Source organism: Odocoileus virginianus, chromosome 17 (genome assembly GCF_023699985.2).
Source record: "Odocoileus virginianus isolate 20LAN1187 ecotype Illinois chromosome 17, Ovbor_1.2, whole genome shotgun sequence".
In the NCBI taxonomy this organism is placed as follows: Eukaryota; Metazoa; Chordata; class Mammalia; order Artiodactyla; family Cervidae; genus Odocoileus; species Odocoileus virginianus.
In genome coordinates this window covers 18,774,923-18,845,690 of record NC_069690.1, presented here as the reverse complement: position 1 = coordinate 18,845,690, position 70,768 = coordinate 18,774,923, and the positions used below count along the sequence as shown (strand labels likewise).

Here is a 70,768-nt window from a genome sequence, read left to right as displayed (position 1 = left end):
TTTTTTTTTTTTTGAGAGCTGGTGGGTGAATATTTATCACATACCACCGGTAGGAGAGAAAGGTCATTAATCCCATTTTTCAGGGTAGAAGATTGAGGCTCAGAGAGAATGACATGCCCAGGACCAAACAGTTAAAACTGAAAATATCTCCTGAGTCTCAGGCCTCAAGAGTCCCACAACACCCTCAAACACACTTCAGGCATGCAACCTTGGCAAAACATCATCTGAAGACCGGTTTAGCACCCAGGTATTCTGTCTAACCTCTGCTCTCTGAACTTCTCCTCCTTCTATGATCCTGCAAGAGTGGGAGGGCTGGGGTAGGGATGGACTAAATAGACTTGATCTTCTCTGGAGTCAGAGGTAAGAAAGAAACAGTCCTCTAACCTGAATAGAAGGCATGATGAGGAAGAAATTTCCCCAGTAAGTATGATTGTGGGATCAACAACCATTGTGGTGGCATCTCTGCTCTGTGTCCTTCTCGCAAACAGCCAGGCCTTTTACCTCTTGTACCCAGCACCCACCCCTCAGAGACTCTTTTTTTAGTACCCCAGGGTCAAGGCAGAGGGAACATTTGTGGGGTAGGGGTCAGGGAAAGCCCTGTTTGCTGGTTCTGTGACCATGGACAAGTCACTTCCCCTTTCTGTCCTTAGTTTCCTTACAAGTAAAATGATACGCTGGGACCATTTGTATCTAAAGATGCTGAAGCTGGTCCTGTGGATGTGGATGTGGTCCACAGTGCTGTCATCTCTGGGCCCTCATCTCTGCTCTTCCTTTGGGAGGAAGGAAATCCTCACGGGGACCAGGAACAGCTGGGTGAGTTATTACACCCCAGAAAGGAGGTGTTGTATTATCACTCCCATTTTATAGATGAGGAAACTGAGGCTCGGAGAGGTTAACCTGACTTGCTCAAGTTCACTCAGCTAGTAAATGATGCTCCCCACGATTCAGACACCGGCTTCAAAGCTAGGTGCTTAACCACTGTGCGCCACAGCCCCACCTCAGGCACACCTCAGCTTCCTTGCTCACTCCTGGAAGCCAGAGTGGCGGGTGGGGGGCAAGTTTGGCAGTTTCCTTGGGAGGGTCTGTCCCTGTACCCCCTGTGGGCAGCTGAGTCAGAGGACACTCAAGGCCCTCACTGGGCTCTCTCTACACTCCCTCCCACCCGGGCTGCTCCTACCTGCCCTTTATGGGAGAGGTGGAGATGGTGGAGTTCCGCCTTAATGGTTTCTGTTGCTGGCTGCGGCAGCATGTTTTACAAGGGGTGGGGACCTTGCCCACTGCTGCCGGTGGCCCCACCCGGGGCTCCACCCGCCTGGCTGCTGGGAGGGGTCCCCTGGAGTAGTTCAGAAGTTACCTCGTAGGGGTGGCAGGGAAGGGCCCGGGGGCCACTCCTGAGGCTGGGCACCCTGGGATCCTGGGAGCCTGGGGTTTCTAGCTCCGCTGCTCCCATCTAAGTTGGAGGCTCTGAGGTCAAAATCCTGTCCACTCTGGCTCTTGACCCTGGCTTGGTATCAGGAAGTGGGTCAGCTGCCCCTGCCTGGAGATCTGATTAAAGTGCTCTGAGAAGCAGCTACAGATGGAAACGGCAGCGGGTGGAGCGGGGGGGTGGGGGGGTGGGGGGGGGTGCGACGACGGTGGTTGCGGAGAACAAAGGATGAAGAGCTATCACATCTCCCTTGGGGTGCTTTCCTCAAATCTGACCCCTGATACCTGAGACTGAGTCATCCCCATCCCCCCAGCCAGGACTTTCCTTCAGCCATTTCAGTCACTCCCCTGCCTCTGGAAATAGGCTGGTCCTAGAGAACCACTCGGCATGTCTGTCCTGAAAAAGCACTTGAAACATCTTCCATGCCTGGGGCTGACCTGGAACTTCTTCCAGGTATCTAACCTTAATCTCTCTTGTAATCTTAGTCCTCCTGCCCTCTTCTTGCTGCCATTCGCCAAGAGCTAGTAAGTGGCAATGGACTCAGTCCTGCTCCAGGATGGATCCCAGCCTTGCTGTTTGTGTCAAACTCCAACAGCTTCCTGTTCTATCCTTTACCCAGTACCCCTTCCTTCCTACCATCCCTGAACACCATGGGCAGCTTCCCATCTCTCCAGCCGGTTCCCAGGCCCTGCCACCCCGCCCCGGCCCCAAAGGAACTGAATCCAAGCACTCACAGTAGGCTCTGGGCCATGGCCACCATCACGGCTTCGGGGAGTCATTCAGTCCAGCAACTCCCCAGGAGCCTCCATCGAGGTATAAATACTCCCACATGCCTGGACCAGCCCCCTGCCTGAGGGCTGGGGCGGGGCTGCCTCCCCAGGCCAGGCAGGCAGGTCACATGCCCCATAAATGCCACAGGACCACAGGCCCTTACCAGCAACCTTGGGGAGATCTACTGCGGCTTGACTTCATGAATGACGGATGGATGGAGGGAGGGATAAGTGTATGAATGGAAGGAAAGATGGATGGATGAAATGGACAGATCAATGGACAGACAAATTGATGGGTGAACAAATGACTGGATGGGAAGCTGGACAGATGGACAGAGAGATGAATAAGTGGACAGTGGGATATATTAATGGGTGTCTTTGAACTGCCTCTGGATACTCATTTAGTATATGGGGAAGAAAGAGATGCTGGTTTCCAGGAAATAAATAGTGCTATTCTTCAAAGCTCCCATCCATCTCTGAGACATGCCTAACAGACCCCGTTTTCTCTCTGCTATGGCCACCTAGTCAGAGAGACTGACTCTACTGGGTTCTCCTTAGGGTCCATAGGTGACCCTTTCTAAGATACTTCCCACCTAAACACTCCCAACCCCCAGGAAACGTTTGGTCCTGGTTATCATTCATGGTCTTTTCCTCCCTCCTACCTACTCTGGAGTTCAAGCTCTGAGGCTGTTGCTCCTAGAAGCAAAATCACCTTGCCATCCAAGTTTAGCTGGGGCAGGAGTGGGGAGGGGGTGGTGTACAGTGCAAAATTCTTGTTTCCAAGAGCATGAGACCCTTACACAGGCAATTTAGGGAGAAGCTGCAACCCCATCCCCCACCTTCCCCAGGAATTTTTAAAGGCATGACTGGGTCTGATGGTGAGAACAGGCCTGGCAAGGGACTTGTGTGTGGACCAGGTGACCTAGAACCCCTGGGGGCCTGACCGGGGAGCTGGGCACTGTTTGCCTGCTTTATCCTCCTCGGTGGGGGGGGGGAGGGCAGTGTACAGAGAGCAGGGGTCTGATTTCCAAAGTAAGTTCCTTCCAATCCTCAGTCTGCCCAGCTGTTGAAGGGATCCAAGAGTGGAAGATGAGATGGGGAGTGATGGAAGGAATAGGAGGATTTTTCACAGATGATAAAATATGGCCTTCATCCTTACAATGAGCTTCTTCCAGCCACACTGGCTAAAGAGTGGAACAGGCTGGGGGATGGGCTGGAGTTGCCCATCCTCTGAGCACCCATTAGCTCTGTGATCCAGTGTTCCAGAAGTCCTGCCCCCATAATCAAGTCACTCAGGGCTGAGCCTGGTGGTCCCATTTCCTGTGGGTACTTTAGTAACTGGCTCTGCTGGTGATTGGAAGCTGATGATATGAGCTGTGAGACCAACAGGGATGACTGGGGCCTTGTTTCACCTCATCCACTAGCTTGGCACTTATTATCTCAGATGCCCCTCCTGCCACTAAGCCTCCCCTCTCCCCTCACAGGGGGTCCTTCTGATCAAGGACCCCAGAAACTCCTTTCCCAGCTCTGCCATCAGCCTGCACTAGTCACAGAAATTAACCTCATTTCCTCCTTTCTAAAATGGGATCATCTTTTTTGCCTTACATACCTCACCCGGCTGTCCTGGGGACTGACTGAAGACCAGGATGCCAGAATTCTCTGAGGAAGATAAACCAACACCATCTTATGGTGCCCCCACCTCTTCCCCTGGGACCCTGGATCCACAGGATTTAAGGAAAGAGGTGGGGGCTGAGATCTTTGCCCCTTCAACTGTCTGCCCCTCCCTGGGTGCTCTCCATAGAACTGGTCCAGACCCCTTTCCGCCTATTCACCTTAGTGGGGGCATGAGATGAGTCAGGAACCTACCATCCCTTGAGCCAGGGGCCTCTCATGCTCTGTACATATCATTATCAGAAGGACTGCTCATTATTGCCGATCTATTATTAGGGATATTAATCCTGTCGCCACTACTAATAATACATACCTAGTACAAGACAAATACACACTGGTGATGCCCCTCCCCCAATACCATCCAGAGCACGTGTGCAAAGGATCCTCCTGGCATTGTCATCCCAAAGAGCTTTCTCTCCAAAACCCTTCCCACCTTGGGCAGGTTGGGCATGACCATGTGAAGGCCCAGAGAGGCTGAGCCTCTTCTCCAAACCACGTGCTCCTTGAGGTTCAGTGTGGGCTCAGGGACTCCTCCCAGAGGGAGCTGGGGACCCCTCTGATGGCGAAAACTGCTGCAGTCACTCTGCTTATGCCAAGTGGAGAGTCTGAAAGTTGGGTTTTATAATCACGGGGCTCTGTGTGTGTGTGCATCCTCGTGCACACCCTATGCCTTCCAAGACTGATGGGCTGGTGTAGCCTGGGACAAGGCTGTGGAATTTACAAGTGTAGGTGGGATCTGCAACTGTCTCCGGGCAATCTGGTTCCAGGGACACGCCCCACTCTGGGAGTGTGTGTGTGTGTGTGTGTGTGTGTGTGTGTGTGTGTGTTGGTGCCCAGGTTGGCTATAGTTTGTCAGAAGCAGTACTTTCAGACTTGGGAAGCAGGGCTTGAAGTAGACTGATCATATGTATCCTCCCATGAGCATGGGGTGGAGGGTTAGGGTCAGATCTCTGGGAAACTCAGTTGCATCCTGGCAGGTCCTGAGGAGTGCCCACTCTCTGGAACTTCTAGAGTAGCATGGGAGCATGGGTATCCTTTTCTCTGTGACTCACAGCCAGCTCTAGAGTCAAGTTCCCTGAGAGATCACGATTCAGCTAATTCTCTCCCCAGCCCCATTAATCTGAGCTGACGAAGCAAGAACCACAGGCGGGGTAGAGACCCGGGGATGCTCACAACTGCAGTCATTCCTAAACAACCTGGCAGGCTTTCTTGCTTTAGCTTTTGTCCATCTCCTTGCCTTGGGCCTGGCCTTGCCTAATAGGATGGGTTATGTTCCTGGCATCCCCCCCCAAAAGCTGCCACTGCCTCCCTTGGGGGCCCTCTGAGGGCATTCTTCATCTCCCCATTTCACCGGACACACACCTGCAGGGTCGAGAGACCCATCTGGACATCATACTTGTCTTGTTGTACTTGAACTCATCTTTACTCGTACTTGACCAGCATCTAGTCTTTAAGATCCAGATAGGATCAGGAGGCTGAGCTCATCTCCAGAGATGATCCTATCCAACCCATTTTTTCCTACTGGCCGTGGCTCTGGGCTTTTCCTGAACACCGGGAAAATACAGAGGACACACCAGGACCTGGCCGGGGCATCGATGAAGGATGTTGAATTCCAAAGGGGATCTCTGATGGAGAGACCCATCTAGGGGAGGTGGAAATGGTGTGGGATGGGAAGATGGGGTTAGGGATGAGGGTGAAGGTGGGGTGAAAGAGAGAGCGAAGAGAGGAATGGGGTGGTGGAGGTGAAGGTGAAGGTGAAATTGGGGTTGGGGATTGGACAGGAGGAGGGCTGGATCAGGGTTGGAGATGAGAATGGGGGTATAGAGTTGGGTTGTGAAAGGAGATGGAGCTGGAGTAGAGAGGTTACAGATGGGGTGGGGTGGAGGTTGGAGATGCAGAGATGGAAGAAGGGGCAAAGGATGGGAGGGAATACATTGGAAAGACCAAAATTATTCAGGGACCTTTGATGCTCCTGAGAGACGCACTCTCCCAGAGGTCATCTTGTCATTTCCCTACTCCTGGGCATGTTGCCAGCCCAACCACACCCATCACAGATCAATGGTTGCCTCTCCACTCAGGAAACCACCTCCTGTGGTCACATGCATGCGTGCTAAGTCGCTTCAGTCGTGTCTGACTCTGTGCGACCCCATGGACTGCAGCCCGCCAGGCTCCTCTGTCCATGGGGTTCTCCAGGCAAGAACACTGGAGTAGGGTGCCATTCCTTTCTCCAGTGGATCTTCCCGACCCAGGGATGGGACCTGAGTCTCTTACATCTACCTGCATTGGCAGGCGGGTTCTTTACCACTAGTGTCACAATAGTTCAGCTGAACTCAATTTAAAAGGCTGAAGCATCTCTCTAAACTCTAATGTCCCTCTCTCCTGTTGCAGAAACCAATCTCAGTTTGCTAAAACCTCCCCCACCCCCGCCCTGTAGCCTCAGTAGGGTCTGAGAAAGAAAGAGCGGAGGGCATATCTATGGGACCTCTGCCCCTGGCCTGCTTCTGTTACCGGGGAGTAAGGAGAGGCAGGCAGAAGAGCCTCCCAACAGCCTTCCTGTCATTAGAGCGTGGAGTCAGAGAGACTAACAGAGGGGCAGTGGGCATTTCTGCCTTTCTCATTTCTGTCCTTTCCTGTACACCAGCTCTTCAGGGGTTTCTGTGTGACTTAGTCTCTGGCTAGGTGCTTAAGCCCTGTGCAGGCAGTGGGGTTTCTGCTGATCCATGAAGACTCAAGCTGGAAGGAAGGAGGTTAGACAGGAGGAAGGACCTCCTGGCAGAGATGGATGGAGAGCCACGGGAGGTGGTACTTTCTTCGTGGGCAGATGGAACTCTCCAAGGGGCAAAAGGAAGGCTTTTCCCGAGACCAAGGTGAGGACATAAGACAGCTTCCCAGAGGGCAAGTGTCACCAGGGGGCTTTCGCCTTTGACTCCAGCTGCCCCAAGCCTTCTCTCGCCTCACAATGAATGAAGGCATGGCTGTTGGTTGGGGGCCACATGAGGTCAGCGTGTAGCTGAGACAAAGATGGGGAGCACCGAAGGTGCTCCAACCCCCTAATCTTTCTCTTGCCTTCCCAGGAGCAGAATCGAGAGAATTCTGGGGCTCCCTGAGCCCCTGGGAAATAGAGTCCTCTGAGAACTCCCTGGCATTCCCGGGAGAACAGGTTCCTGGCCCTGGGAGGTGAGTGAGGCGCCGGGCCTGGGGGGGGCAGCGTGCCTCGGCAGGCCCTGGAGTCCGGAGCTGAGCTCGGCAGAGGCAGCAGGGGCGGGGCCGGGCGGGGAGCTGGGAGGACATGTGCCTCTCCCCTCGGCAGCTTCCCTCCTGGGGACCCTGAGCCTCCCCCAGCAGCCAGCCCCACTCGGGCCCTGCCTGGCCCACCATGAGATGGGGGTGTGGGCCGGGAAGGGAAGCTCTGCCCCCATGGGTTGTAGATGCCGGCCCTTCTACTGCCTGTGTCCTGGGGGTCAAAGAATGCCCAAGGTGGTCTAAGGGCCTGAGCCGGGCCTGACCGGGACAGGATGGAGCACGATGCCAGCCTCCCCATCTAACCCTCTGACCAGCCCCGAGGAACTGGGTTTTATCAGGAGGGAAAAGAGAAGCCTAAGGGGGCAGGCAGAGCTGGGTGCTGCAGCTGCAGGGACTTCAGACTCCAAGAAGGACTCCAGGACTCTGAGGGAATGACCTAGTTTCCTCTCCCGGGATTCGGAGAGCGGGCAGAGGGCAGAGCTGCCTGGAGTGGGAAATGACCAGCCTAGAGGCTGGGGGGACAGGTGAGATGAGTTCCCAGAGGACGTGCCCTCTCCACTCGGTCCTATTCCACTGACCGGCCGTGCCTGGCCACAACGCAAACGTGTCTTCCTACGCCTGTCGGTGCAGAGATGAGAAGCAAACACACCCACTTATTTGAGTCTGTTCTTAATCTCCCTTGGACACTGGCGGAGGGCCTGGGGACTCCACGGGGAATGCCAGAACCTTACCTGATCAGATGGGGGTGGGGAAAAGCCATGTGAGCCCCAGAGGGGTCTTCCTTCTACTTTGGCCAGTTTCCTAAGGGCCTTTGCTCCCCAGACCCCCAGTTCCAGGCATCAAGGGTCTGAGGGCTCCCAGCACATCCCAGGTCCTCTCCCCAGGCCTCTTGGTTTCAGGGACCTTGAGGGAGAGAAACATCCCTAGACCTCTGGGGGAGTCTGTCCTGAGCTCAGCATCACCTTCTGGCTGCAGCACCTGTTTGCCACCTGTCTGCTTCTCCACCAGCTGCATCCTCCCTGTGGCCCAGGCCTCCCCGCAGGCCCAGGCATCTAGACCCCAGCTGAGGCTGCTCAGAGATGTTGAGTGATTCCTTGATCAACACACACCCTTAGCACCACCAGGGTGAGGGCGATCTCCTCCCCCCACTGACCCCAGAGCTGGGTTCTCCCCTCTCCACTTGGAGAAGCCACTAAATTGGGAATCTGCCTCTGTTCTCTGCCTCCAGCTCTAGTTTTCCAGTGTTAGCTCTTCTGAGCCCTTATTTTCTCCCAGCACATGGTGGCCAAGCATACCCTGTCCAACACATGGAGATACACACACAAAATCCACCGAACGCCGGAATGGAAAACCACACGACAGCAAGGACTGAAGTCAGACAAATTTGGAACAGGAAGAAGAGGGAGGAGCAAGGAGAAGGGGGGTCCTCTTTGGCCTCCAGGCACTCACCCTACTTCCTGATTCTCCCGTGAGCTGCAGTGAGAAGGAAGGGAGCATCCAGGTGCTCCCACTCACCCTCAGGACCCGTTAAAAAGGCAACCCCCCCTCCTCATTCCCTGGCCCAGCCCTGCTGGCCTCCACGGCTGACTTGGGCCGGGTCTCCTCTTACCTGCTCAGCGAAGCAGGTCGGCGTGGGGGCCGGGGTCTGGGGGGCCAGGAGCTCCGTCTGTCTGTCAGTCCGTCAGCTCGGCTGTCCCAGGTCTGTGCTGACATCAGGTGAGGGGAGGTAGCTGCTGGGTGAGCCAATAATTATGATATCAGCTTCCCCTTGCCCCGAGGGGCTGCTGCCAAGACGGGGAGAAGAGCAAGGTGACTAAGAAGCTAGTTCGCTCCTTGGCTCTTGTTTGACAGGTACCGGCTCCTGAGCCCGCCCCAGCCGCGCCCTGGCCCCCCCAAACCCCTCCCTCCTCCTGGACCAGCCTGGGCCCCCTGTCTCTGCCAGCGGGCACAGCCTGTGGCCTGTGAGGGAGGGGGCTGTCCTGTGGCCCCTACCTGCACCCCAGCACGGGGATGTCAGCCCCCATGGGTGGGGCACAGGCCTGTTGGGACATGTCCACATGTGTCAGGAGAGCTGGGCCACCGCGTGTATGTTCATGGAGCCAGCGAGGGGGGTCTGGGGAGCAGTTCTGAGCGGTGGCTTGGGGTTCTCAGGCCTGCCATGGACAGGCTATAGTCATGACCCTCCAAGGGCCAGGCTTAAGCATAGGTTTGCTGGGGACTGTCTGTTCATGAGGTCTGGCCCCTCTGCCTGTCTCTCTACAGTCCCTCTGACACCTTCAGGGTGTCTCCTTGTGTGTGGGGGTGTGTGCACCCACGTGTACATGTGTCCTTGACTTCCTCTGTGTGTTTGTGGGCATGTGAGTGTCTCCGTGTGTTTGCACTTTTGTCTCCCGGGTTGGTGTGCATCTGCGTCTACGTCTTTCCCCACATCCGTGTGTGGATCTGTGTCCAGGTCCTCTTGTGTGTCATCTGTGTGATTACACCCTCGTGTCTGTGCACACGTCTCTGGTCTGGGTCAGCAATCCTGCCCTGTGTATGTACCTGTGTGTCTGAGCAGGTGGAGATGGGGGCCCCTGTTCTGTGTCATGATCCCACGGCCAATCTTTGTGGCCTGGATGATGGAAACAGAAATTTATGTGGTTGTGGCTCTGGTCCTGGCCCCTCAGAGTCCACCCTGGAGGTGGAGAGGCCTGGAAATTTGTCCCCCAATGCTCCTGCCTGGACTCAGGCCTGGGGCCTCTCCCTGGCTCCCTGCCCAGACCCTGTCCCCACCTCCTACTCACTGTTCCTTTTTCATCTTCTTTGTCCCACCTCTGTCTCCTGTGCCTGGCCATTCTTTCCCACCTTCCCCAACCCCCTTATTCTGGCCTCTAAGCCCACTTGTATCTCTTCCTAGAACCCTAGGCTCCAGGTTTGCAGGTGTGGAATGCCCAGCAAAGCCTGGGATTTGGCTTCTGGCCTGAGAGTGTAGACAGGTCAGCTCTTTCCTCCATACTCTCTCATTCCACAGAAGGAAGTAATGCCAACCTTGGTTGGGAGGTCCCGGTGGTCATTTGGTATCAGTGTGGTGTAGACTAAAACATTTGGAGACTTCTTGGTCTAGGAAGTCTAGACCTAGACAAGGAATGGCAGGGAATATCCATCTCAAAAAGAGGGTGCTGAGGCCAACAGTGATGAACTCCTCTGTGAATGAGGTTAGCTGTGTCATCTTCCATACTTCCCACTCTGAGCCTCAGTTTCCTTATCTGTTAACAAAGGAATGATATGATTCACCCAAAGAGTTGTTGTGGAATAAAGAGATTATGTTTAAAGTTCCTAACACAATCCCTGGTATATAGCAGATGCTCAATAGACACGAGCACCCTTGCTATTTATCAAGCCCAGTGGTGCTGGTAGATAATGAGGTTGTGCTGGCTTGCCCACTTGGGTACAGAAATTCTGTTCTGGGGCTAGAACTAGAGCCCTAACTCAATTCACCTTTCTCTGGGACTCCAATTAGCAATAAAAGCTCTGCTCCCTTAACCTGATAACCAGTGAAGTTTCACAGTGAAAGGGCAGCTGTCAGGACCTTCTCGTGTGTTTGTTTATTGCTCCTATCTGATGTATACAGGGCTAATTGTTTTCTAGTCTCACAGGCATTTCCTTATGGATATGCTGGGCTCAGAGAACTCAGAGTAAAAGTTGTAAATTGGAGGCTTCTATCATTGCTATTAAATCAACATTATTCTGAAGGCCCTAACGAGTGCAATAAGATAAGAAAAAGAAATAAGGGGGATCTCCCTGGTGGTCCAGTGGTTAAGATTCTACACTTCCAGTGCGAGGAGTGCAGGTTTGATCTCTGGTTGGGGAACTAGAGTCCCACATGCCATGTGGTGCAGTCAAAAAAAAAAAAGGCGGAGCAGGTGGGGAGACATAAATATGAGAAAGAAAAAGGCAAAATCTTCAAGAATTACAAATGGTGTGATTGTTTACCCTGGAAAGTCAAGAGAATTACCTAAAAAACTATTAGAACTAATGAGAATTTAGCAAGGCAGCAGAATAAATGTTAAGCGTATATATAGAAAAAACCATTTCTGTACAACTAAAACAACCATACTATCCTTGTAAAGTATAAGAAGACAAAAGATCCAATTCACAATAGCAACAACATTACCAAATACCCAGGAATACACTTAATAAGAAAAATTTATAAAATCTACATGAGGAAACAATAAAACTTTACTGGTAGACATAAACTCTGAATAAATATAAAGCCATATCATGTTCCTGAATTGGAAAGTTCAATATAATATCATAAAGATGTCTATTCTGTTCTAAATAATGTATAAACTAAATGTAATTTTAATCAAAAGTCTAATTTCCCACTCCCTCAAACTTGACAAGCTGTATTTTTGTTCATTTTGTGGGTCTGTGGGATCTTAGGTCCCCAGCCAGGGATCGAATCTGAGTCCTGGAAATGATAGTGCCAAATCCTAACCATTGGACTGCCAGGTAATTCCCAACAAGTTGATTTAAAAGTTTGGGAAAGAATAAACACAGGGTAATAGCTTAGAAGTTTTTGAAAAAGAAGACTAATACTGGAGAAGGAAATGGCAACCCACTCCAGTACTCTTGCCTAGAAAATCCCATGGACGGAGGAGCCTGGTGCAGGCTAATGTCCATGGGGTTGCAAAGAGTCGGAGACAACTGAGCAACTTCACTTCACTTTACTTCAATAGAGGGAACTTGTCTTGCTAGATTTCAAGATGTTCAATAATGCTTCTGCAATTAAAACTATGATCTTGGTACAAATTAACAAAGAAATTAGTGGAAGATAACAGAGTCCAGAATAAACTTAGGTATTTGTGATAACAATGATGATAATGATAATAAGAGTTTTAAAGCAGTAATAAAGTATGAAAATCCAATAAGTGAGCTTGGGATACTTGAGAACTTGGGAGTTTTCCATTTGAAAGAAATAAAGTTAAATCTTACTTCATGCTATACATAAAAAAATCCAGATGAATCAATGATTGTATTTAGTTGCTCAGTCATGTCTGACTCTTTGTGACCCCATTGTATGTAGCCTGCCAGGTTCGTCTGCCCATGAGATTCTCCAGGCAAGAATACTGAAGTGGGTTGCATTCTCTTCTCCAGGGATCTTCCCAACCCAGGGATCGAACCTGGGTCTCCCACATTGCGGGCGGATTCTTTGCTGTCTGAGCCACAGGGAAGTCCCTGATGTATTATTGATCTTATGTAAAATGAAAAGCACACAGATAAATAGAAAAATCTAGGAAACATTTTTATAATTATGGAATGGACAATGCATATTTAAAGCATGACATCAAATCCAGAAAACATAAAGCAATGTGTTAGTTGATTCATAAAAAACTAAATATTTTATTAGAGTGAAATATTCCATAAGCAAAGTTGAAAGACAAAAAACAGCCTAGAAGAAAGTGGCGTAATATATATAGCAAATGGTTAATATCCACAATACATACATAAATAAGAAAAATAGTCTCACAGGAAAGTGGACAAAGAACATGAATAAACAATTCACAGATAAAATACAAATGGCTAACAAACACATGAAAAGTTTTCAACGTCATTAATAATCAGGGAAAGGCAAGTGAATTTAGGGGCCAAGGGTCCCAGGGAGCCTCTGGTGGGATGGCAGGAGAGACTGGTTTTCACCTTCCCACAGTGAGACTGTGTTGGGTGAGATGAACTTCCTCCCTTTCTGAGACAGCATCCACCTGTGCCCCAGGAATGGGCGGGGGCCCTGGCTCCCTCTTTCCTTTGGGAAGCACTGCTTCCTCATCCCATGCAATTTGGGAGTTGAACCAGGAGCCTCTGGAATTCCGGAAAACTTGGACTGGAAGGGGATTTGCGAGGTCATTCTCCCCCTTCTCGGCCTCTGGACAGACTCATCCTCTCCTTTTCTCATCACAGGAGCCCTTCAGAATAATCCCCTAGACCCAGAATTCTGTCCTAGTGCCTATCCTCAAATCTAGCTACTGCAGGGTCAGCTCTGCTCCCCTTGGAAGCTGCTTCCATCTGGAGGTTTGGTCCCACACACTTCAACATCCTCATTTCAGGCCCTGCAGATATAGTTGAGCTGGGCTCAGGCCTGGACTGGCTGTGGTAGCTGGGTGTTTAAACAAACAGGGGCCAGAGGTACTGTGTGTCTCTGGAGACTAGACAGAGGTTAGAACTGGTTCACTGTCTACTGCTGAGCTCTGCCCAGGGCTGGGCTGCTCTGAGCCTGACTGTCTCAGGGAGGGAAATCTCTCTGGACACTGTCTGCCGTGTGGCAGTCTGGTGTTACAGGGGAGAAGGAGGAGCTATATTTCTACTCTTGGGAGTCCCAGTGTGGTGGAAGAGGGGCCCTCTTCCTTGCGCCCCATCTCAGCACTGGCCATCTTCTGTCTACTTGGGTTTTTAATTTTGAAGAGAATGTGAGCTTTTTAAAAAATTAAAAAAAAAAATTATTCATTTATTTATTTTTGGTCACACCTTGAGGCATGTGGGATCTTAGTTCTCTGACCAGGGATCAAACCCAGGCACTTGGCAGTGGCCGCGCAGAGTCCTAATCCCTGGACTGTCAAGAAAATTCCTGTCTGCTTGCATTCACCTGAGTTAAACTTATCTTCCCAAAGTGAGTTCCCAAGACTGAACCTGCCACTTCCCAGGTGTCCCAAGTCTCACTCCACAGGCATAGAAGAACTTGAGAACATTTGCGTGGAACAGGGCCCAAGCCCGGCTGTCGTGAGACCCTGAGGTCCAAGGATTCCATGTCCAGGAAGGGCTGGAGAGGCCTGGGGTTAGGACAGGCTTCCTGGGAGAGAGCGGCAGCTTCTAGGCCGTGGAGGATCAGAGGAGCGCTGGCCAGGGCCGTGGAGAGAGCATGACACAGCCGCTGGGTTGGGAGGTCTGAGCCGGTTCTGGTTGGCTGACCCTCTGGGAAATCCAGGGAGTTTCCAGGCTGAGAGCTTGGTGGGGGGGGACCAGTGGTGAGGGATGTAGAGAGTCCTATTGGGTGGGGAGGGCAGGCTTCTCCTGTCGTCACACCTTAATCCCTCCTGCTGTAGGAGGCCTGGCGTGGAGGTGGGGAGGGGCGATACTGGTGTGTGTGTGTGTGTGTTCATTGGTATCTGTGTCTGTGTAAGTACATGTGTGCCTGTGTGTGACTGTGAGCGTGCAAGTCTATATGCTTCTGTTCCCAGGCTCATACGTGCCACCATGGGTGTGCATTAAGTCTGTGGAGCGACAACGTGAGGCTGGGCCTGTCTGTGCCTGAATCTGTGTCTCCGTGTGTGTGAGCGCCTCTGTACTTGAGAACACTCAGGTCGGACATTGTGTGTTTGGGCATCCGGGTTTCCGTGGGTGTCTGAGTGAGTGCATGTACAAATGTCTGTGACCATGTATGCACATGTGTGTGTCTGTGAATGATTCTGGGTGTCTGAAGAGCTGTGAGTGGCCGTGAATGTGTAACTATGTACGCGGGTGTCTGTTCACGTGTCTCTGTGTTGTTCTCTGTGTGACCCAGGAATCTGCAGTTCTGTGAGTCTCCCCACCACTAAGAGCAGCTCCTTTGGGGACTTCCCTGGGCCAGAGGCTAAGACTCCGAGCTCCCAATGCAGGGTCCTGGGTTCTATCCTTGGTCAGGGAACTAGAACCCACGTGGCGAAACTGAGTTTATATGCTGCAACAAGACATAGAGCAGCCAAATAAATCAATAAATCAGTATTTAAATAAAAGAGAAGTTCTTTAAAAATAAAGCTTCTATTCATTTTTTAAAATTATATTTATTTTTATTTTCGGCTGTGCTGGGTCTTTGTCGCTACACAGGCTTTTCTCTAGTTGCAGCAAGTGGCGGCTGCTCTCTAGTTGCGGTACGCAGGCTTCTCCTTGCGGTGGCTTCTCTTATTGCCAAGCACAGGCTCTAGGGCTTCAATACTTGCAGCTTGTGGGCTCAATAGTTGTGGCACTCAGGCATAGTTGCTCTGGGGCATATGGGATCCTCTTGGGATCAGGGATCTTACCTGCATCTCCTGCATTGGCAGGTGGATTCTTTACCACTCAGCCACCCAGGAAGCCCAAGAGCAGCTCTCTTGAATCTCTGTCACAATCCTCCCAATCTGCCTCCAGTTTTGTCCCCCAACTCTCCTTTCCCTGGGGTGGAAGTTCACCCTTTTCAGGCCCCTAGTAAAACCTCTTGGCTCTGCTAATCATGACTGAAGTGAAGTCGCTCAGTTGTGTCCGACTCTTTGTGACCCCGTGGACTGTAGCCTACCAGGCTCCTCCCTCCATGGGATTCTCCAGGCAAGAATACTGGAGTGGGTTGCCATTTCCTTCTCCAGGGGGTCTTTCCGACCCAGGGATCGAACCCGGGTCTCCCGCATTGCAGGCAGACGCTTTAACCTCTGAGCAATCATGACTAATGGGGTCCAAACTGGGTGGAGGCTGTAGGGGGCACCTTCTCCAGGCTGGCACCCACCAGAACCTCACCCATCCCAGTTCTACCCCACCCCTAAGCCTTCACCCCTGGGTGCACTGTCCACTCTCCTGTGAAGCTCACCCCTCCCATTTCAGGAAGCAGCCTCCCTGCTGAGACTTTGGGGAGACAGGAAAGTCACAGCTTGAGCCCCCAAGGGGCCTAGGAGAGCTCCCCTTGGCCTAAAGACCAAAGCAAGGTGAAACCAGCAGGGGAATTAATATCCCTTTCTCCCACCTTCTCCAGCCTCCTAACAAGCACCCATTTTCTACCCTGCGAGGTTCTTCCTTAAAACACTTGGCTTGGGACTTCCCTTGTGGTCCAGTGTTTAAGAATCTGGCTTCCAATGCAGGGGATGAACTCGATCACTGGTCAGGGAACTAAGATCTGACATGCTGTGTGGCAACTAAGCCCAGGTGCCGCAATGAAAGATCTAGCATAAAAAAAAAAAAAAGACAGATCTAGCATGCCACAAGAAAGATCCTGCATGCCATAACTGAGGCCCGACGTAGCCAAATAAACAAACAAATATTTAAAAAAAACAAAAACAAAACAAAACACTTGGCTTGGTAGCTCTTCGCTGGGCCTTCTGGCTGCTACAGTCGCCTCTGGGGCTGGGGTTGGCCAGCAAGAAGAGGGGGGAGGTTACCGGGGACATTCCCAGGGCCCTAGGGGACAGGGGCAGGGGAAAACTGGGTCTATCTGATGAGCATGAAAGGTGACATTGGCTCAAGATCACAGCACTCCACACACAGCAGCCTGGAAAGGGGATTTGAGGTCAGACTTCTCTCCAGGAGCGAGAAACCCTCTCTATTCTTCTAATATGTTTATCATTCATATAACAGTCACCGTACTGTTGCTAGGAACTGGGGACACGGCCGCATCAGGCAGACTGTCCTAAAGTTGTTTGGGCCTCATTGATCTCCTCTAACAATGGGGAACTCACTACCATAGACGTTCTTGAGTCCCAGCACTGCACAAATTCAGCTGGAAGGAGACACCCGAAATCCCTTGCTGCGTTCCTGGAAGCCATGGGGGAGAGGGTGGGACCCCGGCTGGGAGGGCATAGACCTCCGTCTCCGCAGAGCCCCATCCTCCTGCGGTCCAGAATGTGCGTGCCCAGGAGCGTCTGAGCTGCTAGGCCACCTGCTCAAACCCAACCTGGGTTGACAGGCCCTTCCTTCAAAGGCTGGCTCCAGCCCTCTGTGCTACTTTATTGCCCAGCTAATGATGGTGATTAGGCCAACAGGTGCCGCCTGCCTCCCGTCTCTGCCCTCCCGCCTGCTGTGGAGGGTGATTTCTAAGCACCTGGGGAAGCCTGCCCTGTGCTCTGCCAGGGCACCCACCATAGCAGCCCCCTCACCCCTCAGGCCGCTTTTTGTCCATCTCCTTCCCTGAGAAGGCAAGCCCAGTCCTCATCTCCCCAGGGCTGCTGTGTGACCTCAATGTACATCTGGCCCTCTCTGAGCAGGACTGAGGGGGAATCAGACAGGTATGAAGGGGAGCTGAGAACAGTTGGAGGGCATGTGTCCCCTAGGAAGCATGCCCATCTCTTCCCCAGCCAGGACTGGACCATGGGTACCCAACCAGGGTCGCAAAGGAAGTCCTAGTTTGCAGAGGGTCCTCCCCCTTGGGAGCCCACTGCATTGTGGGTAAGCCCCCACAGGAGTCTCACCATTCTGGGGCCAGCCGGCTCCCATTGGGGGTGGGGGCTGTTGCCTGGGGCCTTGGTGGGGTCCTAACGTGGGTCTGGGTGCGAGCCATGATTTATGACTGTGCTTCATGAGTGAGGAATGCCAGCCTGGGGGGCTGGGGTGGGGGTGGGGCCCCTGTCCTGACACTCTTCACTCTGCTGGATGTCTGGCATGTCCTGTCAGCGTCCCCTGTCCCCTGGGGACAGCCGTGCTCCCCCAACCCCACGCAGCAGCCTCCTCCCATCCGTGCCTCCCCTCAACCCTCAACCCCCCGGCTCCAGCCCAGGGGGAAATCCAGAATTAAATCCTTTTTGGTTTTCTCTCTTCACAACTCAGCTCCCTATTTTATTGGGTATGAAGAAAAAAACAAAATCTCTCTTTTTTTTTCTCCTCCGGCTGCACAAGAAGGGAACTGGACAAGACCCTTGGAAACTTCCATGTAGGTGATCTTCCAACCAGGAAGGGGTGTTGAGCTCCCAGCATGGATAAAGGAGGTGGTAACATCCTTCCCACCCCCACCCTACCTTGCCAGATAAAGGAGAATTCTGGAATTCATGAAGGCGGTGAGGCAGAGTTGGGGAAGGGAGGTTGGGAGGCAGAATGATCCAGAGTGCAGTCCAGTCCTGGACTCAGAAGGCCACGGCTTTGAACCTGTTCCTGTGAGCCTCACGTGTATGCATCCTGCTGCAGGCTGCCATTGTGGGTGAGGGTCCATCTTTCTGGGCCCCTAGCATGGGTCAGCCTGCCTCACCTGGTCTGGAGGGACTGGTTTTTCCAGCTGGTGGAGGGGTCGGTGAGGAGTTGGCAGGGGCAGAGGGTTTTATGTAAATGCCCAGGGAGTGCTCTGGGAACCAGGAGGCTGGTTTTCTCTAAGACACGTAGGGACTGGCAGCTCCCAATTAGCCAGGCCGGGTGACGTCAGTGCTGCTTTCCTGGGTGGCTGCGCCCACTCCAGTTGGCCTTGGCAGAGGTTCCTGGCCATTACCTTCTCCCTTGGGTGGGAAGGGTGCCAAGGGGGCTGCCATCCAGGATAGATGCCAGGTCCCCCTCCCAGCGTATTCGCCAACCTGGGGCCTGAACCACATTTGGGGACCCAGCCCTGGAAAGTGCCATGAAAAACCAACCACACACTCTACAGCAAGACTTTAATGGGGCTGATATTTGAACCCTCCCCCCAAACCTGAGAGGCTGGGGAGAACTCAGTATGTTGGGCTGGTCCAAGAGACTGTTGCCATGACAACCGCTGGTAGGCTTTGCTGCCCAGGTGGCTCTAACCCTGAGTTTCAATAAATAGAGGACAAAGGGGTCTGGTCTCCCACCAAGCTGGGGAGACAAAGACCTGGAATGCCAGACAGAGCACATTGTCATGTCTGTGACCTCACATGCGTACGCGGTCAAATGTACACACCTCGGATCATGTGCACATACACAATCCCCCCTTGCCAAACATCCTCACATGATACACCGTCTTTACACACACACATATGTACATACACACACTTTCCTCAGACACACAGGACTGAGCTCACATACCTCTTCTTGCACACACACATGAGGTTAGACATACATGTGCCTTTCAATGTTTGGCTTGGAGCCTGGTGTCCCCTCCCAGCTCACAGGAGTAGGAACGAGGTGGGTCTTTCCGGCTTGGGCCAGATTATCCCTTGGACTAGGGGCTAGATGTTGTGACGTTTGCCTGGCTGACCCCGCAGAGGCCTGTGGTGTTGGACTGGGCCCAGGAGGGGAAGTTGTGCAGGTCGAACATGGGGATGCTCCAGCTGTTGATGGCCAGCGTGATGACCAGAACCCCGATGACGTTGAGCATGAATCCCGCTCGGGCCTGGGGTGAGGAGAGCCAATCTGAATGCATGGGTGCTGAGCGGGGCCAGCACCTAGCCCTTAGGTATTCACAGGTGCTCAGAGCTCTCTCACTAGCAAAACTCTCCCTGGGAAGTCCTCCTTTGAGTCTAACCTGCAGCACAAGGCGATGTCCCTACCATGACTTTACTCCCGGTGCTAACAGGGGGAAGGGGAGCTCCCCCATCTCCTGGGGGTGGGTGCCTGGCCTTGAAGCGCCTTCCCTGCATTCCTCACCCCTCCTCTCCGTCTCAGGGGCCTAGGGCTGCGGAGCCTGAAGACCCTCAGGTGGGGATCATGCTCCACCCTCCCCCCCATCACCTGCCCCGGCAGGGTCCACCGTCAACTCCGAGGACCTCAGTGGCTTTAAGCTACCCTGTGGCCCACCAAGATGGAAAGACAGAGCGGCGTGTGCCGAGGCATTCAAGACCCCTGCCACTCACCATGTCTGTCACTCTGAGGCCTCCAAATGAGAAGGCGATGGCATTGGGCGGGGTGGCCACGGGCAGCATGAAGGCCAGGGAACTGGCAAGGGTGCAGGGGAGCATGACGTAGAGAGGGTGGATGCAGATGGCCTGCGACTGGAGGGGGAGACAGTGGGGCAGAACTGGTCTCAGCCCCCCTCCCAGAGGGGAAGGTGTGACCCCCAGTTCTCCTTCCCTCTCTGAGGGACAACCCCCACCCCCCACCCCAATACCCACTCTGGCCATGAGCCCACCACTTCTGCCAGAGGGCACTGGGTGACCTGGGAAGGGCCCCTTGACCTCTTTGGAGGGGATAAGTGTGTGGCCCTGCCCAGTGGGGTGTGGGAAGGGGAGGGACTCATAAAACGGATCTCAAAGGGGCTCAGGGTGCCGTCATCAAAGGCTATGGGAACGCGCCTGGGGAAGCAGGGGCTGGGGACGCTCCGGGAAGCAATTTCACGCCGTCACCTCAGGAACGACCAGAACCAGAGCTGGGCCAGGGCTGTCGGGTGGGGCCACCAGTGAGCCCCAGCAGGATACTCCAGCGGTGACGTCACCAGGGATGGAGTGAGTCAGGGGCCAGAGGGTCTTAGGGCCAAGGTTACTGAAGAGGCTGGGGAAGGGTGGAGGCTCGGGGGTCCTTTCTTGGAAGTGAGAGGAGAGGCGGTCACTCTGACCCTGGCGGGGCTGGGCAGCAGGGCTCCCTGGAGGAGGTGAGTCTGCCGGGCCAGGCTCACCATGGAGGCCAGGATGGGCAGGAAGAGTGTCGTGGTGGCCACGTTACTGGTGCACTCAGTGAAGATGGCAATCAGGAGGCAGATGATAAAGACGACGGCAGCAGGCGGCACACTCTCCAGTGGAGTCAGCTTATCCCCCAGCCACTTCGACAGGCCCGATTCCTGCGGGCAGAGGAGGGCAGTGGGTGAGAGGCTGGGCTGCCTGGGGCTCCAGAGTCCCTGGCTGAGGCTCTGGGGAGGGTCCTGCTCTTGCCCGCGCCTCTCTAGAGTCTTCAGAGTCAAGGGCAGCTTGGGAGGGAACGAAGAGACCCAGCTGAAACCAAAGTCTCCCTCTCCTGCTTTTTAAAAAAATCAATCAATTAATTAATTTTTGGTTGTGCTGGGTCTTCGTTGCTGCACGGGCTTTTCTCTAGTTGCGGCAAGGAGTGCTACTCTCTAGTTGTGATGTGCAGGCTTCTCATTGCTGGTAGCTTCTCTCGTTGCCGAGCATGGGCTCCAGGGCGCGTGGGCTTCAGCAGTTGCGACCCCCGGGCTCTAGAGCACAGACTCAGTAGTTGTGGCACATGGGCTTGGTTGCTCCACGACATGTGGGCTCTTCCCGGAGCAGGGATCGAACCCATGTCTCCTGCATTGGCAGGTGGATTCTTTACCACTGAGCCACCAGGGAAGCCCCCTTTCTTCCTCTTGAAGGACAGTTGGATATGGGGAGAAAGAGACGGGTAGCAAAGAGAAGGGGTCAAAAGGCTTTCTTGGGAAACGTGGGACTTGGTGGGAGAAAATACCTTTGACCCCACTGACTCCTGTTCTCCTGACCTCTCTTCTGGGGGGTCCCTGGCCAACTTTAGCCCCCTCCCTGCCCCCACCAGCCCAGCAGGTTGGGAAAGAAGGGACCTTGCTCCTGGCGAGGAGGGACGGGGGAAAGGCCCTGGTAGAAGCTGGGAACAGGTTGGAAGGGTCAGAAGGGTTCCTGTAATGCCACACTGTAAATCCCAGGGAGCTGGGACTTTATTTTATATGCCATCACCCACTTAGCACCCAACACTCATCACAGAACTTGGCACAGTCAGTGACTGCTTGATGGCTGAACTCAGCAATCCCTGACCCAGGGAAGCTCCTGTCTATGAAGTGAATGAGCTTAGGCAGAATCCCGAGGCCTAGGGGTGCAGGTTCATGATTCCCCTCTTGGATGGAGGCTCTGCAGAATGATGACCGGGTCCCCAGAGCCTGGCTGGGTATGATCATGGCACCCCCTGGTGGCTTCAGCCAACAAACTGCATCAACCCAGGGCCTTCCGCCTAGTCCCTGGGGTTAGAGCTGCGGCATTCTCTGTCCGGCAGGGGGTGAGGGAAGGGCCTGGGTGGTCCTGAGTACAGTCCCTACCTACCAGAAAAATCCTGCCTTCTCTTTGGCTTTGAGAACCCGACTGGGGAGCGGTCCCGGGGGCCTGAATTTTCTCCCCCACCCTTAGGGCCCTTACCTGTCTCTTCAGCTGCTGCAGAGGCTCTGCCCGCCAGGGGGCTCCCACGTGGGGGGTCAGGGCTGCCCGGGGTGCGAGAGAAGCAGGGCCCCTCTTTCTCTGTCACAGGGTCTCCCACCAACGGGGCTGGGGAGGGGGTGGGGTCTCTCACCTCACTGCCCTTGGCCAGGGCAAAGCCACCACCCAGAAGGATCACGATATTCCAAGGCATTTTCTTTTTTACTATATCCCAGGTGAGGAGGGCAGGAGGGGCCTTCAGCTTCCCTGGGTTTCCTACTCCCCAAGCAGAAGAGGGTGGGTCACCGGGAGCCAACAGACTTTCCCTCCCCTCCCCTCCCCCTGGGGACTCTCCAAGCAGTCTTGATCAGAGCTTAATGCATGGGCGAGAGGGACCCTCAGTTCTGCCACATCTTGGCTTCGTCCCTGAGTGCCCTTGGCAAGTGCCCTTGGCAAGTCAGCCCAGCTTCTCTGGGCTTTGTCTACTCCTGCCGAGAATGGTGGGAGGGAGGCTGAGTGCCAGGAGGCAGGGTCTGCCCAGAGGCCCTTCCCTGCCCCAGGCCAGGTGCTTACCTGGTTTCTGAGTCAGCCCTGGGATCTTGGAGGGCATGATGAACATAATTACAGCGATTAAGATGGCTACTGTCCCATCGGATGTCATGCTGTGGGTGGGGCAGGGAGGGCAGGCTTAGAGGCTCAGGGCTACTCAGGGTCACAAGGGGGAGGGGGGCTAGAGAGGAACCCCTCCCCTAGACGTGCCAACCTCCCTCCTGTTCTGAGTTGGGGGGCCTGCTTCCTTCCCTCCTCCCAGAAGTATTTCTCCTCCCCACAATCCTTACCTCTTTCCATTCTCATCGGAAAAAGCCAGGTTACCCCAGCCCGTGAAAAAGCCTGGCTCCCGAGTGAACCAGAGCACCACCAACAAGACAAAGAGGAAGGTGACGGCCTTTTCCGCGAAGTTCATGGGGCCCAGCAGCTTGTGCTGTCTCTGGATGACTTCGAAAGCTGCTCGCTCCTGATCCCTGCTCTGGTCCCCCAAGCCAAAGTTCTTCCGGAAGCTGCAGGTGGGGGTGGGGACAGCTTGTGAGGGCCCCCACTCCGGGCAGGGGAGCAAGTGGCTCTGAGTGCCTGAGGTTTTGTTTCTTTTTGATTGATGTTTTGGCCTCGCCAAGCTGCTTGCAGGATCTTAGTTCCCTGACCAGGGATTGAACCTGGGCCACAGCAGTGAAAGCTCGAGTCTCAAGCACCGGACCACCAGGGAACTCCCAGGAGTGCCTGTGCCTTAAAGGCTGAGACATGCAGATGTCTCCTTAGGATTACTATACTAAGACCTTGATGCCCCCAACGTTCTGGAAGAAAAGCAGAAGACTCTGGTTTGTAAACTCTGTTCATAAAGAAGGCTGAGCACCGAAGAATTGATGCTTTCTAACTGTGGTGTTGAAGAAGACTCTTGAGAGTCTCTTGGCCTGCAAGATCAAACCAGTCCATCCTAAAGGAAATCATTGTGAGGACTGATGCTGAAGCTGAAGCTCCAATACTTTGGCTACCTGATGCCAAGAGCTGACTCATTGGAAAAGACCCTGATGCTGGGAAAGACTGAAGGCAGGAGGAGAAGGGGATGACAGAGGATGCGATGGTTGGATGGCATCACCGACTCAGTGGACATGAGTGCAAGCTCTGGGAGATGGTGACAGGGAAGCCTGGCATGCTGCAGTCCATGGGGTTGCAGAGAGTCAGACACGACTGAGTGACTGAACAAACAACTGCTTTGTCAGGGCTCTTATTTAGCGGAGGGCCTGGTGGGTGGGGTTTCCCTGTACTCGGCCCTGCTCCATCGGTCTCACTGACCCCTCCACGCTTCCAGGAGTTTTCTTGTGCTGAGCTTTCCCTTGCTCCGAGTGAGAAGGCCCCAGAAGCCTGGAACCTGTGCTTCCTTCTGGCCCTGACTCATCACTCCTCTCCTCCAATAACCTTTGAGGAAATCCTCCCCTCCCTCTCCTACCGCTTCTGGGCACCCTCTGCCAGCGTGAGCCCCACCCACACTGTCCGGAGAAGCACAGGGGTCTGCAGCCTGTTCCACGTGCGCTGGTTTAACTCATGTTGATGTGTAACTCTTCGCTTGGGCAAATCTCAACTCCCCTGCTGGACTGTGACTTCCTTGAGGGCAAAAATCACGTTTCACACATTTTAAAAAATCCTTTATGGTGCTTGGCACTGCGCTGGTCTCTTTGACTAACACTTTGCTTTGTATCAGCCCCAACCTCAACCCAACTTCCCTGCACCTGCCCAAGCAATGTTATAGCAATGATGCTTTAAAACTTTCAGTGACCCCCCCTGCCTGGGTAGGAAGGACAAATAACAACTTATATCATAGTAACACTCATACCACCACTCCTAGGTTGGACTCATAGTAGACATCATGAATCAATCACAGACTTGATTCCTACTGATCCCCAGCAAAGTCTCGCATGATTTTCAACTTGGAGCTCTAGTGACAAGGGCTGGAAGTCAGAATAAAACCTCTTTACTACTCTTGGCCTCAAGAACAAGGTGGCACATAAGATTCCCCCATAATCTCTCCCTGCTGCCTTCTCCAAATTTGTATCCCGATACTCCTTTTTTTTTTTTTTAATAATTACCTTTTTTCTTTTGCAATTAAATGTTTTTTATTTTGTGTTTTAAAAAAGATATTTTTTGGCTGCAACTGGTCTTAGTTGCAGCATGCGGGCTCCCCTCTGGTTGTGGTGGGCAGGCTGCCCAGCAGCATGTGGGACCTCAGTTCCCTGACCAGGGATGGAACCTGCATCCCCTACATTGGAAGGCAGATTCTTAACCACTGGACCACCAGGGAAGCCCCCTGATACTCCTTTTTTGCTCTTTACGTTTCAACCACACAGAACTGGAGTTTCCCCAAACCCAGCATGTTCTTTCTTGCCTCTTTGTACAAGCTATTCCTGCTGCTGAATGCCTTTACTTCATCTTCTACCTGGCTGACTTCTAACTCAGCAAGATTCAGTTCAGGTGTCATCTCTGCCAGGGGCCTTCTGGAATCTCCATTCACCTAGGCTTCCGTCTGTCACTGCCCCTACCTTGTCATCACCCATTAGATGGTGAGCTCCCAGGACAAGGACCGTGCCTAACGCCTGTAGTGTTTTCAGGACCAGGCACGTAGTAAGAGCACAAGCATCAGCACTTCTGTAACTGACCAAGCTCATAGCGTGCACTCCTTCGGCACCCGCGAGAGGACTGTGGATCATTATGGAATGGGACCTGGCCTGGGCACCAGGAGATATGGTTTCCAATCCCAGCACTGACATGTCTAGCTATGGACCGTGGCTCGAACCTCAGTTTGCCTGTCTAATAGATGGGATAATACTCTCCAACCTTTCCCTCCAATGGGGGACCGAGGGCACAGAAGGGCCTTGGGGGGGAGAAGTTTGCTCACTGAGATGGTGATTATGTCCTTTCCCAAAAGACTACCTGGGTACGCAACTGGGTGCTCCCAAAGGGTAAGGGCAGGCACCTGGGCGTCTCTTCCCCTTTCTGCCACTTACTCGAATCCTAAGAAGAGGATCTGTAGCCACACCCAGGAAAGCAGCAGTAAGATGATCATGGCAGGGAAGGCAAAGCCGAACCAGGAGGCGAAGTTCACCACGTTGCCATTTTGGGGGAAGATCCTGAGGGGAATAAGGGCCGCTGTGTGGCATTGCCCGGTGACCGACCAGCTCCCTTCATCCCCGGTCAGAATGCAGACCCTCTCCCCTCAGTCACTCACGAGTTGACCTGGCCTTGCAGCACCAGGTTGGGGGTGGTGCCGGTCAGGGTGGCGATGCCCCCGATGCTGGCCGAGTAGCACACACAGAGGCTCAGGCCCTGGCTGAAGCGGAGCTGCTCCTTGTTCTGCTGTGTCTTGGACTCCGAAGGAGTCGGTGGAGCAGGGCGATCCTGCTTGTTGTCTGGGAACAAGGGAGAGCTGGGGTCGGGAGTGGGCGCAGGGCCAGATTCGGGGAGCATGGCAGGGGCTCCACGGCCTCTGGGGCGCCTTGTCACTTAGCAGCCCAGACCCGGGCTGGGGGGAGGGCGGAGGCTGCCCCCGGGTCTGGAAGGGCGGGCACTCCCTGGGGTCTCAGGATGGAGTGACCCTCGGATACCACCTGGCCCAACCCCTCTCTTGGGAGGGGGAAACTGAGGCACAGAGAAGGGAAGAAGATTATCCAAACTGCACAGGAAGAGTAGAGCCTAGACCCCTGACGGCCCACCCAGGCTCCTGCTCTTGGCTTGCCAGGGTCATCTAGCATCTCCGTTTCCCCAGGACTGAGGGAATTCCCAGCCTGTGGGACTTTTCATTTCAAAACCAGGAAAAATCTCAGCCCACCAGGACAAGCTGGTCACTGAACTTCTTGCTTCCCTCATCCATCCCAAAAGGTGCCAAGATATGGATTTCCCTGACGGTCCAGTGGTTAAGACTCTGTCTTCCAATGCAGGGGGAGCATAGGACCAATCCTCAGTTAGAAAACTAAGGTCCCACATGCCGTGGGGGTGTGGCCAAAAGTTAAAAAAAAATCAGTGCTCAGATGACTCCTCCTATCATGAACATCATCTCAGACCCTCCCCAAGAGGGGTTTGGGCCAGGGCCTGGCCTCACCTTTCTCGTCAAGCTTGGTCTCTTCCTTCTGTTCCTGGAGTTCAAAGGCGGGGTTGTTCCTGCCCTCCTCAACATCCCTGTCTGTGGGCATCTTGTGCAGCTGCTCCAGAACGGCATGGGCGATGGGCACCATCATGGCGGTGGTGGCCGTGTTGCTGATCCACATGGACAAGAAGGCCGTAACCAACATGAAGCCCAGGATCAGCCTAGTGATGGACAGACCCAAACACCGGTGTTCCAGCATTTCTGCAGGGACTGGCGGCCCAGATTGCCAGCACCCCAGGCCCTCCCATCTTGGTCTGTGGGGACTCACAGGGCGGGCCGCACCCCGATGATGAGGAGCACGCAGAGGGCAATGCGTTTGTGCAGATTCCAGTTCTCCACGGCGAGGGCCACCATCATCCCCCCAATGAATAGGATGTTGGTATCTTTCAGGTACTCAAGGCTGACCTAGCAGGAGGGGACAGGGCTTACAGGGTGCCGACACTGCTATTTCTGCCAACAGAGAGAGGTTGGTTCCCTGGGCTCGTGGACCCAAATGGAAATGGTCTTTGGATCCCCCATTGTTGAATATTAAGCAGTTTTCTCTCTTTCTGATTAACCTGTTCTCCCGTAAGCAATGACTGGGAGGTCATCTAGCCTGAATCCTTCCATGCTTCAAACCACTGACTAGGAAAATTTAATGCTGTTTCAGAAGCTAAAGTCGTGGTTCTCTGTGGTCCCTGAGTCAGCATCATCACCAACCTAGAACTTGCTAGAAATGAAGTGCTTAGACCTTGCCTCAGATCTATGAAATCAGAAACTCTGGGGTGGTGCCCAGCAAAATCTTTGTTTAACTGACCCTGCAGGCGATTGTGGTGCATGGTCAAGTTTCAGAACCACCGAACTAGAAGGAGACAGGATCTTTGGCTGGCTATCAAGTCCCCTTTCCCTCCCTAGTCTAGGCCTAATTGCTTCCACTTTGAATTAACTCTTGACACCAACTGTGCCCCTGGCATTTCTATAATGCCTTCCTCCTGGTCTTCTAGCTGACTACTCCCTCAGTGCTCCCCAACCTGCCAGGCAGGGACTGGTCTTCCACACGCTCTACCTCTGACAAGGCTTCTTCTGTCATCACCATCCTAGGGCAGACCCCTCCATCCTTGGGAGCACATCCTCCTGTGAATGGGGAAGCTTACCGTGGAAGCAGTCATTATGCCCATCATGGGGAACATGATGATGGGGAGGAAGGCAGTGACGGCCAGCGGCAGCGCTTCGGTGCACCAGAAGAGTGCCATGAGGATGATGGTGTAGGCGCAATAGGCTTCCTGCAGGCAGAAGGGGAATAGCAAGCTATTGGAGGGGGCAGGCCTGTATCTCAAGATCATATTACCTCCTGTCCCCAGAGGAAACAGACTGTAATAGTGCAGGGAGACCCTGTAAAACTCATAGCCCTTGATTCCCAAACCCAAGGTCTCATTTAAAAATGGAAATAGGGACCTCCCTGGCAGTCCAGTGGTTAAGAATTTGTGCTTCCACTGCAGGGGGTGCAAATTCAATCCCTAGTTAGGGAGCTAAGGTCCTTTGTGCCCTGCAGTGTGGCCAAAAAAAAAAAAAAAGTAAAAATGGAAATAGAAAACAAAGCAAAACACTCACCACCTTGTATTTAGCCTTGGGGAGTCTAGAGGTTATAATCTAGCTGTTGGATATAATTGTATCCCCTTGGGGATTGCAGGAGGCTTGGATGAGGATTCTTAGATAAGATGGGGGGCTCATCTCAATGAAACCAGGGCCTGGGAATTGTGGAGCACTGCCTGGAGCTCTGACCCTCCCTCCTTTATTAAGAGTCTGTAAGAATACATCTGTTTGTATGACGATTAAATAGTAAGTGTTCCTTCTGCTAGCAGGTGAGTTCCATGAGAATAGAGTCAGTTTTGCAGCATCTGGATCCTCGGAGCTCAGGACCCAGGAGGCTTCAGAGCAAATCTTTTCTGAATCACTAATCATTGAAAAGTTTTGGGAATGGCATGAGTCTCCTTCCAAGTGATTCTGGCATGACCACTGCATTGCACAACTCCAGGAGGTGTTATTCACATTTCTAGAATATGTGAGGGACTTCCCTGCTGGTCCAGTAGCTAAGACTCCAAGTTCCCAATGCAGGGGCCCCAGGTGGTATCCCTGGTCGAGGAACTAGAGTCCACATGCCAGAACCCAGAATTCACATACTGCAACTTAGAGTTCACATGCCGCAACTAAAAGATCAGCACATGACAATAAAGACCCCGAACATGACAATGAAGTTCCCGTGGGCTGCAGCTAAGACCCAGGGCAGCCAAATGAGTAAATAAACATTAAAAAAAAATAGAATATCTGAAAAGTTCCACCATCTCTGTGTTGTATGGAGAACTGTGGAGTAAACCCTGAGTCATGGCTTTGTGAGTCTTGGGGTACCAGAGGCCCCCCCTTTCCCTCAGGGAGCTCCCAAAGCTAGGAAGCCCTGACCTCAGGCCTGGGAGGGGACCAAGAGCAGGAAGTCGGCCAACTGAAGACGTCAGGGGCCCACCTGCCTTGACGGGGCCTCTCCGCAGGCCAGGGGAGGGAGGGCAGGCAGGGGAATCATTAGCCAGAAGGAAGCCTCCAGGAGGGGTACTTGGAGCCAAGCCTCCTCAGGGGCACCCGCTCATTCTTTGTTTGCCAAAGGAAGGGGCTGCCTCTCGGACAAAGGGGCTGGGGAGCCCCTCCTCTCTTACCTGTCTCAACTGCCCAGCCCCTCTTGCCTTCTCCACCTGGTATGGCCTGGGCTCCCCCCTTATACCTCAGGCCCTTAGTACCCTCAGGTTGGAAGGAAGATCTCAGGGAGAGGAAGCTGCTGTTTACTGAGTAACTTTTAGGAGCTGGACGTTTTCAAGTTTGTAGTTAGAGCCACTTTTGAACTGTGGTGTTGGAAAAGACTCTTGAGAGCCCCTTGGACTGCAAGCAGATCAAATCAGTCCATCCTAAAGGAAATCAGTCCTCAATATTCATTGGAGGGACTGATGCTGAGGCTGAAGCTCCAATACTTTGGCCACCTGATGTGAAGAACTGACTCATTGGAAAAGACCTTGATGCTGAAAAAGATAGAAGGCAGGAGGAGAAAGGGACAACAGAGGATGAGATGGTTCGATGGCATCACCGACTCAATGGACATGAGTCTGAGCAAGCTCCAGAAGATAGTGAAGGACAGGGAAGCCTGGCGTGCTGCAGTCCATGGGGTTGCAAAGAGTCAGACACGACTGAGCAACTAAACAAGTTATAGCCACGGGTGGATGTGGTGGTCTCATGTTATAGATGACCTCCAGGGGGTATGTGGCTTGCTCACGGTCACAGAACCAGGGAGTGGCAGAGCTGGGTGGGAACCTAGGCAAGGTATCCAGGATGGCACAATTCCCAGAGCATTCCCTGTGGAGTCGGCAGGCCGGGGGGTGGTGCAGTGCGTAGCCTGCACAGCCAAGTATCTCTGATGTCAGGCTCACTTTCTCTCCATGAAACATCCACCACCTTTCTCCCCTGGGCATGAACTCATTGGCACAATGGGTGGGGATGCCTTGATCCTTAAGCAGAGACTTACACCTCTTCCTCCCTCAGCAGGAGGTAGATTCTGCTGAAATGGCTGTTTCTTCAACCATTTTCTCAGTTACAGTGATGTCATGGCCCGTTACCCATCCTCCCCCGCAGGCTACAGGCAGGCCAGCTCCTCTGGACCCTAGTGTGGCCCTCACCCCCTAGAATTCTCTGGCCAGAGATGAGGAGGGGAGCTGGGGTGGATGATTCCGCTGATTCACGAAGATAGCTTTGCAAAAAACAACAGCACAGGTATCGCTGAGGTCGGCTCCATGGACATGGTGCTCTCCACCCTTCAGGTGGTTCCTAATCATATTTAGCTGCTCTGTGATTTAGAAACGACTATTGTTCTCATTTCACAGATGAAGAAATAAAGGTGCCAATACATTAAATATTTCAAAGTCACACAAATCAATGAAGAATCCAGACTGTCTGGTTCTTGAGTCCCAGGGTTTTGCCTTCTACTTTGAGCTTGACCCCTTACAGGTAGGGGGTGTCCTTCAGTCTCAAGCTCACTGTGGCTAGTTGGGCGAATGGGCATGAGTTAGAGCTCAGGATCCAAACAGAACCATTTTCGCTGGGGCTTGCCACTTCCCGTTGCCTGGCTCTGGGCAACTTCCTTCAATTCCAGGTCCCCCATTTGCACCTTCCAAAGGGAGCTGTGAGCACCAGTGTGTCGAATCCATGGCTTCTGTACTCCTTTACAACTTTCCTGCATCCCTCTCCATATCTGTCTGTCTCTGGGTCAAAATCAAAGTCAGTTTCAGAGTTCCATTTGGAAGCCGTCCCTGGCCCTGGTGGCTCTGCACCTGTGTTCCCATCCCACCCTCCTGGGCAGTCAGTCCAGCTGTAGCATAACCCACTGACCTGCTCTTCCTGGTTCATGGGGCTCTTAACTTGGGCAAGGAATGCCAAGGATCCATGAAGCTGGGTGGGAAAACTAGTTCATCTTTTAGCTAACATCTAACTAAGGTTATGAACACAGGCAACAAAACTGGATAGCTGGCTTCTTTTTTGGCCGTACCTCTAGGCTTGAAGGATCTTAGTTCTCCCACCAGGGATCGAACCAGGGCCCACAGTAGTGAAAGTGCACTGAGTCTTAACTTCTGGACAGCCAGGGAATTCTCCAAACCATACAACTGTTGACGGTACTAACAGCGATTTTGTCAAGGATATTTGATTGTGGTTGTCAGTTGTTAGGGACCTGAAGAGATCAGTGGTTGCAATGATCTCAAAATGCATCTCAAAATATTGTTTACATCCATCTCTATCTTGAAATTATGGTAGTAATTATATCGACACCAGATCTTATTTAATGCCTTAATAAGGAAGCACTTATATTTCTGAACTGCAATTAATTTTTTTATACTGTTATAACTGTGTTCCAAAATGGTTGGTTTCCTTCTCCATCCCATAATTTTATTTTGTGCATTTCAAAGCAATAGTCTGAGAAGGGCCCAGAGTCTTCACCAGACAGTCAGTGACATTCATGGCTCAGAAATGAGAACAGAACCCAGGGGATTCTTTCTCTTTGGTCCCTCAATGTGTCTGATTCCAAGGTCTGCATTCCCCTGCTTTAGAAGTGGGAAGTCGGGGGACTTCCCTGATGGTCCAGTGGTTGAGAATCCGCCTCCCAAAGCAGGGGACGTGGATTCTATCCCTGGTTAGGGAACTAAGATCTCACATGCTGTGGGGCAACTAATCTCACACACCGCAACTACGGAACCCACTTGCTCTAGAGCCTGTGCTCCAAAACTAGAGAACGCCTGCGTGCCACAACAAAGACCCAGTGAAGTAAGAAGAAAAAAAAAGTGCACAATTAGGAATCAGACTTGGCCTCCTAGGCCACCTGATACCCTCTGCCTTGCTGCCATCTCTATACATCTTGGGCTGACCAAGCTCAGATGGTGGCTTATGGCACGAGACCCAACTGTCTTACTCCTCAACCTGTTGCACTGCTCAACTCCATAGGCTTCAGGTATAGTTTCCCTTTTTTTTACACCTTAAGTCCCCCTACCTCTTCTGCACGGCACTCATTACAATCCGTACTTAAACATTTGCTTTCACAAATTTCTTATGATGAATATCCATCTTTGCCATCAGACTATACTCTCTGGGGAGCAGGGTCTGGATCTGTTTGTGCTCACACCAGCAGGGTGCCTAGCACCTCTATGGAGTTAACACTGGATGAATGAGTGGATGAATATCAGGCACTGGAGCACAGACATGATTCAGGCCTGGCTCCAGCCCTCAGGGAGTCTGAGTGCCCTATGTGGGCTGGTTCACAGTCATGGCGGATTGCCTGCCTGGCAAAACCAACAGCGAGCAGATGAGATAAACATTCAGATGGTTTCCAAACCCCAAGGCTGGCAGCTTGCTTCTTTTGTGATGGGAAGCAAAATCAGAGGTCAGAAAACCTGAGTTCCCAGGCCCAGCTTTATGGCTGTATGTCCTTGGGCAAGCTATTTAACATCTCTCAGTTTTGGGTTTTTTAAAATAAGAAATATTGAACATTTCCAACTGTATACACTCTGCTGTCTTTTGTGAAGTGTCCTTATTTACAAATAGGGATAAGAGAAATACCCACTTTGCTGAGTTATTATGAGGATGTAGGATTTGACTATGTAGGTTTCAGTTGTAAAGAACTGTGGATGACAGTGAGCAGGTGGCCTAGGTTAAACTTGGCAGAGAAACGTGCTCCTGGGCTGCTGGGGAACCAGGGTGGATGCATGAGGTACAAATAAAGATGGTGGTGCCAGGGAATCTAGGGCAGACTCTGGACCCTGGGTGTGGGCAGGGTGGGGACCTGCGGGCATCATGGCCTTTACCCGTTACTGGCACAGAGCAGCCTGGGGCAAAAATGTCCACAATTTCAAAGATGTTACATCTTATTCCTTCTGGTGATTGAAGGTTAACCCCAGGGCAGGCTACTCCCACTGCTCCTCTGCCCCTGGCAAGTAGGGATGCTGCGGGCAGGGAGAGGTACTGGGTCTAGGGAGTGAGGCAAGGTCCTGAGTGGCAGCCAGCACCATTGCAAAGGGGAGACCAAAGAGTGGGGTCCCAGAGAAGGGGCTCCTTTTCTGAGCCTCCTTCCATCTGGGTTGAGGAAGGCTTCCAGAGAGAGCAAACTGAGTGGGTGCTGAGGGATGAATAGGAGTTTGGTGCATGGGGGAAAAAGTGTCAGCATGAAGGAGTAAGCATAGAGGGACAGAATGAGGCACAAAAGATTCAACACATTCTTGTGGAGGAAGGGATGGAATGCTCAGGAAAAGTCTCATTTGCCCTAAGTGGAATCTGAAAGACAAAGGTGAAAAGGGGAGATCCTTGGAGGACTGAAAACAGAGAGAGTGACGTAGTCAGGTTGCTGTGTCTATTAAAAGACTGCATGGAGGCTGCATATGTGATTTTTTTAAAAGTCTGTTAAGTATTTGTATACATATAGGAAAATCTCTGATTTGAGAATTCTTACCCTGTTTTTGTACCAGGATCCCCTTGGCAGTCTGATGAAGCCTTCCAGCTCCTTCTTAGAATAATATTTTTAAGTGCATTAAATAAAATGCACAGAATCACAAAGGAAACCACTTCTATTGAAATACAGTTATTAAAATATGAAAAATGGGCAAGATAGTGACATAATATGACTCTTAACTAGTAAGCTCTTCACTGGCTAGTGGCTACTGTAATTTCAAAGTCATGATGAACGTAAATAGTATGTCAAAGTCCTGGCAATAGCTCTCATACGATTTGAAAATATCTGTGATTCCTATGGGTGGCAAAGTCAAAAATATCTTTCATGGTGGCTTGTTGTCTACATTCATCACAGAAGAAAATGCTTCATTCTTTCATGCTGTTGGACTTTGTACAATGTGCATGTATCACCTAATTAAATCAATCAATCGCCTCAAGATAAAAATAGGGGGCTTACACCTGCAACAGTGTGGCAGATGAATCCACAGACATGGAAGCTGGGAGCTGACAGGTGGCCAGGCTGGGCTGTCCAGTGGGGAGATGACAGGGGCTCAGAGAAGGTCATGGCAGTGTATATGGACAGAGAGGACAGACTCCAGAGATATTAGGAGGTGGAAGGCAGAGGGTGATGGCTGCTGGGTTAGGTGGGAGGAGAAAACTCTAGGTGCCTTTCCTGGGTGTCTAGATGCATGGTGACCCTGAGGAGAGGAGCCATGTGGCAGGACTTGGGGAAGGAGGACAGAGTGGGGTGTGTGTGTGTGTGTGTGTGTGTGTGTATGTTATATTCCAGGAATAATAGGCCTATCCAAATACTTTTGAGAAGCTAAACATAAGAGGCAACAATGGCCAGTCCTTAGGCAAACATAGATCCTTCAGTCTCTGCAGCCGCAGTCCTGTAGCCAAACCACAATCTCCCTAGCAACTGGCCCCCACAAGGCAGGATTTGCTCAATGACTTGCCAGTCTCTTTAATTTTGCAGCCCATCCCCCACCCCCACCACTTGCTACCACCACTTCCAACTCAGGACCAATCAGTGAAAGCCAAACGTGCTCTCCAAACAATCAGAGAGGAAGCCCTGCTTCCAGTTAGCCTTCCTGCAACATCCCCCTGACAGCACCCTCCAGTCGGGGCACCCCCGAAGGGCACCTCTCTCTACTCTAAAGCATCCCCACCCCTTGCCTTTGAGGCTCCGCCAAAAGCAGGCAATGAAGTCTGACTTCCTTCCTCTCCTCCGCCTGATCTCATTTGGCTGATCTTTATTTCCGTACCTTCATGTGAATGCATTTGTTGCATCATCTTCTGCTTCAAGAGGCCAAAGGGAAGAACAATGGGTCCGGGTGTCAGAGACAACAAAAGTGGGGTGAAGAGTCCTGACATCAGAGTTTGGGCCAGGGCCAGACCCGCTTGTGTCCACTCAAGAGCAAACCAGCAGGTGGGAGATGAAGAGAAGCGAAGCGTTCCCACACTCCTCCGTGCATCTGATCCCACAACAGCCCTGGGCAGTGTGTTGGATTCCCAACAGCAGGAAACTGTTCTGCTAAAGCCTCTCTGGTTTTCCCATGCTTGACCTTCATCTAGTAGGTGCTGGAAGTGTGGACACAATTTGGTAATCTGGGGGCAAAGTTCGAATTGGGGAACCTTCTATCTCTTCCCTAGGAATTGCCCTGGCTTTGGAGGCTGGCTCCTACTCTCACAACCTTCAGAGGTCACAAACCTGACTCCACGCAGTCCAGTGCTGGTCACAGACCACACTTCACTGCCCTAGGGGACACGCCTTGCCTTCCTGTTTCACTTGAACACCAAGATCTTCATGAATAGAAGAAGTCATCTATGGGCATATGGGTATCCACACAGTGCCTGAAACACTGTGTTGTTTCCTTGTTTTTGCTTAGTCACTAAGTTGTGCCCAACTCTTTGTGACACCACGGACTGTAAGCTTGCCAGGCTCCTCTGTCCATGGGATTCTCCAGGCAAGAATACTGGAGTGGGTTGCCATTTCCTTCTCCAGGGGATCTTCCTGACCCAGGGATCAAACCCACATTTCCTGCTTGGCAGGTGGATTCTTTATCTCTGAGCCACCTAGGGAGTCCCATTGTGTTTCCTAGGGGTCTGGAATTCAGACAAGGGGCAGAAGGTACAGGAAATCATTGTTTACCGAGCCCTGGGTGCCAGGTAGTCTACCCACAGAGGTCATCTGTGTTGGGACAGCGGCGGCCTCTTAGAGGTGAGAGGCTTGAAGAGGCTTGATAAAGTCCCGTGGCTGCTCATGCTACCAAGTGGATTTTGACCCACATCTGTCTGGCTCCAAAAACCCCTGATTTGTTGTTCCTGGACTCTGCCATCTCAACCAAGATCCAGGAAGTCTCAAAAGATAGAGGCAGGCCCCAGAACCGAGGTCCAAATTCTTTGCAGTTTTCAGGCCCACCGTACTGGTCTATCTTTGGGGTTCAGGCATAGCTGGCAGTAAGAGTATTTTGGGCTTCCCCAGGGGCTCAGTGGTAAAGAATCCACCTTGCAATGCAGGAGCCTCAGGAAATGTGAATCCTTTGGAGGAGGTCATGGTAACCCACTCCAGTATTCTAGCCTGGAGAATCCCCTAGACAGAGGAGCCTGGCGGGCAAAAGTTCACAGGGTCACAAAGAGTTGGATGTGACTGAAGCGACTTAGCACCCGTGCAAGGGTATTTTAGTCACACAGAATTTAAAGTGCACATGCATGCACATACCTACTACTCTTATATCCTAAGAGTAAGAAATCCTAAAAACAAACAAACAAAAAAAAAAAACAAAAAGGACTTCCTTGAAAGTCCAGGGGTTAAGACTCCATGCTTTCACTTCAGAGGGTGCAGGCTCCATTCCTGGTTCTGGAAGTTCCACATGCTGAGCAGTGTGGCCCAGAACAACAACAACAACAACAAAAATAAGCAAACAAACAAAACTGCAGAGCAAGAAATCCTGCCCTCTATTCTTACTGTAAATACAGTCTGGATTTCAGCTATGCTCTGTCCTGGCAAACGCAGTACCACAGGGAGACAGTTTTCACGAGTGGTTCTGTTGGGTCCTGGGAGATATTTGCATTTTCAACTCTAACTTGGCTGGATGGCATCATTGACTTAATGGACATGAGTCTGAGCAAACTCCAGGAGATGTCCAGTGAAGGACAGGGAATCCTGGCGTGCTGCAGTCCATGGGGTCGCAAAGTGTTAGACACAACTGAGGAACTGAATACCAACCACTCTAACTTTCTGCCTTTTTGATCTCTGAGCAAGTATTTATCCATCCTGACCCTCAGCATATAATCCTCACTCCTTCCCTGGACCTTGCAGGGCTGACCTTGGCTGATCTCTCCCCACTTCTCTAAGGTCATCTGCTCACTCGGGTCTCCATGCCGTGCTGGCCTTATTTCCTTGCCAAGCTCGCCTCTGGCCTTGGGCCTTTGCACTGTGGGTTCTACCTAGACAGCTCTTGGCCCAGAGCTGGGCTTGGCTGGTTCTTACTTGCCAGTCAGGTCCTAAGGTAAATGTCAGCACCCCAGCAGGCTTTCTCTGATCACCTTGTCTACAGTAGCTCCTCCCCAAGACATAGTTACAGCCTGCTTTATGCTTTTCATTGTGTGGACAATGAAAAGTATGTGCTTTTCGTGTGTCTTTCCACCCCACCCCTTCCCCCAGGATCACAAGTTCCCTGGATCTTACCTTCCACCCCACTGCACCTAAACAGTAACTGTCACATGATACTTTTCCAGATGAATGAATGAATAGAGGTAAGGTTTCTGGCACATCATTCTTAGGTATCTGGTTGCGGGGTAGGGGGAGCACTGAAAAGACCTCAGACCCCACTGTCCCCCAATCACTAGGAACCCCCCAGCCAGTGGGTGATGGGAAGTTCTAGGATTCTGTTGCTAATCCTTCAAACACACTATTTCCAGCTGGCACGCCTTTGCTCCTAGCATTCTCGTCACCTGGCCTGCCCTCCACTAATGCTTCTCACTGTCCCAACTCAGATTCTCCCTTACCTCAGTTGGAAGGATTTTCTCCCTTCTCTGTGCTCCTATGGGCTTCTGGCTATAGTTGCAGGAACACATGGTCCTCTAGACCGAAAGCAACTTGAAGACAGAACATTTATATTCTTTTTCAGTAACCCCTAGCACAGAGCAAGAACTCCACAGACAGCCTAGACTGAATGACAGTGGAAGGATTGATTGATGGCTGGATAGACATGAGGGTAGACAGCTCAAGAGGTGACTCAACAGGGGACCACCCTGCATCCCTAGACAGCCTCGGCCAAGGCCAGATTCCAGTCCAGACTTTGCCTTTTTCTAGCTGGCACTTGAGGTAAATTCCTTTACCACTTGGGATTTACATGTCTGTAAAATGGAGATGGAAGTAATAACCTCATAGTAACTCAGAGATTATTGGGAGAAATAAGTAGGTTAGTGCTTTGAAGTGCTTGGCATAATGACCAGCACCTAAAAAATACTCAAGAAATATCAACAAGCATTATATGGACACAGGTATGAGCTGAGTTTTTTCTGGGCCTCCTCCTATCCACTTTAGGGGCCAGGGATGTGGAGGTAAGCTTGGAATTCACTGCAGAGAGCAGGGACTCAGCAAGAATTGAGGACAGGGCCATCTCTACCCACATATTTGTTTACTCAGTGATTTGACAAGTTTTTGCTGAGCACCTACTATGTGCCAGGTACCGGGGATTCCTCATGGAAAAAGGCAAAGTCCCTGCCTTCATGGAGCTTACATTCTAAAGTAGGGGATCTCACACACACACACACACACACACACAATAAATTAGGGGCTCAGAGAATATATAGGAAATAAAGGAATATGTCCTTTCAGAGAGAACAGACTTGTGTTTGCCAAGGGGGTGGTGGGGGTGGGGGAGAAATGGATTGAGAGTTTGGGATTAGCAAATGCAAAAACTATTATATAGAGAATGGATAAACAACAAAGTCCCACTGTATAGCACAGGCAACTATATTCAATATCCTGTGATAAGTAAAAATGGAAAAGAATATGAAAAAAATACATATGTACAACTGAATCACTTTGTTGTGCAGCAGAGATTAACCCAATATTGTAAATCAGCTATTGTTGTTGCTTAGTTGCTAAGTCACATCCACCTCTTTTGTGACGCTCTGGGCTTTAGCCTGCCAGGCTCCTCTGTCCATGGGATTTCCCAGGCAAGAATACTGGAGTGGGGTGCCATTTCTTTCTCCAGGGGATCTTCCTGTCCCAGGGTTGGACCTGTGTCTCCTGCTTGGCAGGCAGATTCTTTACCACTGAGCCACCTGAGAAGCCCAAATCAAATATGCTTCAATTAAAAAAAAGAAGAAGAATGGTCTGGGGACGGGTAGGGATGGGAGAGAAACGATGGTGGCCTGGACCAGAGAGGAGGCAGTGGAAAGTGATTCCATTTAGTGTGTTTTGGGGAAATTGAGTCAACAGGACCTGATGGTGCTTGTGGAAGGGAAGGAAAGAGAGGCACCAGGAATGGCTCTGAGGCGGACGGTTGAGCCTTCTCTTGATACATAAGATCGAAAGGAGAGTCAGCTGAGAGAGATGAGGAATCAGGATTGTGTTTTGAGTATGCCAAAGGCACTCTGCGTAAAAAGGAAGGATTCATGGGGGGAGGTGTCCTGTGTTAGCTGGGTAATGCAAGTTTGGAATTAGGAGCTGGAGTTACCGATTGAGGAATTATCAGTGTAGAGGTGCTTTTAAGGCAGGAGAAAACAGAAGATCGCCTAGGGCAGGAGTGATGATAGAGAGAAGGGGCAGGAAAATAGTCACGGGAAGAGGAAACTCAGGAGAAGCCAGAAGAAGACAGTGCAGCGAAGAGGAGGGGACCGGCTGTGACAGATGCTGCTGAGTGGTTGAGGAAGGTGAGTGGGCACCAAGGGTCCTGTGACCGGGATGCTGATGGGGACGTGATGAGGGCCCTCTAGGTAGGTAGAGTCTCGGGAGCAGAGCTTTCTGAGGAGAGAGCGGCCGTGTAGATAGTCTCTGAGGCTCCTGGTTGTGAGAAAGAGCAGAGAAAGTGGGCATGTGTTCGGGGACTGTAGGATTGAAGGAGACTTTGTTTTTTAATGAGACTGGTATTAAGGCTTGTTTGTATGCTGATGGGAGAGATCAGGAAAAGAGGGAAAAGTTGATGATGCAGGAGAGGAGAGGATAATTACAGGAGCAAAGTCCTTGAGAGGGACTGGTAGCCAGGGCCCCACTGGAGGGGCCGGCCTCACAGTTAGGACCTGGGGCAGTTCATCTGAGTCAGGACAGGGGAGGCAACGTCTGCAGGCAGGAAGCAGGTGATAGGCGATCGGCGATGGGTGGGGTACAGCCCAGGGAAGACAGGGCCTCCTGACACATCCCACCCCCACCAGGAAGACTGGCTTCTTGTACTGACTCGGGCTTTTCTGCGTGACGGTGGTCAGGTTACCAAATCTTTCTGGGCTGTACTTTCCTGGGGAGTAACATGGGAATCATGGTTCCTGTCCATCCTTCCTTCTGGGGTTAATACACTTGGTTAACTCAGCCTGTTTGGAAGCCAATCTAATGGGCCCTTAGCGTAGAGATGCCACTGGCTTTGGCCTGAGATGAGGGTGGTCTCAAAGGTCAGCGGGGCCTTGTCACTGACCAGGAGCCGTGCTACTACCTCCCTCGTTCCTTATCCTTTTGGAATACCTTGAACAAAAAGCCTGCCTCAGTTTCCCTCTCTGACCAATTGGCTCAGTGGGCAGCTGGCGGGTGGCGGGGGAGTGGGTGTGGGATGGGGCCAAGTTCAGAGCCAGGATCAGTCTCAGCCTTCCGGAGGCAGACAGCACAGGCTTTGTAGCCAGGCCACACCCCCAGCTCTGCCACTGTCTATGTGACTTGCCAGAGACAGATTTCCTGTGAAGCTTGGATTTTGAGGCCACCTCCTGGACTCTACCCGTCCCAGAGTCCTGTATTAGTTTTAGATTCATAATTTTGTCTTCTTTTACTTACTAGATGGTCCCCAAAGTGTGTAATATCTGAGCTCCAGATAACAGGATCTGCCCTGGGATTTTGGATGACCACTTTTCCCCATCTGTAAAATGGGAGTCAGAACCTGCTTCATAAGACAGGGGAGAGGGTTACTGGGTGTGTGGTACAGGGCATGCTTCGGGGGGCTCCAATAAATGAAAGCCCAAGTTATGACTCCGGCTGCTTGCGTGGGGTGGGCAGGAAGCAGTAACATTTCCCCCTCCATTCAAAGTGTGCAGCTGTAGCGCCCACTGGCAGGATCAGCGTGTAGGATTAGTTAATTTCCTCCTCCGCAGGAAACTTAGCTCTTGGGGTCACGGGTGAGCACCTTTGCTTTCTGTTTGTACTTTTAAAAATGCAAACACTGCTGGAGGCCCGTTTTCTTCTAATCCTCTTCTTTTACTCTCCGGCTGCTAGACCAGCTCATACTCTCCTGATCAACCCCATCTGCTTCTACCTGCACCTCCTTTATGGAGCTGGTTTTCTGCCTTCTAAGGCAATAGATGTCAAGTGGACCTAAGCAATTCACATTGAGCTCCCACTACTGGATACCCAGCAAAAGCCGCTTTTGACCTCTTATCCCCTAAGACTCAGGAGGACCAGGAGATGATAGCCTCACCTCCAGGCTAACAGGGATGAGTGGGCTTTGCTGGTCCTAAAGATGCCCCACCCTAGGGCAGATGGTCCCTCCCCTGCTCTCTTGGAGCTTCCCTGTGCCCAGAATCCCGAGTCCTTACCTTGGTTGGGACGAGGATGGGGAGAGGCAGCAGGAAAATGGGTAGGAAGAATACAATCAGGTAGAAGCGATAAGCCCACAGGCCCTGCCAGCAGGTGGCCATGGTGCGGGCCCACGAGGGCTGCCTGGTCACCCTCTGGATTCAGGGAACTGCAGGACGGACGGTGTAGCAGGTAGGCGGCTGGGCAGGCTTATATAAAGCCGCTGGAGTGTTAACCATTGACCCACCCTGGCAATCAGGGTGTTTTTGGAGTCCGGGAGGTGAGAGTAAGGAGGAGGGACCTGCAGGAAGTATAAAGATCAGGAAGACTTTGCAAAGAAAGGGAGGAGGGCAAGATCAGGGAATAAAAAGGTTTCAGGTTCTTTCAAGAAGTTAAGCCCAGAGTTAACTCTTTCTGTGCATGGAGGCTGTTAAGGGCTGCAGCCAGAGGAGCTAGAGAGGGGAGGGTGTCTGGGAAGCCCCACAGCCAGCATCCACAGGGCAAGACCCAGAACACCCTCCCCAGCTCCTCTCTCCACCTACTCCTGCAAAACTGAGTTCTCTGAGCTGTTTATATGGGGCTCTGGGTGAGGTGGCCCTTCCTCCAGAGACACCCTGCCCTCTGGGGGTTTCCAGTCTAGGATTGAGGAAGGGCTAGAGTAAGCCCTTCTCCTTCCAGGTATCCAGGAGACTGTCAGAGCCCCTGAACTGACCATCTCTTGTTCACTGTGTGCTGTTGAAGCAATGACTGGCTTGTTGATGTATTGCTGTATCATAGGTATATAGTGCAGGCTTCCCAGGTGGTGCTAGTGGTAAAGAACTCGCCTGCCAAGGCAGAAGAAGCAAGACCCTCAGTTTGATCCCTGGGTTGGGAAGAGCCCTTGGAGGAGGATCCCACTCCAGTATTCTTGCCTGAAGAATCCAGTGGACAGAGGAGCCTGGTGGGCTACAGTCCATAGGGTTGCAAAGAGTTGGACACGTCTGAAGTGACTTAGCAGGTAGTCACGCATGCACAGGTATATCGCAAAGGTTCACTTTTGTAGGTTCTTCCTGGCCTCCCATCCCCATCCCAGACTCCTGTGGAACACCCTCAAATTTTTTTTCATGTTTTGGAAACACATTTAACCTCTCCATTTATCCAGCATCCATCCACCAAGCACATATTTGGCCCTGATTCTATCTTCAGCCCTGTACTCAGTGTTAAGGACGCAGAGAGATGAAAATGCTGCTGGTAGGGACCTTGCTGGTGGTCCAGTGGCTGAGACTCTGTGTCTGTAGGGGGCTCTGGTTCAATCCCTGGTCAGGGAACTTGATCCCACAAGCTGCAACTAAGAGTTTGCATGCCACAAGTAAAGATCCTGCGTGGAGCTTCCCTGGTGGTCCAGTGCAGGGAGGGGATCCCTGGTCCAGGAAGATCCTACATGCTTTGGAGAAGCTAAGCCTGGGTGCCACACTGTGGAGCCAGCGTTCTAGAACCTGCAAGCCACAACTACTGAGGCCGCACGCCTAGAGCCCATGCTCTGCAGCAAAGACACCTCCACAGTGAGCAGCCCGTGTACCTTAACGAAGACTAACCCCTGCTCGCCACAACTAGAGAAAGCCCACGTGCAGCAATGAAGACCCACCACAGTCAAAAAATTAAATAAATAAATCACATCTTAAAAATTAAAAAAAAAAAAAAAAAAAAACTTGAAAACAAAACAAAAGATCCCAAGTGCCACAATGAAGATTGAAAATCCCCCATGCCACAACTAAGATCTCTGGTGCAGCCAAATAAATATTTTTTTACAAATGCTGCTGGTAATAGTAATAGTTTACTTTTGTAAATAGTAGCATTTCTTCAGCATTTAGTACAAGCTGTTAGTTTCCTGTTTCATGTCCTCTGTACAACCTCACCATGAATTGCTTTTTACAGGTGGGGGCAACTGAGGCCCCAGGACACAGAGCCAGGCAGAATGCAAATATGCTTTAGGAGCGCCCTGGGGAGATCCAAACCAGTAAGGCAGCTCCAGGTAAAAGGAAACAGTAGGAGTACTGAGCCAAGGCTCTGGAGAAGGTGATGCCTCAGTGACAGACTTGAAGGTGGAGTCTCCAAGGTGACAGAGGAATGACCATACTCAGCGTCAAGAGGGAGCCGAGGCCTGGAGAACAGAGTGTGTGGATACCGCCACCCCCAGCCTCCGTCTCTGGCTGCCCTCCCACCTCTCCACACCAAACAGCTCAGAGTAGATGCTCAATCCATATTCCTGCTGATTTTGATTATTCCAGAGTGCCATCTGTGTGCCAGGACAAGAAGGCAGGGTGTCTCAGGGAGATGGTTTCAGGAAGCAAACACAGCCTGGGCAGAGAAGTGAAAGAAAGCAGGTTCTGACTGTGGGAGAATGGATACATGTATGTATGGCTGAGTCCCTTTGTCGTGTACCTGAAACTATCACAACATTGTTAATCAGGTATACCCATACCCATACCCATATATCTCTCAGTCATGTCCGATTCTTTGCGACCCCGTGGACTGTAGCCCACCAGGCTCCTCCATCTGTGGGATTCTCCAGGCAAGAATACTGGAGTGGGTTGCCATTTCCTCCTCCAGGGGATCTTCCGAACTCAGGTCTCCCACATTGCAGGCAGACGCTTTAACCTCTGAGCCACCAGGGAAGCCCAAGAATACTGGAGTGGATAGCCTATCCCTTCTCCAGGGTATCTTCCTGACCCAGAAATCGAACAGGGATCTCCTGCATTGCAGGCAGATTCTTTACCAATTGAGCTATCACGCAGGGCTCCAATACAAAATAAAAAGCTTAAAAAAAAAGAGAAGGAGAAAAAGAAAAGAAGGTTCTGAGTGGTTAGAAGGTGGGTGTGTGTATCGCTTCTCGGCCTTTTGGCTAAGATCAAGTGTAGAAGGTGGGTGTACGGGGGAAGGACTAGTGACCCCGTTTCCAGGGTGCATGCTGAGAGCTGGCGACCCCATTTCCAGGGTGTGCGGCAGCATGGCCTGGGCAGCAATGCCAATGAGATACTCCTAGAGCCCCCGAGGTCCATGTGAGAGACGCCCCCTCCCCCACCCTGGCCCTAGTGCCCTCTGCGAGGTGGGCAGAAAGTTATGCGTGGGTCCAGGTCAAAGGACTCCAGGGGCCAGGCTGGATGGGAAGCTACAGTGAGACAAAACAGACTGCCCGTCCCCACCCCCCAGCCCCTATTCAGGCTATTTATGGCCTCTCCACCCCCATTTGATTCCTGGGTCTGGAAGATCCCCTGGAGGAAGGCATGGCAACCCACTCCAGTATTCTTACCTGCAGAATCCCATGGACAGAGGAGCTTGGCGGGCTACCGTCCATGGGGTCGCAGAGAGTTGGACACGACTGAAAAAACTTAGCATGCACACACCACTCCTACCAGCCAAACTTGCCACCTGCTCGGGGCAAGATGAGGAAGAATCAGGAAGCACGGGGCTAAACAAAGGGTTTCAGAGACTCAGGACAATCCCTGGTTTTGTCTCACCCTTGGAGGAGGCCTCTTCTCTGGCCTGCGGCTCTGGAGGAGCCACAGGGGGAGCTGGGCAGAGCCTCCCGCAGGAGAACAACGTCCACTGTGTGTGTGATCTGCATCCGGGGGTGCCCCCATCTCCACACCAAGCCTGCGATACAGGTTCAGAGCAGTGAAGGCACTTGCCCAGGGTCACACAGCCTGTGTGAGCTGAGAGAGAACCCGGTTCAAGATTGTCCATGCTTTTTGCCCAGCCTCCAGTGGGGCTCTGTGCTGGGGCCGGAACAAAGGTCAGTGTTTCCAGGACCTCCCTGGCGGTCCAGATGTTAGGAATCGGCCTGCCAATGCAAGGGCACATGGGTTCAATCCCTGGTCCGGGAAGACCCCACATGCCGAGAGTAACTAAGCCCGTGCACCACAGCTACTAAAACCGGTGCTCTAGGGCCCGCACTCCGCAACAAGAGAAGCCACTGCACTGAGAAGGCTGCGCGTTGCAACTAGAGAGTAACTCCCACTTGGCACTACTGGGGAAAGCCCGTGTGCAGCAAGGAAGACCCAGAACAGCCAAAAATAAATAAATAGTAATAACAATTAAACTTAAAAAAAAGGAATACATTAAAAAAGTCTCCATGTTTCCAAGTTAGGTTGCTGAGTGACAGAGCATTTGACTACAGATTAGACGGCTGCTTTCACTGAGGTCCCCTGACTTTATATGCATCAGTTCAGTTCAGTTCAGTCGCTCAGTCATGTCCAACTCTTTGCAGCCCCATGGAGTGCAGCACGCCAGGCTTCCTTGTCCTTCACCAACTCCTGAAGCTTGCTCCAACTCATGTCCATCAAGTCTGTGATGCCATCCAACCATCACATCCTCTGTCATCCCCTTCTCCTCCTGCCTTCAGTCTTTCCCAGCCCCAGGGTCTTTTCCAATGAGTCAGTTCTTCACATCAGGTGGCCAAAGTATTGGAGCTTCCTTCAGCTTCAGCATCAGTCCTTCCAATGAATATTCAGGACTGATTTCCTTTAGGACGGACTGATTGGATTTCCTTACTGTCCAAATGACTCTCAAGAGTCATCTCCAACACCACAGTTCAAAAGCATCAGTTCTTTGGCACTCAGCTTTCCTTATAGTCCAATTCTCACATCTATACATGACTACTGGAAAAACCATAGCTTTGATTAGACAGACCTTTGTTGGCAAAGTAATGTCTCTGCTTTTTAATATGCTGTCTAGGTTGGTCATAGTTTTTCTTCCAAGGAGCAAGCGTCTTTCAATTTCATGGCTGCAGTCACCATCTGCAGTGATTTTGGAGCCCAAGAAAATAAAGTATGTTTAAGCCACAGGCTCTTGGGACCCTAGCTGACTTTCTTTTGAGGATCGTTGTAAGGGAGCTATTGCATTGCCAGCAGCTGGGCCCCACCAGTGACTAATTCATCTCAAAGGTGGAAAGTCTCCAGCCATCACGCGTGTTACAAGAACTTTCCCTTTGCCCGGGAATTACAGGCAGGGCCCTCCTCTACCAGGTTTAATTCTGCTCCCATTTGCCCCACCTCCTTTTCCTTCCATTAACACTGTAAATAATTATTCTTTTCTTTGTGGCTCCTAATGGACTCTGAACGACTCATGGCAGGTGTTGGGACTATTAGTCCCTGTCACTCTCTGGGTGACAGGTGTCAGCACTGTCTCAGAGAGGAGTGTCCTGTGACCTTTGACTCTTGTTGAGAAAGTCATCTGAGAACAGCTGAGGAAGCCCAAGGGTGACAGGTGATGGTTTCTGGCTCACAAAATTGGTTTATCCTTAGGAGTGGGTGGCAGATAAGCCGGAGATAGACCCAGGACTGAGGCTGCAGACTAAAGGTAAGTTTTAGGAATTCCACATCTGGACACGGGGGCCAGACGTTCAGACACAGGCCCTTGAGGCAACTGGGTTGAGCAGGTTGGGCCTGGGGCCCACAGGGGCACTACCTAAGTGGTCTTGGAAGGACAGGGATGGCTGGACACAGCAGGGAGCCCCAGGAATGGTTTGTAAGATGTGAGACTGCCCAGCCTGGATGAGCGAAGACATCACATCCTTGACTGAAGAAGAGGGCAGAGATGTTCTCAAGCACAGAGAGAAGACAGGCAGCAGGGGTAGCGAGCCTCACTGGTGCTGTTTTCAAGGAATCCCCCTCCCCAAGAGAAAGAACAGAGCTGGGTGGAAGGTGATACATTCCTCAGGACCCGAGGTGCTCCTCCTGGGAGGCTGGCTTGTCCTGAGACAGTCAGGTTATATGGGCGGGATCCCACACTGTGCAAGGGGCCGAGCATCTTGTTCACCCAGAATCTGACTTCAGGGGCCCCTGATCTCCCCCTGTCTTCTACTGCTTCTCAAACTGGGTCCACTCATTTGGTCTTGTATGTGTTCCCATCACCCACCTTGGCACCTGGCAAGGCGCTTAAACAATTCTACAAGACCCAAATCCTTGTTTTCTTCCTTTGCCTCGGCTTTCATCACTCCTGCCTCAACTCAACTGTTTTCAGATCCTGGACTGCATTTTCTAAGATCTCCAGAGAGCTGTTCAGAGCTGTTCTCGGTGTATTCTCCCTGCATCTCTTTCCATATCCTACTGGTTGTGTGCCTACGCTCAGTCGTGTCCAGCTCTTTGTGACCCCATGGACTGGAGCCCGCCAGGCTCCTCTGTCCGTGGGATTTTCCAGGCAAGAATACTGGAATGGGTTGCCATTTCCTTCTCCAACTTTACTGGTTAAATCTCGTTAATCTTTCAAGTCTCAGCCTAAAGCTAAACCTCCTTTGTTAACTCCCATCACAGACTGGAACTTCCCCTACGTGCTAGAAGACACTGTCACAGCACCTTATCACACTGCATTTCATTCTCTTGATAATCTGTCTACATCCCCCACCAGAGTAGGTTCCATGAAGGCAAAGTGTGTATACACACCTCTGCAGTCTCTTGAGCTGATACTCATTATATAACGTTATGAAGCAGTAGACAGGTAGATGGATGGATGGCTAGAATGATGAATGGATGGGTGGATGGGATGCCCACAGGATAATGTACAAGGTTCATGCCAGAGAGCCAAACCCTCCTTCCAGCATGTTCTGAAGCTGATCCCTTGATTTTTAGGTAGGACTGATAGGCATCATTGGGCAGGCAACAAGGCAAAGAAGTGAATGGGTTTTCAGCATGATCAAGATTGTAAAGATGTCAGGACTTCTCTGGCGGCCCACAGTGGCTAAGACTCCATGCTCCCAGTATAGGGGACTCAAGTTCTATCCTTGGTCAGGGAACTAGATTCCACATGCTGCAATTAACCATTCTGCATACCACAACTAAAGACCCTGCATGCTGCAACGAAGTTCAAAGATCCCGCATTTCACAACAAAGACCTGACAGCCAAATAAATACGTATTAAAAAAAAAACAAACACAAGATACCACCTAACACCTGTGAGAATGGTTGTCATCAAAAAGACAGCAAATAACAAGTGTTATTTACAAAGAAGATGCAGTACATTCATTCACACACGCATACACACACAATGGACTATGACTCAGCCATAGAAAAGAATGAAAATTTGCCGTTTGTGACAGTGTGAATGGGCCTGAAGGATATTATGCTTAGTGACCTAAGTTACAGAAAGGTGAATACTGTATATTTTCACTTACACGTGTAATCTAAAAATAATAAAATAAATGAATGAATACAACAAGGAAGAGATTCACTGCTATAGAGAACAAACTAGTGGTTACCAGTGGGGAGAGGGGAGAAGGAAGGGGCAAGATAAGGCAAGAGGATTAAGAGGTAAAAACTATTAGGTATAAAATAAAAAAGATATGAGGAAGTAATATACGACACAGGGAATATAAAACCTCAGTATTTTATAATAACTTCATTATTATAACTTTATAATAACATTATTTATAAAAATATAGAGTCTCTATGTTGTACACCTGACACTAATGTGATATTTTAAGTCAACTATACCTCAATTAAAAAAAAGAAGAAGATTATCAAGAGGAGATAAGGAATCAGCCTTTCAGAACTGGCACTGCCCATGTGCTCTGGCTGCTGGTGGCTTAGCTGGGATCCAGGGAGTGCTCTGATGCCAAAAGGGACCTGAGCACATTTTAGATATGGTTAGCACAAACCTCCTCTCTGTGTTACCAAGCAGCAAGCCTGTCCCTCTTCTTCCAAATTTCTCTGCTCAGCTCTTTTTAAATACTGTGATGAAAAAAATATGTACCCTTTTAAAATGTACCCTCTTAAACATTTTGACTGTTCAGTTCAGTTCAGTCACTCAGTCATGTCTGACTCTTTGCAACCCCATGGACTGCAGCATGCCAGGCTTCCCCATCCATCACCAACTCCCAAAGCTTGCTCAATCTCACGTCCATCGAGTTGGTGATGCCATCCAACTATCGCATCCTCTGTTGTCCCCTTCTCCTCCCACCTTCAATCTTTCCCAGCATCAGGGTCTTTTCCAGTGAGTCAGTTCTTCACATCAGGTGATCAAAGTATTGTAGCTTCAGCTTCAGCATCAGTCCTTCCAATGAATATTCAGGACTGATTTCCTTGAGGATTGACTGGTTTGATCTCCTTGCAGTCCAAGGGACTCTCAAAGTCTTCTCCAACACTACAGTTCAACAGCTTCAATTCTTTGGCGTTCAGCTTTGTGTATGGTCCAACTCTCACATACATATATGACTATTGGAAAAACCATAGCTTTGACTAGATGGACCTCTGTTGGCAAAGTAATGTCTCTGCTTTTTAACATGCTGTTTAGGTTGGTCACAGCTTTTCTTCCAAGGAGCAAGCATCTTTCAATTTCATGGCTGCAGTCACCATCTGCAGTGATTTTGGAGCCCAAGAAAATAAAGACTCTCACTGTTTCCCCATCTATTTGCCATGAAGTGATGGGACTGGATGCCATGATCTTAGTTTTTTGAATGTTGAGTTTTAAGCCAGCTTTTTCAGTCTCCTCTTTCACTTTCATCAAGAGGCTCTTTAGTTCTTTTTCACTTTCTGTCATAAGGGTGGTGTCCTCTACATATCTGAGGTTATTGATATTTCTCCCGACAATATTGATTCCAGCTTGTGCTTCATCCAGTCTGGCGTTTTGCATGGTATACTACTTGGAAGGAAAGTTATGACCAACCTAGATAGCATATTTAAAAGTAGAGACATTACTTTGCCAACAAGGGTCCGTCTAGTCAAGGCTATGGTTTTTCCAGTGGTCATGTATGGATGTGAGAGTTGGACAGTGAAGAAAGCTGAGTGCCGAAGAACTGATGCTTTTGAACTGTGGTGTTGGAGAAGACTCTTGAGAGTCCCTTGGACTGCAAGGAGATCCAACCAGTCCATCCTAAAGGAGATCAGTCCTGGGTGTTCATTGGAAGGACTGATGTTGAAGCTGAAACTCCAATACTTTGGCCACTTCATGCGAAGAATTGACTCATTGGAAAAGACCCTGATGCTGGGAAGGATTGGGGACAGGAGGAAAAGGGGATGAGATGGCTGGATGGTATCACCGACTCGATGGACATGGGTTTGGGTAGACTCCGGGAGTTGGTGATGGACAGGGAGGCCTGACATGCTGCGATTCATGGGGTCGCAAAGAGTCGGACACGACTGAGCGACTGAACTGAACTGAACTGAACTGAACTCTGCATATAAGTTATCAGTTCAGTATCAAGTCTGACCATATTATTTTACAGCCAGTCTCTGGAATCCCTGTCATGTCGCAAAGCTGAAACTCTATATCCATTAAGCAATAACTCCCTACTCTCCCTTCCCCAGGCCCTGACAGCCACTGTTCTAATTTCTGTTTCTATGACTGACTCCTCTAGATATCGCATAAAGGTAGAATCACAAGTATTTGTCTTTCTGTGCATGTCTTATTTCACTTAGCATAATGTCCTCAAGGCTCATCCATGTTATAGCTTGTGTCAGAATTCCCTTCCTTTTTAATGCTGAATAACATTCTTTTTTTATGTATAACATTCCATTTTTTATACATATGGGCTTCTCTGGTGGCTCAGTGGTAAAGAATTCGCCTGCCAATGCAGGAGATGCGGGTTCAGTCCCTGAGTGGGGAAGATCCCCTGGAGAAGGAAACGGCAATCCACTCGAGTATTCTTGCCTGGGAAACTACATGGACTGAGGATCATGGTGGGCTACAGTCCGTACGGTTGCAAAGAGTCAGACGTGACTTAGTGACCAAACAACAACATTCCATTTTGTGTACATGTGCCACATTTTGTTTATTCATTCCTCCCCAAATGGACACTTAGGTTATTCTACCTTTTGCCTATCGTGAATAACGCTGCTGTGAACACAGCTGTGCAAATTTCTCGAGGCCCTGATTTCAATTCTTTTGGATATACATCTGATGGAAGAAATTTCCATATGTTGAGGTATGGAGACGTCATTCTGGCTTATATGTGATTTAACTTAAACTTTATGCCTGTTTTATGACCTATTAAACATACATTGGACATCTCCTTTAACCATTTAAATAAAGATACATTGTCCAGAAGTAAAGATTGTCCATAATGAGGCCAGCAGGCAAAAAAGGAAGGTCCTTCCTTCCTGGGACACCAATGCTGGTAACTTCTTTGATGATAAGGCTCCCTCCCCAGGCATCAGAGTCACACTGATGTGCTGTGACATGCTACTTGTCTTTTTTGAAAGCTTGAAGGAATGCACCACTGTCATAGTTCTGACAAGACAGAAAACTGTTATGAAAACCATGCTTCTTTGGAACAATCCCTCAGAACTGTCTGAGAGTCTGTCTCCTGGGCTGTGGTCCTCAGTTTGGCTTGAATGAAACTGTCTTTTGTTCTTTTATTATCCCTCCGTATTTTAATTTCCTGGTGTCCAGCCTCAGGCAGTTGCAGTCCTGGAGTTTCAGGATCAAGAAATCAAACCTGGGAATTCCCTGGTGGTCCAGGGTTTAGGATTCCATGCTTCTACTGCAGGGGGTATGGGTTCAATACCTGGTCAGGGACCTAAGATCCTGCACAATGCAGTAAAAAAAATAGAAAGAAATCTAAGCAAGGCTCTGTCTGACCGCACCTCTTCCCACTGTGACAGTGACAAAGCTTCCCTCCTGTCATCTGTCCTAGACCTTGAAGGCCCTTTCTGGCAAGGAAGCAAGGAGGCCCTTATTTGTGGAGAGCGGAGCCCTTTATAAAAGGCCTTTCACTGAGGACAGCAGGATTTAATCAGGTTGTCCTGGGTGGGGTAGTGGTGATAAGGCTAATAAACAAGCCACAGAGCGTGTTCCAGTCATGAAACTCTCCCTGGGAGGGCACTGGACGGCCTCCCGGAAGAGGAGGGCTTCTCTAGCCTTTTAGGGGGAAACTGGTTGTTCCTCTTCTGCTGAAGAATCCTCCACTCTTCAAAGAGGATGAGGAGAGAGGAGGGACTAGGACAGAGCTTCGGAGCTCTGGCCTCAGCTGTGTGACGCGTGCTTGGGCTTTCTGTAAAAGTTGCGTGAGGAAAACCTACCTGGGAGGAGTGGTGTGAGGTGTCTGTGAGCGGGCATGAGGCACTCAGGAGGTCCAGGGGCACAGGCTGGTTTCTTCCTTTTCCCTTTTCTATTTTAAGCCTCACTCGCCTGTCAAATCCTCCTGGCTTGACACCTTCAGGGCACCACATGCCTCAACCCCAACTGACCTCTGGAATGCGCTTCTCACCTCCGCTCCCACTCCCGGAAAGCTCTCTCCATCTCTCAAGAGCAGATCACACCTGTCACCCTTGCCCGATGCTCTGGCCCATCTTAACCACACTGTCCCCAGAACCCAAACCAGGTGCTCTGGTTTCTCAGCACAAACTGTGCTTTCAGTGGTCACAAGTGTCCTGGCCATGTCCTCACTAGACCGTGAAAGCAGAGTGGGAATCTGATTCTCACACCTTTGGTTGTTAATTCAATGTGTGGTCACCCAGGATTCTTCCAGGAACAGAGGCCTCAAAGATGGTGATGGTTGGCAGACAGACAATACACGGCTGACAGATGGATCCACTGGATTCCTCTATCAAGTACCCAGAATTATCCCCCTCATAATGACTTATGGCTTCCCTGATAGCTCAGTTGGTAAAAAAAATTCACCTGCAATGCAGGAGAACCTGGGATTCCGATTCGATTCCTGGGTCGGGAAGATCCCCTGGAGAAGGGATAGGCTACCCTCTCCAGTATTCTTGGGCTTCCCTTGTGGCTCAACTGGTAAAGAATCCGCCTGCAATGTGGGAGACCTGGGTTTGATCCCTGGGTTGGGAAGATCCCCTGGAGAAGGGAAAGGCTACCCACTCCAATATTCTGGCCTGGAGAATTCCATGGACTGTTCAGTCCTTGGGGTTGCAAAGAGTTGGACACGATTGAGAAACTTTTACTTATATTGACTTACACACATACACACATTGACCTCCCTCCCTCCACAAGACAGAGCCCCTTACCATTTAATTTACAAAGCATACAGGTCTCTAGGGTGGAGAGGGTGCTTGCTCTCTGTCTGTCCCCAACCTTGACACCCTTCACACTCTAGATTTGTACCCTTAAAGGATCAGAGGAAGACACCCTGATGGTTCAATTTTTTTTTTTGGCCACGCCACTTGGTTTGTAGAATCTTAGCTCCCTGACCAGGGATTGAACCCAGGTCCTGGGCTGTTAAAGCATAGAATCCTAACCACTGGATCACCAGGGAATTCTCTATCAGTTCAGAGCACCAAGTTCTGGAATCCTAGTGCTGGGAAGGAGGCTGAAGATTATCCAGGCCCATTTTCTCATTTCATGCTGAGGACACTGAGACCCAGAGAAGCTAAGAGACTTTCTAAGGCTCGCACTCATTTGGCACATCCTGGCCAAAATAGCAGGTGTCTTTCTCTAGTAATTTACGTATTCAGGCAACATGAATGAGTCTCCACTGTGGGCCCAGCCCTAACTAGGCATTTTCACATTCATTCTCTTAATTCTCACCATACCATTTGTGATCGCTGTCACGGTCATCATTGAACAGAGGGGCAAACTCAGGCCTCAGAAAAGGGAAATGACTGGCCCAAGACCTCGCAGCTAGGAAGTGGGCAAGTCAGGACTTGAACCCAGATCCTCAAATGGGTTGGATCTTCCCACCAAGAAGATCTTCCCACCTTCCCACCAAGCCTGCCGTCCCTCCTTGGCAAGACCAAAAGGCTGGTGGAGAGCTGGCACCGTGCCCAGCTGAGAGGAAAGGGTAAGGGTTAAAGCCCGTCGGAGACGCTGGGTGGCACTGAGAATGGCAAGAAGCCAAAACTGTGACCTTCCAGAGAATTAGTCCTACTTCACGTAACAGGCAAACCAGGCCTCACAGTTCTCAGGAATGCCGCAGGACCGCTCCTGCTCTGAAGAGCTGAGTGTGGGCAAAGTCCCACACTCACAGCCCAGGCCTGGGTCACCTATCCTGAGGGAGGCCTCCTACAGTGCAGGCATCATCCGCACTCAGCCCTAGGGTTAGTGCTTCCACCTCCTTTGGGCCTCACTTCCTGGTCTCAGATGGGAGGGTAATTGTAATTGCCTAGGTAAAGGTTTTTTCCTGAAATACCACTTCATGGAGGTCAAGGCTCCACGCAAATACCTTTAGTCCCTATATACACCTCATAATAACAGCAGTTATGACTTGTAATTAAGCACCTACAATATTCTGGAACTTAGTTCTGTCTATACGAAGTCCCATTTTACAAATAGGAAAACTGAAGCACAGAGAAGTCAAGTCAGTTGCTTGATGTCACTCCGCTGGTGAATGGCAGAGCTGAGACTTAATCTCGGGATCATCCAATTCCAAATTTAGGGCTCTTTCCATGATATCACAATACACTCGTTATTTATTCTGCAAAGTCCTTCCTCCATAACCTGTCTCAACTTCCCTTTCCAATCCCAGCTTCAACCTCGCAGGCCCGCTCAGGGGTTCTGCTTTCCCCATCTCTCCACTGGCTTAAATGTATATGCTTGTGTTTGGGAGTGTGTGTAAGATTATGGGTCCTTAGGTACATTTATTTATATGTATATAGGATTTGTGATACATACATATGTATGTATAGTGAGTATAGTGCACATGTATTTGTAATGTGAGTTCAAGTAAATGCATTTATAAATGTTCATGTGTGTGGTAGATGCATACATGTTCATGTTAGAATGTACATTTCTACATGTATGTGTATATTCCATTTGTGACAAAGGGGAAGATTTGACAGGAACTCGATGAAGAGTGTATCATTTTTTAAAAATTTATTTATTTTGGCTGCATTGCATCTTAGCTGTGGCACGTGGGACCTTCACTGAGTCGTTATGGGGCGGGCTCAGTAGCTGTGGCACAGGCTCAGCGCTCCAAGGCATATGGGATCTTAGTTCCCCAATCAGGGACTGAACTCACATCACCTCATTGCAAGGCAGGTTCTTAACAACTGGACCACCGGGGAAGTCCCCTCAGCTAGGATTCTTAATTGCAAATATAATATTTTACTTTAGCTGGTTTTAACAGAAAATAATTCAACTAAAGCTTTTGAATCACTATGTTGTACACCTGAAAGTGATGTCATATTGGACATCAACTATACCTCAGTAAAATTTTTTTAAAAAATAGTGCACTATTATATAGTATTCCCATCATACAGATACAATAGATGTAAATAATCTCAAGTACATGGATTATAGTAAAATATTTATACATTAATAAGAAGCAATGAGTTTCAAATATTTGTTACTTTTGTTTTTAGCCATTTCTTATTGGTATTTGTACAATCTCTGTTTCCAAGTGGAATATATATACTCATATTTTGGTAATCCCCGGGTGGTCCAGTGGCTAGGTCTTAGTGCTTCTACTGCTGTGGGTCCGGTGTCAATCCCTAGTCAGGGAACTAAGATCCAGAAAGCCGCTAGGTACAGCAAAAAATAAAAAATCATACATTCATATTTTATTCATCAATCTCAGACATTATCAGCTTCCTATTAGAATGTGATTTAGCTATAATGTATACAGGGAAATTTTAGGTTTTTCAAATCAAATATGATTATAACCCACATTCAGTGTTTGCATTAGAATGTTTATGCCTATATTTACAGTTGGGCATTGTGGTATGTGATGATTGTGATTCCTTTACTTTCATTTTTAAGTTGGTATCTGTTTTGTTAACTCCGTTTTTTTTGTATACATTACTAACCCTTCTCATCCCATCTAAAGACCTATAGCACAGTTTTTCCAGAGTTTCTTTACATGAGGTGCTCTGTCATTTCCACATCATTTCCTGGAGGCCTTCATTTTCCTCCATCTTGGTGACCTCCCATCTCCTTCAATCCAGGTGAGTTGCTCTCCAGGGTTGCTGCATAGCTGTCATGCTAGAACTTCCCTAGTGTTCCCTTTTCCTTTCTCTGATTTGGGTCTTCTGCATTCCTCCATAATTACTACCTCTCTTTTGGTGGAGCCTATTTACCAGCAGAAGGTAGGTTATGACAACCTTTAATGTGATTGTCTCATGAATCATACTGCTCCAATATGAAGCAGTTTTCCTTTATTTCTGGAGCACAATTGGCATCTTGATACCTACCTTCATTGTCATTCTGAAGATTCCCTTCCCTTCCCTTCTAGGCTGGATCTCCTATTTTGTGTCTGTTTCTGTCTTATTTTATTATTTAGCTGCTGTATGTGAGAACTTCCTTGCAGCTCATGGGCTCTGTAGTTGCAGCCTGCAGGCTTAGCTGCCCACAGCCTGTGGGATCTTAGTTCCTTGACCAGGGATTGAACCTGCAGTTTCAAGGCAGGGTCCCTGGATTGCAAGGCAGACTCTTAACCACTGGACCACCAGGGAAATCCTTTCTGTGTCCATTTCTTGTCTCTTATTTTGCATCCTCATTTTGGAACATAATTTCTAGTAGCTTGATGTAGAAGGATATATGAAGTAAACTTTTTGAGAACTTGAGTATCTGAAAATACCTGATTCTACCTTCATACTAGAATGACAATTTCCTTGGTAATAGAACTAAGTTGAAAATAATTTTCCTTCAGAATTTTTAAGTCACTGCTCCATTGTTTTCTACCTCCAAGTGAAATCTAAAGTCCTTTTGATTCCTGTTCTTATAAAAACTGTTTTTTCTGTTTGGAAACTAGTAAGTCATCTCTTTGTCAATAAGACTTTACCGCCCCAAGTGAAATCTAAAGTCCTTTTGATTCCTGTTCTTATAAAAACTGTTTTTTCTGTTTGGAAACTAGTAAGTCATCTCTTTGTCAATAAGACTTTACCGCCTGAGTTACCAGGGAAGCCTCAATAAGACTTTAAAATGTGACAATAATGTACCTTGGAGTAGGCCTGTGTTTTTTGTTAACAATCCTGCTAGACATTCAGCGGACTCTGTCAACCTGTAAGCACACATCCTCCAACTCTGAGATGTTTTCTTGATCGATTTCAATGATGTTTTCTTTTCTTCTATCTTTTTTTTTTTTGCCCTTTCTTTTTGGATTATTTGTTTTTTCAGGTCACTGGGCAGTCTCTAAATTCACTGTCTGTCTTCCACATTTTCTGTTTCTTTGTGTTTAGTATGTTGATTTCCTCAACTTTCTCTTGAGCTTTTTGCTTCTATTATTATGTTTTTTGCTTTCTTAATGACCTTTTCCTGATAGCATCCTGTTTCGTTTCATGGAAACAGCATTTTCTCTTATCTCCTTGATAATACTGATGATATTATAGGGATTAAAAAAATAATTTTATTTATTTATTTATTTCTGGGTTTGCTGGTCTTCACCGCTGCTCCGGTTTTTCTCTAGTTCTGGCTACCCAGGGCTACTCTCTAGTTGCAGTGCTGGGGATTCACATTGCATTGGCTTCTCTTGTTCCAGAGGATGGGCTCTAGGCACACAGGCACAGTAGCTGTGGCACACGGGCTTAGTCACTCTGAGGTCTGCGGGATCTTTCTGGACCAGGGATTGAACCTGTGTCTCCTGCATTGGCAGGCAGATTCTTTACCCCTGTGCCACCAGGGAAGCCCAGAGATATATATATGTGTGTGTTGTTTTTTTTTTTTAAGTTTTCTTTTTCCTGCCTAACTTCTATTTCCTCTGAGTTTTGTTTTTCCTGTTTGCTTTCGTCTCTATCATCAGTGCTAGAGGCTTTCTTCAGAAGCCAGTAATCCATGCATTTGGTTATGATTACTAGTGGGGAAATTAAATGCTCTGAGCCAACTGTAAGTTTCACTGTGATGACCCGGATTGGTCATTTATTTGGAAATGTGTCTCTCTCTTTAGGTCTTTCCTCTTTAGCTGTTCAGATTACTTGGAAAAGACTCGTCAAGTCTTGCAACTAGAGGGTATAGATTTTACTTTTAGCATTCTGGGAGCCCAGTAGGAGGAAAAGGATGGAGGTGTGAACTTTCAACATGTATAAATAATTAGTACATATAATATATAATTTCACCTTTCAGTGTAGTCCTTGACTGTACCAGTCCATCTCCCCCATTCGAAGACCTACTATTGTTCCTTGCTGTAAGAATAAACCCCAGGACTTCCCTGGTGGTCCAGTGGTTAAGACTCCGCCTTCCAATGCAGGGGGTGAGGGTTCAGTCCCTGGTCAGGGAGCTAAGATCTCACGTGCCTCTCGGCTAAAAAACCTAAAATGCGACACAGAAACAATACAGTAAAAAATTCAAAAAAGACTTTAAAAAATAAAAGAATAAACCCCAGTCACCTGCTGCAGTAGACAGGGACAGTGAGAGTAGCAGAGTAGTGCAGAGCAGCAAAGGAGATTTGGCTTCTAACTACTTCTCAGCTTTCACCCCACCCTCTTAATTTTAAATTTTACTCCATCCCATCTCTGATTCCAGATATACATACTTGTAATTTCCAATTAGTGAGTATTTTGAGGATTCTCTGGTGAAAATGTAGTTGGTTCCCCACTGCTGTCTCAGAATTCTGCTTCTCTGTTCTGTTAAATCACTTGAGCCATATGATCAACATCTTCCAAACTGTTGCTGCCATCTCTCCCTCTCCAAGTCATCTCCCTTCCTTGCTTTAAAGAAGTAAATGTCTTTTGGGACTTCCCTGGCTGCCCAGTGATTAAGACTCTGAACTCTGAATGCAGCGGGTCAGGGTTTGATTCCTGGTCAGGGAACTAAGATGCTACATACCACCCAGCGCATGACCACACACACACAAAAGTAAATGCCTTTTAAAATCTGTTTACTGTTCTTTTAGTGGAGTTTGATGGTGGTGACATTAGTTGCATGTGTTGAATCTGCATTTTAACCTGGAAGTAACTCACTTTTCAAATTTAACTCCTCCTCCATACTTTAATTTGGAAGTTATAAAGCCTGTTTCTCTTCTCTTTGAATGTTAACATATTAGCATGCTTGCTTTGTACAAAATTTAAAATTACTCAATGTCTCTGTCATTCTCCTTAACACCAAGACCAATCATGCCATCCCATCTTACGGATCATTGTGGTCCATGGTTTTATTTCTTTTCTTAGTTTCCTACCAGGGATCAACCAGCGCCACCACCATCCCCTCCCCCCAGTTGGAAGTGTGGAGTCCTGACCGTCTGACTGCCTCTGAAGTCACTCATTATTTTATTTCTGTTTATGTTTTACAGCCTCCCTTGCAAATTAAACCTTGTCATTATAAAATGTTGCTCTATGTAGTTAATGTTTGCTTTGATTTACTCACTTGCCTACCAATTTATTGGCACACAACTCCTTTCTTCATCCCCAAACCTGATTTTTGAGATCACTTATCCTAAATTGGACTTATCATGAATCTTATCCTTTGTGTGTCCTTCTGAATTCTGGATATTCCTCAACTAACATCTCTTTCAAAAATTGTCTCTTCCCATTCTCTTTAGATTCTACTCCCAGAATCCAAATTAAACCTATGTTAGATTTCACATTTTATTCTTCCGGTTTCTTAACTCGATATTATTTTTCACATTTTATTTGCCTCTGGGCTGAGTTCTGAGTATTTCTTTAGTTTTGTCTTCAAAAATACTGTCTTCATCTGAATCTAATAAACACAGATATATGCTTAGTCAGTGCTCTGGATTTGGTTTACTTTTATAAAAAAATCAAAACAAAATATGTGTATGTGCATTACTTAAAAGAGGGTAGAGGTGTTACATGTGTGCGTGCTAAGACTCTGCGATTCTATGGGCTGTAGGCCACCAGGCTCCTCTGTCCATGGGATCCTCCAGGCTAGAATACTGGAGTGGGTTGCCATTTTCTTCTCTAGGGGATCTTCCCAAGCCAAGGACGGAACCTGGGTCTCCTGTGTCTGCTGCATTGGCAGGCGGATTCTTTACTGCTGAGCCACCAGGGGAGCCCGGAGGTGGTAGAGAGGGTAAAATATATGGCTAAAAGAATTTTTTAAAAGATGGCATCTACTTAGCATGCTAAGAGGAAGGATCCAGGAGAAAGAAAGAAAATAGAAAGAAAGAAAGAGGGAGAGAGTTCAGATGTTTGTCATTCTCCCATGTGGAATATGCATGACCCATTAGAATCATCTGTTGTTAATCAAGGTTCTTAACCGCCATCTCCAGCATCCACTCGAGCTGATTTAACTGTGAAAAGTTTATTAATAGGTATCAGATGGCCAAAGAATCTCTGGGAGGACCAGAGAACTGAGCATGGAAGTTAAACTATCAGGCCAAGCAGTCAAGAATAACATGAGGAGGAAAAATACCTAATCAGGCCACAGAATTTTCCAGGAGAAACACTGCTAATGCCATAGTTCATTGTCCAGTCCCTATAAAGCTGCAGTTTGGACTCTGTCACCTCATTCTTATCTAACACCCAAAGGAACGGGACAGCTGTACTATTGTGTTTTAAAGATTTTCCAGACTCCCAGCCTGTGGTCTGTAGCTTTCGTTGCTCTCCTTGTGATTGCCTGCGGTTGAGGTGGGCTAGGTCGTTGCAGCCACATCGGATTCTAGAAAACGTAGACCCTCCTGGTCGCTAAAATACAGGAGGGCAAACTCTAAATGGGTTGGAATGGTGCTGAGTGAGCTGGTCTACATCATCTGCCATACATGTAGTTTTAGTCCCAATGGTAAGAGAAACAGTATGTTTTCATTTGGGGGTCAAGGTCCAGTGGCCGTACCACCAGCAGGGTTCATGTCCAACAGTGTTCTGGTCACAGTGGTGACAAGCTGTGTCCCGACAAGACAGTTTCTTGGGCAAGACTTGGCTGTGGTTCCTGATTATTTTCCAAGCCTGGTTTTTCAGTCTCCCATTCAATTCAGTGCATTCCTTGATGACCTTTTACTTATTATTATCTTTTTAGAATTTTTTTCTGGTGGTCCATTTTTAAAGTCTTTATTGAATTTGTTACAATATTTTTTCTGTTTTCTGTTTTTTTTTGTTTTTTTTTTTTTAGCCACCAGCCATATGGGATCTTAGCTCCCCAACCAGGGATCAAACCTGCACCCGCTGTGTTAGAAGGTGAAGTCTTAACCACAGGGCTACCAGGGAAGTCCCTTGACGACATTTTAGAGAACCTCTATTTAGGTTAGCTAACATCAGTGTCTACTGTTGCCAATAGAACTCTGACTCACACCCACCTCAATCTTGCTTTTTATTCAATCGCTTAATCTAAGCTACTATAAAGTAATAATCTATAAAGTAAGATAATAATAATGTATAAAAATATTATGTAATAATCTGTAAAGTAAGATAGAATCAAAGAGAGACTTGGAATATTGGGTAATTATATTTTTGCCTGCCAGGCTTCCACTCTTCTCCTTCTGACTTCTTTTGAGGAAACTCTCTTCTTGAATTCAGTCTATGAAGTAGGGGTGGAATAAGCCAATGACACAGCCCTGGCCAATCACAGTATTCACATGCCAACCAGGTGATTTGTTCACAGCCTAGGACTCAAGCCAGGCTAATGAGACTTAATTCTAGTACAATCAATTCTTCTTTTTACAGTCGTAGTATTCTGTAAACTTTCCAGGAACTCCGAATTAGCCAATACCGAATATTGTAGGGGAGATAAAAGATTAGGTTCCTGTAAGCCTTTGGCCACATTTTCATCAACCAATCAATACATAACCTTGTTTATATGTATCTATATGTTTCTATGTATTTCTGTTTACACACCTTATTTAATATACTATTGACTCATGGAAATTGAACTCATAGCCCACAGCACTATCACTCATGCCTGAGAAAGCTTATCTAACATACTTATTTTCTCCTTAAGGCACATTGGCAGCCAGCTTGAAGTTAGGAACCCTAGATAGCACTCCCAGAACTACACCTGGGGGCCATTTAAAATAGTGAAGTCAGCAAGAAAAAAGCACAAAAATGCCCCAAACATGGCACTAACTAGATTGTAAAAGGGACGCTTGTTCACTGTATGAGCCGAAACAAGAAAACAAAGCATCATGTTGTTTGACCTCAACTGGGAACAAACTGGGCGACTCAAAGTTTTCACCGCTCTGCACTTGTCCACAAATGACCCTGAAAACATGGTGAAAGTGCCGGTATTGATTTTGGGGTTACACATAAATTTTAGCAGCTAGGTGAATTCACGAGTCTATGACTCCCTGTCTTGCCGCTCACATGGCTCACCGGACCCAGAGTAGATAAGGTGCGACCAGGAGCTGGAAGAAGACTCGAGGAGCTGCAGACAGTCGTTTATTATCTCTAGGCAGTAGCACAGGGAGTCTTCAAAAACTACTGATATATTAAGACAGACAAAAGTGGCCCATGGCCAAGTGGGCACGCAGGCCCAGTGCTCCCAAGGTCAGCAATACAAAACATAAGGCATGAGTTGTTTAGAGCAGATGAGGCATGAGGCCGTGAGAGTGGGGCAGGAGAGCCTGACTGACGCCGTGTTGTCAGTTAATTGCCCCACATTCATCAGTAATGAGGACTGACTGTACTTTTGCTGGAGCCATAGGAATGAGGAGCTCTGTTTCTGCAGAGGGTGGGGCTGGGAGGACAAGCTCCTAAGCTGGGGGCTGCTGCTACTAGGGGTGAAAAGCCTGAATGAAGGAGACCAGTACAGAGGTTAGCAGAGCCGAGGTGGCAGATACTCAGTCCCAAGATGTCTGTTGAGCCTCTGGATCAAGTCATGCCTGAAGCAGACTTCCCCTAAATTTTTATGTGCAGTGAGTCAGTAACTTCTCCTTTTGCTTGAAAGAAATTGAAATGAAAGGCACGGGTAACAAGGTCTTTTTACTTATTTATTTAGATTTTGTTTCCCCTGGGATAAAATATCCATACAGAAAAGTGCATAAGTCATAGTGTACAGTTCAGTGAATTTCCATGAAATGAACATACATGTTTAACCAGAACTCAGATCAACATATGGAGTATTAACAGTTCCCTTGAAGCTCCTCCATCCATCACCCCGCCCAGCGTAACAACTGCCTATTAATGGCAGACTTCAGCGGTATTTCTGGTTCGATTTCAGACCACTGCAATAAAGCAAATATCTCAATAATCAATTCACACGAGTTTTTTTGTTTGTTTCCCAGTACATATAAAGGCTATATTTACACTATACTGTTAGTCTACTAAATGTACAACAGCATCACGTCTTTAACAATGTACATACTTTAATTAAAAAACACTTTATTGCTGAAAAATGCTAACCATCAGCTGAGCCTTTACCAAGACGTAGTGGTAACATCAAAGAACACTGAATACAGAGCACCATAATTAATATAATAATAATAAGGTTTGAGACACTGCAAGAACTACCAAAATGCAACACAAAAACATGAAGTGAGCAAATGACATTGAAAAAATGATGCCAATAGAATTCCTCCATGCGTGGCTGACACAGATCTTCGATTTGTAAAAAATACAATGACTGGAGAAATTTTCACATATTGAGGAATGGAAAAGTCATCCTGGCCTATACTTGATTTAACTTAAACCTTCTGCTAACTAGGACAGCCAATTTTGTGGCCTATTACACATACATTGTATAGTCAGTATTTTATAACAACTATAAATGGAAAATTACCTTTAAAAATTGTGAATCACTATGTTGTATACCGGAAACTTATAAGATATATATCAAGTACAGCTTAATAATAATAATAAAATTCACTGTACACCTGCTTTAATCATTAAAGAAAAGGGTCCAGAAGAATGTCCATTTTGAAAATAGAGATAAATGCCTTCCTTTGTGGAAAGCCAATGCTGGTATTACTTCTTTTCTTTAAAGATATAATTGAATTAATTAATCAATTTTATTTTGGCTGTGCTGGCTTTGTTGCTGTTCTGGCTTTTCTTTAGTTGCAGAGAGTGGAGGCCCTTCTCTTGCTGAAGTGCATGGGGTATTCTCACTGCGGTGGCTTATCTTGGTGCAGAGAACAGGCTCTAGAGCGCAGGCTCAGGAGTTCGGTGCAGGACTGAGTTGCTCCACGGCATGTGGGCTGGTCCTGGACCAGGGATTGAACCTGTGTTTCCTGCATTGGCAGGCAGAGTCTTCACCACTGAGGCACCGGGAAGCCCTGGTGTTGCTTTGATGATGTCTTTCTTCCCAGATACCCAGGTCATACTGACTCACTGTGTACATGCTAATTTTTTTCTTTTTAAACCTTGAAGGTATATATCCCTCTCATGTTTGATGTTCTTTGTTCTGACAAGATTTAAAACTATGTTTCCTTCCTTAGAGTTATCTGAGAGACTGTCTTCCAGGTTAAAGTCCTCAGTTTGGCTCAAATAAAACTCTTCTCTATTCCTGCTATAGGCTGTTCATTGACTATTTCTGTCGATAACGATACCTGCCTATAGTCAACTTAGATTTGTTTTGATAGTTCTTCGTAGGTTATGGAAGTGGATTCAGGCAGTAGGTTTGTCTCTGATTTCTTTCCCTCAAAGTTATGTTGGTGAGATTCACACATATTGGTGCCTGGAGTTGTAGTTCATTCATTCTTGCTGTTTAATATACACTTCTGTGAATACCCACATTTGAGTTGTTTTCAGATATCCAGCTGCATTGTCAAGACTTGATATTTCCTTTTAGCTCTTCATTATGTAGTAACATTGTATTGTGGCTTCATTTTGCATTTCCTAGTGACAAATGAAGATGTGCAATTGCTCATGTTTGTCAGTCCATCTGAATATTTTCTTCTGTGGAATGTCTATACAAGTATTTTGCTCATTTAAAAAAAAACGGGCTTAGTACTTGCCTGGTGATCTAGCGGTTGGGAGCCCACCTGCCAATGCAGGGGACACATGTTTGACCCCTGGTCTGGGAGGATTCCACGTACTGGGGAGCAACTAAGCCCGTGCACCACAACTCCTGAAGCCTGCACCCTCTAGAGCCCATGTTCTACAGCAAGAGAAGCCATCACAATGAGAAGCCCACGCACTGCAGTGAAGAGTAGATCCCACTCGCCAGAAGTAGAGAAAGCCCTAGCAACGCAGTGAAGACGCAGCGCAGCCAAAAATAAATTAAAAATTTTTTAAATGAGCTTAGCTTTTTCTTATTGTTCTTAGGAGTTCTTTATATATCCTAGATGGAAGTGCTATCTTCTATTCTACGGCTTGCATTTTCACTCTTTTAAGGGTGTCTTTTGATAAATAGACATTTTAACTTTTAATATAGTTTAATTTCTCTATTTTTTCCCTTATTGTTCATGTTCTTTGTGTCCCACTGGAAAAAAAACTCGTTGCCTACTCTGAGGCTACTAAGCACTCTCCTATGTTTTCTTCTAAAAACAGGTCATCTAGAATTGATTCCTGTGCAAGGTGTAATATATTGGATAATGTTTATTTTTCCATATGGTTTTCCAATTGATCCAGGACCATTTATTAAAAAGAGTATCCTGGGAATGGAGATTTCAAGATATATTACTGTATTAATAGCTTATGAGGGGGATCTTTGAAAAATGTGAATAAATGTTAGAATTACTTTTAACACTTTCTGTTGCTAAGCTTTTTTTTCTCTGCAACAGAGCCCCAAGAGGAGGTGAGATGGAGCCAGTGCTGAAGCATATTTTCTTACATTCTTTATTTCTAGGTGGACTACTGAATATATATATTTTAAAATTTTGACATATTTTTCTCTGATAGAGTTATGGTTGAAATAATTGAGCCTCAGAAACTGAGAATGCATTCAGTGACCATTCCTTGAGTCCCAAGACCTTTTATTGTTGGCAGAGAGAAGAATCTAAGGAGCTCAGGGTGGGAGATAGGGAGACATCTGGAAGGAAAGGTCTGAGCTTGGGGAAGGTGGACCTTGGGATGAGTTGGACCTTGGGATGAGGTGGACCTTGGGTAAGGTGGACCTTGGGATGAGGTGGACCTTGGGATGAGGTGGACCTTGGGATGAGGTGGACCTCGGGATTAGGTCGACCTTGGTGTTTTTACTGCTTTGTTGTTTAGTTGCTAATTTGTGTCTGACTCTTTTGAAACCTGCCAGGCTCCTCTGTCCATGGAATTTTCCAGGCAAGAATATGGTAGTGGGTTGCCATTTCCTTTTCCAGGGGATATTCCTGACCCAGAAATGAATCTGTATCTCCTGCCTTACAGGCGGATTCTTTACCACTGAGCCCTGAGGGAAACCCCTTCACTGCCTTGCCTGGCTTCAATTTCTGATTGGGGAACTAAGATCCCACAAGCCACCTGGCGCAGCCAAAAAAAAAGCCCTGATATCCTCTCAATTACCTTTCTTCTTTGGGATGTTCATTCCTTAGCTGTTTGGATAGAAACAGGATTTGGTCAGTTTAACTCTATTGATTAAGATCGTGCTACCCAAATTCAGTGCCAGGCACTTCCTGGACACTCTACTTCATTATTTAAATCCTCTGAATAATCCTGAGAGTTTCGTAATTTTGAGGATGAGGAAGTAGACTCCAAAAGCTTAAATTGGCTTGCCCAAAGTCACAAAGCTAGTGGATGTCTTAAAATTATATAATTTTTCCTTCTCCTACCTCTCTCTCTCAGCAACTGATATAACAATTAGACCAAAAACCAGTAAGTATATATGGAAGAACTAAAAAACACCATAACTAACAGTATCTAATTGACATTTACAGAATACTCTATGCAACGACCAGGTGGTACTACTGGTAAAGAATCTGCCTGCCAATGCAGGAGGCAAAGGTGATGATTTGATCCCTGGGTCAGGAAGATCCCCTGGAGAAGGGCATGGCAACCCACTCCAGAATTGTTGCCTGGGAAATCCCATGGACAGAGGAGCCCGGCAGGCTATAGTCCATGGGGTCATAGAGTTGGACAAGACTCAAATGACTTAGCACACATGCATGCATGCAATGTGTATATGTTAATCCCGAATTCCTGATTTATTCCATAAGTTTGTTTTCTGTGTCTCTGACTATATTTCTGTTTTTAAAATAAGTTCTTTTGTAGCTTTAAAAAAATTCCATATATAAATGATATCAAGTCATGTTTGCCTTTGTCTGGTTTACTTCACTATGAAGATCTCTAGGTGTATCCATTTTGCTGCAAATAGAAAACACAGAATTTAAAAATAAAATGGGAGGAAGAAACCTGGTTCTTTGAAATGACCAATAAAATTGACAAACCTCTAGCAAAACTGACAAAGAAAAAAGAGAGATCAGATCTTTGCCTATCCAGAATGAAGCAGGGATAATCACTGCAGGCCCTGCAGACATCAAAAGGATAAGTGAATGCTATGAACAACTCTATGGGATTTCTCAGTGGTAAAGAATTCGCCTACAATGCAGGAGATGCGGGTTTGATCCCTGGGTTGGGAAGATCTCCTGGAAAAATGGCAACCCATTCCAATATTCTTGCCTGGCAAATTCCATGAACAGAGGAGCCTGGCCAGCTACAATCCATGAAGTTGCAAAAGAGTCGGACACGTCTTATCAACGAAATGACAATAATGAGCAACTCTACACGCAGAAATTTGACTAACTTAGATGAGATGAAACAATTTTGCAAAAAGCACTAACTATTATAACTTACCCAATGTGAAAGAGAAAAATGTTCATGGTCCCATAACTATTCAGGAAATTGATTTTGTAACTTAAATATTCCCCCAAGAGGAATCTACAGGCCCAGATGGTTTCACTGGGCCAAATATGGGTGTACTCTGATTACTGAAAATTTACTATATACTATTTTCTTTTAAAAAAATACTTATTATTTGGCTGCCTGGGGTCTCAGCTGTGTCACGCAGGATCTTTTGTTGCAGTGCGTGGATTCTAGTTGTGGCATGTGGGCTCAGTTGTTCTGCGGCATGTGGGCTCAGTTGTTCTGCGGCATGTGGGATCTTAGTTCCCTGACCAGAGGTCGAACCCTTACCCCTGCATTGGAAGGTAGATTCCTAACTACTAGAGAAGTCCCTAAAGTTTTTTTTTTTTTTGATGTGGACCTCTTTTAATGTCTTTATTGCAATTGTAACAATATTGCTTCTGTTTTATGTTTTGGTTTCTTGGCCCAGAGGCACATGGGATCTTAACTCCCTGACCAGCGATCAAATTCCTGTCTGCTGCATTGGCAGTTGGATTCTTTTCTGGGGTGGAGAAGGGAGCAGGTGGATTCTTAACCACTGGACCACCAGGGAAGTTCACCATTTCCTTTTATGAAAGACCTACATTAATACCTGTTTTCCATAAGTAAAAGAAATCTGAAGAGAATTTTGGCTTTTACAAAAAGATGCTAAAAATGAAAATAGTGTCCAGCGTTTGTCTTGCAGCACACACCCCCGGACGGCAGCAATAGAACTGCCAAGCTTCTTCCCTGGGAGCCACACTAGGCATCTCAGCATTCAGCCACTGTAGTTTTGACCTGTGCCTGTGAGCATCGGTGCTTTATCTCAGCTTATTTTGTGCATCTGTTAGCACAGGTGTCCTAAAGAAGCAAGATGTGTGCTGCTTTGCTTTACCCTATTTCAGCTTAGGAAAGATTTCATAGGAACACTCTACTTCCAGATAGCGGGGGAACCTACATATAAAGAAGCAGTAATACCAATCCTACAATCTCTTCCAGAAAATAAAAGAGGAGGGGACACTTCTCAATTCATTTTATGAAGCTAATATTACTCTCATACCAAAACCAGACAAAGACAGGACCAAAAAATAAGCTACAGACCAATAGGCCACATGAATATGAAAAAAGATGCAAATAAAATTCAGCAAGATATGAAAAGAAAGAATTATATGCCATGTCCAAGAGGAGTTTATTTTAGGCATGCAAGACTGTTTCAATACTTGAAAACTAAACAAGGTAATCCATCATATTAACAAGTGAAAGAAGAAAAATCACATGATTGTATCAATCAATGCAGAAAAAGCATTTGAGAAAATTTAATCTTTATTCATGATTAAAAACTCTCAGAAAAATAGGAATAGAGAGGCACTTCCTCATCTTGATGAAGAACACCTACAAAAACCCTACAGCTAACATACTTGGTGGTGAAAGATTGAATGTTTTCCTCCTAAGTATGGGAACAAGACAAAGACTGTCTTATTTACTCTCACCAGTTTTATTTAACAGAGTACTGGAAGTTCTAGTCAGACCAGTAAGACAAGACAAGGAGATTGGAAGGCATGCAGATGAGCAAGGAAGATAAAACCATACCTATTTGCAGATAACATGATTGCCTATATAGAAAGAAATTCCAAAGAGATTCACAAAAAGAAAGAAAGAAGGAAGGAAGTTAAAAATAGGAAACCTATAGAACTAGAGAATATGCATTCATTAAGACATCAGTGCACTGAAATTTAAAATATAATACTATTTATAAGCACTCAAATAAAAAAAATACTTAAGTATATACCTAACAAAGTATATACATCACTTGTATGTTGAAAACTAAAAAATGCTGAAGAAAGAAATCAGAGGAGATCTAAATAAATGGAGAGCCACAGGGTGTTTATATATTGGAAGACTCAACATCATAAAGAAATTGATTCTCCCCAAATTAACATACAGATGTAATACAACCCCTATCAAAATCATAGCAGGAGTTTTTGTAGATATATACAAGGTTATTCTAAGATTTGTGTGTAAAAGCACAGGAGTTAGAATAGCTAAAAACAATTTTGAAAAGAATACTACAGTGGTAGGTACAAGTCTACCCAATTTCAAGAGTTATCAGTCCAGTTCAGTTGCTCAGTTGTGTCCGACTCTTTGCGACCTCATGGACTGCAGCACACCAGGATTCCTTGTCCATCACCAACTCCTGGAGCTTGCTCAAACTCTTGTTCATTGAATCAGTGATGCCATCCAACCATCTCATCCTCCTGCCTTCAATCTTTCCCAGCATCAGGGTCTTTTCAAATGAGTCAGTCAGTTCTTTGCATCAGGTGGCCAAAGTGTTGGAGCTTCAGCTTCAACATCAGTCCTTCCAAAGAATATTCAGGACTGATTTCCTTCAGGATGGACTGGTTGGATCTCCTTGCAGTCCAAGGGACTCACAAGAGTCTTCTCCAACACCACAGTTCAAAAGCATCAATTCTTCGACACTCAGCTTTCTTTATAGTCCAACTCTCACACCCATACGTGACTACTGGAAAAACCATAGCTTTGACTAGATGGACCTTTGTTGGTAAAATAATGTCTCTGCTTTTTAATATGCTGTCTGGTCATAGTTTTTCTTCCAAGGAGCAAGCGTCTTTTAATTTCATGGCTGCAGTCACCATCTGTAGTGATTTTGGAGCCCAAGAAAATAAAGTCTGTCACTGTTTCCATAGTTTCCCCACCTATTTGCCATGAAGTGATGGGACTGGATGCCATGATCTTAGCTTTTTGAATGTTGAGTTTTAAGCCAGCTTTTTCACTCTCCTCTTTCACTTTAATCAAGAGGCTCTTTAATTCCTCTTTGCTTTCTGCCATAAGGGTGGTGTCATCTGCATAAATGAAGTTATTGATATTTGTCCTGACAATCTTAATTCCAGCTTGTGTTTCATCCAGCCCCATTTCATTCCAGAAAAACATCTACTTCTGCTCCACTGAATACACCAAAGCCTTTGACTGTATGGATCATAACAAATTGTGGGAAATTCTTCAAGAGATGAGAATACCAGACCACCTTACCTGCCTCCTGAGAAATCTGTATGCAGGTCAAGAAGCAACAGTTAGAACT

General features: G+C 48.4%; 1 protein-coding gene across 2 annotated transcripts; it reads right to left on the bottom strand.

Moving 5' to 3' along the window:
• Positions 1-18,414: 18,414 nt before the first annotated feature.
• Positions 18,415-41,530, bottom strand: SLC13A2 (solute carrier family 13 member 2). Of its 2 annotated transcripts, none has more exons than XM_020884749.2 (12): positions 41,260-41,530; positions 27,642-27,770; positions 26,777-26,913; positions 26,464-26,669; positions 25,594-25,774; positions 25,373-25,495; positions 22,658-22,876; positions 22,392-22,480; positions 21,973-22,094; positions 20,345-20,506; positions 19,587-19,724; positions 18,415-19,126 (listed from the first exon to the last, which is right to left on the bottom strand). In XM_020884749.2, exons 1-12 carry the CDS (start codon positions 41,359-41,361, stop codon positions 18,956-18,958), a joined length of 1,779 nt encoding a protein of 592 aa, XP_020740408.1. In that variant the 5' UTR covers positions 41,362-41,530; the 3' UTR covers positions 18,415-18,955. The 2 variants fall into 2 exon arrangements, with proteins under 2 accessions (XP_020740408.1, XP_070334856.1); XM_070478755.1 differs by lacking the exon at positions 41,260-41,530 and adding an exon at positions 34,779-35,014.
• Between the last annotated feature and the right edge of the window lie 29,238 nt (positions 41,531-70,768).

What these genes read in the sequence shown, in the direction of transcription:
- SLC13A2 (XM_020884749.2), bottom strand. Translation starts at nt 41,361, where the DNA reads ATGGCCACCTGCTGGCAGGGCCTGTGGGCTTATCGCTTCTACCTGATT. An exon ending in CCATCCTCGTCCCAACCAAG is followed by an intron (nt 27,771 to 41,259) that starts GTAAGGACTCGG and finishes TTCTGCCTGCAG; the next exon opens with GAAGCCTATTGCGCCTACAC. An exon ending in TGCCCATCCTGGCCTCCATG is followed by an intron (nt 19,725 to 20,344) that starts GTGAGCCTGGCC and finishes CTCCCCCTCCAG; the next exon opens with TCGCAGGCCATCTGCATCCA.